Here is a 72,089-nt window from a genome sequence, read left to right on the forward strand (position 1 = left end):
CTACGTCCTTCCAATTACTTAAACACCAGCTCACACATGCACCCATCTTAAGTTTACCTAATTTTGACAAAACTCTTGAAATAGAGTGTGATGCTTCTGGTATACGTATTGGGGCTGTTCTACTCCAAGAAGGACGTCTGATTGCCTACTTTAGCGAAAAGCTAAATGGAGCCTCCTTGAATTACTCAATTTATGACAAGGAGCTAATGGCCTTAGTTCGAGCACTCCAAACTTGGCAACACTACCTTCCATCTCGAGAGTTCGTTTTACATACTGATCATGAATCGCTCAAGCACATCAAGTCACAAACCAAATTGAGAAAATGACATGCAAGATGGTAGCCTTCATTGACACTTTTGCATTCGTGATCAAGTATAAGACAGGTAAGTCTAATGTAGTAGATGATGCACTTTCTAGACGATACACACTTCTTACTACATTAGATGCTAAGTTGCTAGGCTTTGAATTTCTTAAAGATCTTTATGCAACTGACCCAGATTTTGGTGAGATTTTCACTTCCTTGCCACGAGACACTTGTGAGCATTACTTTCTATCACAGGGGTTCTTGTATTACAAAGACAAGTTGTGCATTCCATTAAGTTCCATGCGCCCTATGTTGGTTCGAAAAGCACATGGAGGAGGGCTTATGGGTCACTTTGGAATTTCTAAGACGTCGTTTGTCCTCCAAGAGCACTTCTTTTGGCCCCGAATGAAGAGGGATGTCGAGAGACATATACAAAGGTGTGTAACTTGTCACCATGCGAAGTCAAAGGTAAATCCTCATAGTCTCTACACCCCTTTACCCATTCTATATGTACCTTAGGTTGACTTGTCTATGGACTTTGTGCTTGGATTACCTAGGACTAGACAAGGTCATGACTCTATTTATGTTGTGGTTGACCGTTTCTCTAAAATGACACATTTCATTCCTTGTCATAAAACCGATGATCCCTAATTTGCTCTAACTATAAAAGTAAAAGTAAACTCTTGATTCTATTATTTATTACAACTATTAAGAGAGTAAAATTAGTAGAAAAAGGAATTTATAAATTAACTTATTCAAAATAAGAGAATTATAAGGAAAATATAGGCGAATTTCCAAGTCCTCACACTCTATCCTCCTTAAAAGAATTTTGACCTCGAAATTCATACATTTATTCGTAAATAACTCAGGGTATTTTTCTTGCATGTCGGTCTCTAACTCCCAGGTCTCACCATAGCCAAAATTTTAGCCAGACAATGGAAAACATGAATCGTACCTTTTACCACTTTAGACAGGTTAGACACTTGCTGGTGGTTTATGGTATACACTCTGGCAGGCACTCTGGATCAGCAAGTTAGGAACATCATCCGGATCTTGCTTGACACAAATATCCATGTCATCCAACATATGAGGCAGCAAAGAGTTGAAGTTCACTTCGTATGAATCATACGGCCAATCAATACTTGAAGTAGACAAAAGGAATCATTGGAAACCAGATTTTAGAGGCTGGAATAGGCTTGCAAAATCACAATCTTCTGCAGGAAAAAAACTCTCAAAACTGACAGCAACACTGAAGTATGCATCAGATTTGAATGCACTTCATGAGGTGAAATTGGAAATAGTCGAACAGCTTTAAAACTTTGTGATTGGCGTGCATCTACTCCCTTCGCCACTTTATTATGATGCGCAACAAGTAGACCAGTCTTGAAGTGTATCATGAGTTGATAACAATGAGTGACAACACTCAAAGTACACACTTCATGGAAACTCTTGAAGTTGCCAATGGATTTAGGCATTGAACAATTAAAGATGAAGGTGATGGCTCCTTGCTCAACCAATACAAAAGAAGAGACACTAAACAAAGCATACCTAAGGTCATTAGGAAGCAATAAGTCCCTTCACTCTCATTTTTGTTGGCACTCAAATTCAACTCACATTCCTTCTTTTCTTCCTCTTTCTTGCTCAACTCATTTGATTTTTCATTCACTTTCTCCTTTGTACTTCCCTCAATTTTTACCTCACAATTCTCACACATTTCCTCTTCAACTAACGCTTGACTAGTAGCTAGTGTAGATGGAATTTGAAGCTCCTTTTGTGCATCCTTGATGCATGAAGACTCTTCACCAGTAATGGCCTCAACAAAATCCCCTTTAAGAGATGCTTGAGCATTGCATATAACACTTTCATTTGCTTCTCCCATAGAAGACGTTGATAAGTCTCCCACAAGGACTCCTCCTTATGTGGCTCGACCCAAGGTTGAGACTTGGAAGAATGTGATGAAATCTTCTGCTCCCTCCAAGGAAGTCACCTTTCTTCATTTTGCTTACCATGCCATAATCTACTTTTAGATTTCTTAGACTCCTCAAGTGAAACTCGTTTGGTAGAGAATGAACTTCTTCTTGACACATGTTGCGACCACCTTTGTTCTTCCTCATACTCATTACACGTGCGTCGATATCTTTCATAAGCTCTTAGTGCACGATCACAATCCATTTCCTCCTTGAGGGTATGAAACTCATGATTTTGCATTTTATCACAGTTAAATTGCATTGAACCCCTCCTCTTGGCATCCCTCTTCTCTATTCGAGCAAGCCATCTATGAAGAGGCGTGAAAACTCTATCTAAAATCTGATCAAATTCTTCTCTCATGCCTAATGGAGCTGCATCTCATTCATATAATCAAGAATTCTTGGAGAACGAGCCTCTTAAGAGAAGGGGTTCCAAGCGAACTACTTCCAAGTACTCTAGTTCCACGCACTCAAGCTCTGAGCATTCACAACATGAGTTTCATTCACTTCGAGAGGAAATGGATCATTTCCATGCTTTATGTGTATATGAAAGATATAAGCGTACTTGTGATGAGTATGAGGAGGAGCAAAGGAGTTTGCGTAGAGTATCTAAGCCGAGGTCTTCATCAAGCAAACGAGTTTCATCTAAGGAGTGTTGTGACAATCAAGTCATGGAGTCTAAAAATTCTCGAATTGAGTCAAAGCCTCATGAATCAAAGGATGATTTCTGAAGTCGGACTAAAGAATTGGTTGATTCTATGATGGGAGAAATTAGCCAAGTCCTGAATTCATACTTTGAGCAACATAATCATGTGTCAGCCGATGGTGATAAAGGAGATATTCCTTCTAATCTGCCATTGATTAAAGAAGTATCTATGATTGCTAGCAATGAACTTGAGCTTGAAAACATTGAAGTTCCATCTACACAAGTAGTTGTCATGAGCTAGTTGAGAAGGAAGAAAAAGAAGAAAGTGCACTGACTTTGGGCAAAAATGTGAGGGCTTATTTTCCTAACGAATTTACCTTTGTTTTGTTTAGCTTTTCTTCTTTTATATAGGTTAAGCAAGGAGAGATTGAGTTGACCATGACGTGTTCTATTCCTAAATCTATTGGTGAATATCAGAATTTTCATGAAGTTTGCATCTTAAATGTTGTATCCCTTTGCTATCCATTGATATTCAACTTTATCCATGAGCCTGCTTTGCTTGTTGGGAGGAATAATGAAGTTTCAAAGGGAGTTCTTGCACTTGAATTTTGTCCTATGCCTTCTTACTATTTCGCAACAAGTGTTCCAAGTGATGCTCAATCTAATGAAGTTGGTCATGTTCAAGGTGTTCTTCATTTTGTCAGTTACATTATGGAGGATCCAAGAAGATGTGACTTTGCGGCCAATGAACCATACATTTTTGTGACGGCCCCACCTCCCCCTAAGGCGAAACAAAGGGTTCGCCGGGACTCAAAATTTTAAAACAATAAAATTAAATAAACCTACAAGCATACTATTCACAAGATATCTAACGCCAAAAGAGGTCTATTTACGTCTTCAAAAGTATCGAGTCAAACCACTCTAATACATTAGAATAACAACCAGCAGAAGGTAGACCCTATGGAGGGTTCTTATACAAACCACCAAACAAAAACAAACATCCTAACTGTCCGACTGTTACAATCAAACCTAACTATACTAGTGTATGTGTCAAAAGTCCCCGCGTCGGCCCCTGCTAAGGAAAACAAAAGGAAAGGGGTAAGCTATATGCTTAGTAAGTAAACAGGGGCAAAAGCATAAATCTCACGTAACAACAATTGCACAGTAAGAGTAAAGCAAAAGCAGAAAAGTAACATCACATAATAAGGATACAGGTGGCTCCAAAGCCAAGTCATTTGCCATGCGTGATCTCCTGTCGACACTCCGTCGACCATAAATAAGGTCCGTAGAAACTTCACTTGTACACCCACCGAACACCTTATCACCCTCACTGGCCAGTCACCTCACAAACTTGCCCGGGCGAACGAAATCACAAACTTGAGCTTGAGTCACAAGATCGGGTCACAAACTTGGTCCACATTCTCGGTGAACCGGATTCACAAACTTGGTGACCTCAGACTAAATTGGACTGGCTTCGACCAAGCCCTGACCGGCTCGAATAGTCCATCTCGGTCGGAAGATCAACCCCAAACTCACAAACTTCACAAAATTATTCAAAAGTCACCCCGAGCCACAAGCTCAAGGGGTTTAGTTCCAAAATGATTCATATACATATGCCATATACAAATGTGTGCGTAAATTAGGGTTTAGGTCGAGTGCGATAAAGTACACCCTCGCCTAGGTACCCTTTTCATACATATCAAAATACATAAGCAACTAACACATAAGAGCGGCCTGAATACTTACACAACGAACAAAAGAGCAAAAGTATGAAATTCGTGCCGCGAGGAGTAGCTAGTAGGCCCCACCGGCTCCACCTAGCTCACCAACGTCTGAAATTGAAGATTGTGTCACAATATATCACAAACGGCTACTAACATACTTAGAACAAGCAAAACGGCAAAATCGGCACATGCAAGTGCGGAAACGGCAAAACGGGTGCACGCGCCCGCGCGGAACGGTAAACGGAAATGGTCAAATCTGCCTTCTCAAACCGTTTTGATCAAAAGTTAACCTAGGAATGTCGGATCAAGGTACATGAGGTACCGTTGCGAAGCTAAGAGGAAGGGATACTATTTTTATGAAGACACCTAAGTCCGGATCTGAACAGAAATAGGTCGAAAGTATGGAGAATCGTTCAAGAAATTTGCACTTTAGAGTGACGAATAGGGTATGTTGGCTGGAGCATAACTCCCAGCTCACAAATCAAAATCAGGAAATTCCAAAGGAATTTGAAAGCTTAGACATAAGGCTAAAACTTTGATGTTTTGGTCAAGACCTGAATCCATTCAGAACAGAACGAAAATTGAGTGCCAAAGTACCCGTCAGAACTGTCCAGATCAAAGGCAGTTCTGACGATCAATCTTGTTTTGGTCATAACGGAAGCTACGGAACTCGGAATTTGACGCACTTTATACCGTTTCGAAGCTAAAACCAAGATCTACATTTCTTATGAAGGAGTCAACATCCAGATCGTACAGGATCAAAACCGAAAAATGCACGGTCAGAGGCTGAAATTCAAAACGTACACAATTTCAGGGTACAAAACAGGTGCGAGTGTTTTGGTTATAACTCGAGCTACACAGATCCGTTTGACCGGAACCTTTGCATATATATTCAGGACATAAGAGGCTACAATATTGAAGAAGGCCACTCAGTCCAGTTTCAAGGGTAACTAGGTCAAACATGCAAGAAACTACACCAGAACTGGAAAAACAGATTCACAAAACGCATTCTAGCGGAAACATCATAAATCAGGCTATCCAAGTCCAAATCTAGAAATTCCAAAACCATCCGAAATATAAGAAACAGGGTTACATTTCATCAGAAGACCTCAACAAAAAATTCGGAAGCAATCCTGACCAAAACAACCAATTACAGGCGCAATTCTTACATTCGGGTAAAACCAGAACAGCAATAGTAATTTCGACTTTTCTCATTCCACACTACTCCGATTGACCTGAAATTTTGTAGACACCTTTAAAATGTCATTCCATACAACTTTCATGTTTTGAAATAAGGACAATTCGGCCTCTATCTAGCACCTAAAAATTCGGACAGAATGCTCCCTTAAGAACCCTAGGTTTTTCAATTTTCTTCCAAAACAGAAATTGGTTGCAATTAATCACTTTTCCCACCTCCTAGAGTCAATATAGACCATTTCCAATCATCATAGATAGCCACACAATCATGCTTATATTAAAACAGAAAAATCCCCAAAAATAATAAAACTTCATCATTTCAACCACAAATCAAGAAATAACCCATAAATTTGCATCTCATACAACCACTAAGAATGATTTAAGCATCAATTAAAGGAGGAGGGTGGTTCTTCACAACTTACCTTTAAAACAAGAGAGAGAGAGCTATTGGTCACCTTAGCTTTTCAAACAACTTCACCAATCACTTTAAAATCACCAAGTGGAGGAGTTTTGTGGAGCAAAACCAAAATTAAACGGTAGGAGTGGAAGATTGAGCAAGTTTGGATCAAATTTTGGAAGAGCTTTTCTTTTCTTTTCTCTCTAATGAGGGCCGGCTATGAGCTTGATATTTGTGGGAATTTTTGGGTCAATTTTTTGAGTTATTTTGGTAAAATGGTAAAAGCATGAATAGTAAGTCAAAAGTAGAATTTAATCTCTAAGTGACACATGTCACTTGCATTAATGGTTTGCCTAACTTTTGTCTCTCTCACACCTATCCACTTGGCAACCTCTAAATATCTCATAACACCCGGTAATTTAATTCCAGTATTCAAAACTTAACCTAGTTGGCCGAATTTTTCCGAACTAGTGGGTCCCACATCCAGTATACGCTCTTAATTTCTCAAAACCTATTCGATACTAGAAAAATCATCTAAAAACTATATCTGCTCCTTAACAATATCTAGAATTTTTTTCCTAATCACGAAAATGCAGAAAACAAGCCATGAAAAATGCGAAAACCTAGAAAATGCAAATTACGGGTTCTCACACTCTCTTCCCCTTAAAAGAATTTCGCCCTCGAAATTTTACCTTCCAAATTTAAAGTAACCAATGGCCTGTACCTTCTCCGTCTTCAGAGTCAGAAGAAACAAGGTTCTTCATTCCAGTCCCTTCTCCACTTGACGGTCCAGGGTCGGTCTTGGTTGGTTGTTGGGTTCCTTTCTTTTTACGCACTTTAATCGGACAATGAGCAATTCGATGCTCGGCGCTCCCACAGCGCAGACATCTCCTCCCCTTTCTCCAACAATCGTTCTCGGTGTGATTGGCCTTCCTGCAATAGTCACAAGTCAAGTGGGAAGCCATCTTTTTGCTTTCCGGAGAAGTCTCCCCCTGTCCGGTTTGGCTTCCTTTGATAAATCTTTCATTTACCGCCCCCAATGTCCATGGCGGCCGGAATAACTGGTTCACTTTCCGTACTTTAGAAGGTGCCATTGCTTCGCTAGGTTCCTCACTCACGCTACCCACTGCACCCCTTTTCCGTATTTGGGAAGCTTTCACCTGCGCCTTTGCCTTCTCGATTCGTTGGGCCTTTTCAAGGGCCTCCTCGAAAATCCCTTCGTATTTCTTTTTTAGCTCTAAGTTCTTGTGTAAGAGCTCAATTTTCTCTAAATACTCGTGCTTCCATCGCCCTTCCCAGTATGCAACAAGTTTCTTTTGGACTTCTATTTCGTCTCGAAGAACCGCGATTTCCTTATACATCTCAACCCAACGTGCCATCTCACAGAATTGCTGGACCTCAGATGGTAGCCTGTCGGCAAAACAATGGGTCATAATAAAGTCTTGAATACAAGTGGCACTCTTGGTCCATGTTTGGTTCAGCTGTTGTTTCCTCCCTTTCTTCTCTTGACACTTGGTCTCGTTTTGTTTCACTGCTCTGACCATGTCCGCGATTACGTCCCCTCTTTCTTTCTTTTTTTTTCCCTTTCTCTCTTTTCTTTCCAAAAGGGTACTTTCATGCATGAATGCAATAAATTGACTAAAAGAACAAAATCTATCATACCAATTACACAAGTAACATATCGCACATAACACGCCATATTAAAAGACGGATAAGCAAGTACACAAATACATATCAAGTTGGACAGATAACCATGTACACAAGCACATATACGAGCACATATACTAACGTTAGGTAGTCGTAATATACGGACGAACCAAAAGGAAAAAGTGAAGTCATCCCAGTATCTGCCCATCTGGTCTCTCACGTCACTTACTATCCAAACTAGATGTCCATTAATCTCTTGTGCTCATTCTGGTCAGACAAAGCCTGTTCATGTGCCATGTGCCATGTGTGACCTCCTGTCGACACTCCGTCGACCACAAATAAGGGTCTGTAGAACTCCACTTACTCCCACCGTACACCTTATCACCCACACTGGCCAGTCACCTCACAAAATGGCTCGAGCAAACGAAATTGAGCTTGGTTCACAAGGTCGGTTCACAAACTTGGTTCACATACTCGGTGAACCGGATTCACAAACTTGGTGACCACAGAATAGGTTGGACTGATTTTGACTAAGCCCCGGTCGACTCGAATAGTCTGTCTAGGTCATGAGATCAGGCCCACAACTTCATCATATTCACAAATTTCATAAAAGTCACCTCGAGCTACAAGTTCAAGGGGTTCAGCACCAAAATAATTCATATATACACAGCTCATAAAAAAGCACAAGCACAAATTAGGGTTTAGGTCGAGTGTGATCAAGTACACCCTCGCCGAAGTACCCTCTCATCCACACCAAAGCACATAAGCAAGTTATACACAAAAACGGCCTGAATACTTACATAAAAGCAAGTATAGCAAAAGAGTGGAGATCACGTATCGTGTAATAGCTAGTAGACCCCACTGGCTCCGTCTAACTCACCACCGTCTGAAATAGAAGATTGTACCACATTATTCCACAAACGGCTATTTGAATACATAAATCAAACAAAATGGCAAAATTGGCACATGCATGCACGGAAATAGCTTGCGGAAACGGAAACGGAAACGGGCATAGTTGCTGTCCTAATCTGTTTTGATCAGATTTCAGGCTACAGGTATCGAATCAAAGTTCATGAGGTACCGTTACGAAGCTAAGAAGAAGTGCTACAACTTTCATGAAGACACATCAAACCAGATCTCAATGGAACTAGGACAAATATGCACAAAACAGTTCCAGCCGTTTCAGTTCCAGTTCTCGAGCTGGCCCTGTTTGAACGACCATAACTCATGACTCAGAGTTCAGAATCAAGAAATTCCAGAGGCGTTGGAAAGCTCATTTATAAGGCTATAACTTTTGTGTTTTTACCAAAAGCTGAATCAGTACAGAACATAGGGAAAAATGGGTCCAAATTTCCTGTCAGAACTGGCCAACTTCAAAGGCAGTTCTGAACTCGGATTTGTTTTAGGTATAACTGGAGCTACGGAACTCGGATTTGGACGTATTTTATACCATTTCGAAGCTAAAACAAAGATCTAAAAATCGTATGAGGACCTAAATACCCAGTTCACACGTCATCGAGGTGAACTGAGCATGGTCAGAAGCGAAATCAAGAAACGCAGCAAAATTCTGGGTTTAGAATAGAAGCGAGTGTTTTGGCCATAACTCAGGCTACACAGATCCGTTTGACCTGAAATTTTTCAGGCACAACAATGACTTAAGAAGGTACAACTTTCATGTTTTGGTAAAACCCTGAATCCATATGTAACATAAAGATAAATGGAGCCAAAGTTCAGATGTTGGGCTGGCCTGTTTCCCCGTTTTGCCGGTTTCAAACGTCGCAAACGCATGGTTCATTTCTATGGTTCTCATGCAAGTCTTCCAACCAATTTCATACCAAATAAACACACATATACGACCTTCTATTTGCCCTACAAGAAAACCGAAATTCCTTTCCCAAATTCATCCCAAAACTTAACAATCACTAACCTTAGTCTAGGCACTAATCTTACTCCAACTAGTTCTAATACCTTAACCAACTACACCCTACTCATCTAAACCCTAACTCAACTAAAATAACTTCCCATTAGCCGAGGGTTTCATGGCCAAATCTGATTTTTACTAAGAATCACCATACAAGTGAAATTAATACACCAATGACTCAATTTCCAAGCTCAAAACCAACCAAAGCAACTTAATAACTCATGAAACCAAAACAAACCCTAGGTCTTCATAGCTCAACCGAAATTTAGGCAACCATAAATCAACAAAATAAACCATAAAATTCCTTCACAAGCATCTTATAAGCAACAAGACATTAAAACAACTCCATGAAACATCATTTTAATCCATCAAAGACCAACCTTAACTTTACCAAGTTTTCAAATGAGAGTTTTACCTTCTAGTTCCAAGTTTCCTAGGTTGATCTTCCAAAACTCAAGCTCCAAGTTGTTCCTTCAAGATCCAAACTCAAGATGGATAGATACAAAAATGATGAACTTGGAAGAATTTTATTCTCCTTCTCTTGCTCTAGGTTCGGCCAACTCCCTCTCTCTCTCCCTTTGATTTTGTTTTGTTTATTTCTTAGCTTTATCTCACAAATCCTACAATATAAGCTTAGTCAAAGCATTAGGAGATATTTTTCAACACCACCAATCACATAAAAGCTCCCAATTTGCTCCTTAGCCCTTACACCTTTAATTTCTCTTTCTCACACTATTGCCCAAACATATATAGAAAGCTTTCAATTAACTCCATTGGACCTAAACTTAATCTAGTCCAAACTAATTAATCTTACTTAATTTCTCTACTAATCACCTCACTAACTTAATCATCTACACTTAATCATACTTTCTCCATAATAAAAACAATTAAACAACAATCTTTATAACATTGGCAAAATTAGGGTTTTAAACCCAACTTAAGCTTTCTAATCTATTGGAACACTAGAGGGTTTACTAGTCTGAGGTTTTTCTAACTTTTAAACTTACTTAACCTATATAAAATAAATCGAATCCTATACTTACTTGTACCAAAACACACGCTAGTCTACCAAACATGAATTACAACTCAAATTTGTGATTAATACAAAAACTAGGATTTTATAAATAATCCAATTTAGGGTTTTCTAATAAGTTAGTTCAAAATAGAACAAAATGCTATTAATATCACATTATTTCAAAATTAAGGACTATCCGGGGTCTCACAACCTCCCCCTCTTAGAACAATTTCGTCCTCGAAATTAATACATTTGTTTGCGAACAGAGAGGAATATGTCTCCATCTAAACTTCACATACCACTGGTACGTTTTCTACCTTCAACTGATCCACTGGAGCATTCATTACATCACTAAATGCCCCCGTGCACCCTTGAGAGCTAACTCAATAAAGTCCACCTACAATTTCAATTCTCCTATCATACCTCACCTCCCTCGTACACCACACTAACAATTACACTCTTATTGGTAATAGGGGTTGGTATTTCTAGATCATACGATAAGTTTTTCTAGAAAGCGTACCGTCGAGGACTGCCGCAGGGTCAGTCACTTCTTGATGACCCATTGAATATACTCTGACCGGTGCTTTGGGTCGATTCTCCGCTACATTGGTCGGTTTAGCTGTGGTCCCTTATGTCGATGGCTTATGTCCTTCTTTCTGCATTTTAGGGCATTGAGCAATCAGATGTTCTGTACTACTACATTTAAAGCATTTTCGTACCGAACTATTTTTCCAGCAATTCTCATCAGTGTGATTGCCCCCACAGAAACCACAGGTCAGCTTAGTTCCTACTGTTGACCCTCTATGCTGGACACTCCTCTGGAACCTTTGCCCTACCTGACCTTTTTCCACATTATCTCGTGGACTACCCGTTCCTCGGCCTATCTTAGAGGGTGGCTCGCTTCTCGAGTTTTGTCCGGTCACAATGTTGCTTGAGCTAGGTTGCTTTCTTTTTTAGGCTTTTACTAGTCCCTTAGCAGTCTCAATCCTCTGAGCCTTTTCTAGTGCTTGGCTAAATGTGTTTAACTGAGCGGCTGCTAGTGCCTCTTGAATCTCCATATTTAAGCCTTGAACGAAATGGCGGATTCACTTTTGCTCTGTTAGCACCAACTCCGGAGCAAAGCGGGAGAGTTTTGTAAACTGGGTTTCATACTCTGCCACACTAGATGCCCCTTGACGCAGGCAGATAAAATCATCTTCCCGTTTCTCTTGCACAATGGGTGACAGATATTTTTCATTAAATTCCCGTGTAAAATTAATCCATGTCCAGCGGGTCTGTTCTCGCTCCCACTTGGCTTTAATCACATTCCACCAAGCTCGAGCAGCCCCCTCAAACTGAAAAACAACAAAAGATATCTGTGATTCCTCCGAATACCCAAGTGCGACAAATATATCTATCATACGGTCCATCCAACCCTCTGCTAGGTCAGGATTAGGTCCACCTATAAATTTTGGAGGTGCAAATTTTTGGAACCGTTCTAAGGCACGGTCCACCCCCTCATGATTGCCTGAATTATTTCCAGGGTTTCCTGTAGTATTCCCATGGCCCTGACCCTGTTGGTCAATCATACGTTCTAACAAGTCAGCCATCCGCTGGATGGCGGTAGCTATTTGATCTGGCTCATGTTCATTTTCCCTTTCAGGGTTTCGTCCTCGCCCTCTACCTCTACCCCGACCACCGGAGTCCATTTAGATTCAAAGTCTATAAATCCCAATAAAATGTACACTTATTATTCAAAATGTGAACAAGGTAGAGAATACCAAATGAAAATGCACATATACAAGAGTCACACAAAAGATGAACCCAGAATGATTGTTTTCAACTATATACATATATATACACAAAAGGTTATATACAGAAAGTGTACACAAAAGTCACATATATATTTACAAAGTCATACCAAAAGAGATACAAATCACCCGACCTCCAGTCGGTACAAAACCCAGTATACACATGAGCACTTCGGCTCCAAAAATCTAGTCAGTCAACTAAATAACAAAAGAGAGTAGCCATGCCAGTTCTAACAAAAGTAATCCGCCAGATAGTCAAAAGAAAGTACAAAGGCGACCCTAAACGCCTCCCCTAGGGGCCCAATCCCCAACAGAGCCCAAGGTGTGTGACAGCGCCATCTCTTCCTAAGGCGAACCAAAGGGTTCGGCGGACCGCCTGCTCAACTCTCGCCGGGACTCAGTCAGTCACTACAGTCCTCAAATAAATTACAATATAAATCTCAAATATTACATCAAATTCTCCAATAATTACATGTCATAAGCGAAGAGGAAACAATTCCCCAAACTATACATAAAATGATTCCAAATCCAAACTGTACAAGATATATGCCATCCAGTCACGTGAATAAGTACTACAAGCCATCCTTCGCCACGAGCCCTGTGGAGGGGAATAAAATATTTTTGGGGTGAGCTAGAAGCTCAGTGAGTAACCAATAAAATCAGTAATCAAATATATTTCACAATAATGCATTTCGATGATGTCATAATTCCAAGATCAAATGTACGTATTTTTGCTCTCGTGAGCCAGTGAAATCATTGCACTTAAACACCCAATGCTCAAATAGATCACTTAATGTTAAACAATAAGGGGGAGCAATGTTGGTGCTCCAGATCATGCCATGAACAATAAACAGGGTGGAGACATTGGTGTTCAGCACAAGACTCCCCAAGAACTCATTAAAGCCAAATCATGTCACGAACTCACATGCAAGCACGCATGATATGCAATCGAGTAAATAATGCAAGAAACATTTCAAAAGTACTTGGAAAATAGTTGAGGGTCACTCACCTCCACGGCTCAAAAACCATCCATCATATATCATTACCTTGCTCGAGTCCAAGCCCTAAATCACAAACTCAAAGCAATCATACATTCTCAAAGTTCGGACAGCATTTCCCTATAAATGCTTCGTTTCCAACCTACAATATATCACCAATCACACATACGGTTAATAAGCAATAAAATACATCCAATTAGGCCACAATATCCCTCAATCAAAGCTAATTAGAAGCTTAAGAGCCACCATTAGAAAAACCCCCAATTAAACTCTAGAAACAGGAATTCATTCCCTCAAGCGTAAATTTTCCGCAAGGATCGCAATTAACGTATAAAAGTTCCATTTAACACCTTTCGGCACAATATTCATAACTGAAGCTACCCTTATCAGATTGAAACGAATCTTATGGAGTTTCGAAAACAAGACATAAACCTACATTTCTTATGAAGACCTCAAAAGCCAAATCATACATTTTCATGGTCAAAAATGGTAAACTCCACGAAAATAGAAATCTGGGCGCGAAACAGGGTTAATGGACAGTCAAGGATATTTTCATCTTTTCACAGGCTACATTGCTTCGATTGAGCTGAAAGTTTGTAGACAGCTAGTTAACACCATTTTATACAACTTTCATGTTTTGTGCTAAGGCCAAATCGGCCTCTAACTAGGTGTAACAGTACCGGGAAGAATTGGGGAAAAAAGAAACCCTAATCTGGAATTTTCCGCACAAAGTGGAAATTTTCCGCAATTAGCTACAACTAACATATACAAGCTTCATTTTACACCATTACCAGCCATCATACCATCATCAAACCATGATCCTCATACCAAACAGAAAAATAACAAGAATAAATCAAAATTCATAAAACCTTCACTTCCAACCATAAACAAACCATAATCCCACCATATGTCATCATATTAAACCACTAAAGCCACCAATTGAACATTAGCAAAGCTAAAGGGAAAGATTCTTAACAACTCACCTTGCAACCTCAAGACAACAAGCAACTTAGCACCTTTGTTTCTCAAACCACTTCACCACTTACCTTAATCCTACCAAGAGAAAGGTTTTTATGGAGCAAATCAAAGTTTTAGCGGTTGGTTTGTGAGATCAAGGCAAGAAATTGAAAAAAAAAGGTTGGAGGTTTCTTTCTTTTCTCTCCCTAAGGAGTTCGCCAAGAGAGCTTCAAATGAAGAAATAAAATGGCCAAATTAGCTTTAAGATGGTAAAAATATCTTGGTCAAAAGTCCAAGGGTGAATTGAATGGTGACACTTGTCACCTTTTAGCTTAAATCTTATCTTTTTGTCTCTCTAATACAAATCTCTTTGCACCTTGTAAAATAATATTACTTAATACAAACCTCCAACAAGTTGTCAAAAAGATAATGCATTTACCGCACTAGCGGGTCCCACGTCCATAATACACTTCAAATTTAACGTGGACTCACTCGTATCAAGGAAATGATTTAAAAATTATATTCCTTTATAAAAATGTATAGAAAATTAATATCTTGAAGAAAGGTACAAAATTATACACAAGGAAACAAAATAATGTCTAGAAAATATATAAAAATTTGCGGGTTCTCACACTCATTCTTTCGAGGCATCACAAGGTGTCAACCTCATCCATCGGCTCTGGACCGATAGCTCGTGGCGGTGCCTCTGCGGCCACATCCAATAGGACCTCACAGTCCAACATAATTCCCCGGACCCGCTCTCTCAGCTGTGTGTCATGGAGCTGTCGACGAAAAGCATCCGTCCGCTCCTCCTCATCCCTAAGGCCCTGCTCCAGCTCCCGGATGCGCAAAGCCTGCCCGTGGGCCACCCCTCTGGCCTTCTCGAGCTGTCGAAGTAAGCGATCGTTTGCCTTTCCCAGGCGACGTCGCTCGTCGTCCACTGCCAAGACGACCTCATCAGGGTAACCATATGTATGTCGGCACTCACATGGCCGATTCATTCGACCAAAAGGTGAGTATAGAGTATATGGGCCCCCTGGCCTCCTCTGGTATCTAAGTACGCGCCGGCGTAACACCTGGTTCACTGGACCCCCAGCACTCGGAGGTCTCGGTCCCGGTCCCGATCCCACGCCGCTGGGTCCCGCACTACTAGGATTACCTGGATCCATACCTACAAAACATACCATTCATCTTAAATAGAAATATGTAATGCTTATCACGTATAACCCACTTGCCCAAGTCCTCTAACCTAGGCGCTCTGATACCACCTGTGACGCCCCCACTTCTCCTAAGGGCGAACCCGAGGGTATCGCCGGGACGCCTGCCTGACTCGCGCCAGGACTCAAAACACAAAGCTAATAAAACTATATAAACCAAAAGAGTACTATTCACAATATATTCAATCCCAAAAGAGTATTTACATCCTCAAAAGGAGTTATCCAGACTACTACATTATCTTATGCTACTAACCAAAATATAAAGTAGACCCAAAGAGGGTTCCTTAAACAGATCACCAAAATAAAAAGAAACATCTTAGTTGTCCGGCTATTACAAACCAAGCCTAACTATTCTAGTGATAGTGCCAAAAGTTTCCCCGCGTCGGCCCCTGTTAAGGAAAACAAAGGGAAAGGGGTAAGTTAGATGCTTAGTAAGTAAACAGGGGTAAAAACGCAAATTTCACAGTAATACGTACAATTACGTAACAAAGATATCAAATCGAAAAAATAAAAGTAACAACACAAGTTAAGAATACAGGTTGGCTCCAAAGCCACGTCATGTGCCATGTGTGACCTCCGGTCGACACTCCGTCGACCACAAATAAGGGTCCATAGAACTCCACTTACTCCCACCGTACACCTTATCACCCACACTGGCCAGTCACCTCACAAAATGGCTCGAGCAAACGAAATTGAGCTTGGTTCACAAGCTTGGTTCACAAACTTGGTTCACATACTCGGTGACCCGGATTCACAAACTTGGTGACCTCAAACTAGGTTGGACTGACTTCGACCAAGCCCCGGCCGACTCGAATAGTCCGTCTAGGTCTTGAGATAGGGCACACAACTTCATTATATTCACAAATTTCACAAAAGTCACCCCGAGCTACAAGCTCAAGGGGATCAGCATCAAAATAATTCATATATACACAGCTCATAAAGAAGCACAAGTACAAATTAGGGTTTAGGTCGAGTGTGATCAAGTACACCCTCACCTAAGTACCCTCTCATCCACACCAAAGCACATAAGCAAGTTATACACAAAAACAGCCTGAATACTTACACAAAAGCAAGTATAGCAAAAGAGCGAAGATCACGTCTCGTGTAATAACTAGTAGGCCCCACTGGCTCCGTCTAACTCACCACCGTCTGAAATAGAAGATTGTACCACATTATTCCACAAATGGCTATTAAAATGCATAAATCAAACAAAACGGCAAAATTGGTACATGCATGCACGGAAACGGCTTGCGGAAACGGAAACGGAAACGGGCATAGTTGCTGTCCCAATCTGTTTTGATCAGATTTCAGGCTACAGGTATCGAATCAAAGTGCATGAGGTACCGTTGTGAAGCTAAGAAGAAGGGCTACAACTTTCATGAAGACACCTCAAACCAGATCTCAATGGAACCAGGACAAAAATGCACAAAACAGTTCCAGCCGTTTCAGTTCCGATTCCCCAGCAGGCCCTGTTTGAACGACCATAACTCATGACTCAGAGGTCAGAATCAAGAATTTCCAGAGGGGTTGGAAATATCATTTATAATGCTATAACTTTTGTGTTTGACCAAAAGCTGAATCAGAACAGAGCATAGGGAAAAATGGGTCCAAATTTCCTGTCAGAACTGGCCAACTTCAAAGGCAGTTCTGACACCCAATTTTGTTTTAGGTATAACTGGAGCTACGGAACTTGGATTTGGACAAATTTTATACCATTTCGAAGCTAAAGCAAATATCTACAAATCCTATGAAGACCTCAACACCCAGTTCACACGTTATCGAGGTGAACTGAGAATGGTCAGAAGCAAAATCAAGAAACGCAGCAAAATTCTGGGTTTAGAATAGAAGCGAGTGTTTTGGCCATAACTCAGGCTACACAGATCCGTTTGACCTGCAATTTTGCAGGCACAACAATGACTTAAGAAAATACAACTTTTATGTTTTGGGAAAACCCTGAATCCATACATAACATAAAGATAAATGGAGCCAAAGTTCAGATGCTGGGCTGGCCTGTTTCCCCGTTTTGCCGGTTTCAAACGTCGCAAACGCATGGTTCATTTCTATGGTTCTCATGCAAGTCTTCCAACCAATTTCATATCAAATAAACACACATGTACCACCTTCTATTTTCCCTACAAGAAAACCAAAATTCCTTTCCCAAATTCATCCCAAAACTTAACAATCACTAACCTTAGTCTAGGCACTAATCTTACTAACTCCAACTAGTTCTAACACCTTAACCAACTGCACCCTACTCATCTAAACCCTAACTCAACTAAAATAACTTCCCATTAGCCTAGGGTTTCATGGCCAAATCTGATTTTTACTAAGAATCACCATACAAGTGAAATTAATACACCAATGACTCCATTTCCAAGCACAAAACCAACCAAAGCAACTTAATAACTCATGAAACCAAAACAAACCCTAGGTCTTCATAGCTCAACCGAAATTTAGGCAACCATAAATCAACAAAATAAACCATAAAATTCCTTCACAAGCATCTTATAAGCAACAAGACATTAAAACAACTCCATGAAACATCATTTTAATCCATCAAAGACCAACCTTAACTTTAGCAAGTTTTCAAGTGAGAGTTTTACCTTCTAGTTGCAAGTTTCCTAGGTTGATCTTCCAAAACTCAAGCTCCAAGTTGTTCCTTCAAGATCCAAACTCAAGATAGATAGCTACAAAAATGATGAACTTGGAATAATTTACTTCTCCTTCTCTTGCTCTAGGTTCGGCCAACTCCCTCTCTCTCTCCCTTTGATTTTGTTTTGTTTATTTCTTAGTTTTATCTCACAAATCCCACAATATAAGCTTAGTCGAAGCATTAGGAGATATTTTCCAACACCACCAATCACATAAAAGCTCCCAATTTGCTCCTTAGCCCTTACACCTTTCTTACCCTATTGCCCAAACATATATAGAAAGCTTTCAATTAACTCCATTGGACCTAAACTTAATCTAGTCCAAACTAATTAATCTTACTTAATTTCTCTACTAATCACCTCACTAACTTAATCATCTACACTTAATCATACTTTCTCCATAATAAAAGCAATTAAACAACAACCTTTATAACATTGGCAAAATTTGGGTTTTAAACCCAACTTAAGCTTTCTAATCTATTGGAACACTAGAGGGTTTACTAGTCTGAGGTTTTTCTAACTTGTAAACTTACTTAACCTATATAAAATAAATCGAATCCTATACTTACTTGTACCAAAACACACGCTAGTCTACCAAACATGAATTACAACTCAAATTTGTGATTAATACAAAAACTAGGATTTTATAAATAATCCAACTTAGGGTTTTCTAATAAGTTAGTACAAAATAGAACAAAATGCTATTAATATCACATAATTTCAAAATTAAGGACTATCTGGGGTCTCACAAATAACATTTGTACCATAAATAAAGCGATAAAGTCAAGTAATTCACGATTAACAATTAAACACATTGGAGTAGGATACAGGAGCTCTCAGGAGCTAATTTCCACTTGTTTCGCCACGGCTCGATCTGATACCCCCTCGTGATGACACTCCGTCATTCGGGTAGGTATTATGTCCGTAGAAACTTCACTTATTAGTTCCTCCATCCACCATTCCACCCTCTCGGATCCGTAACCAAACACGCACGAAAAGGGCGATACTCGCCGAGTATGCCGAACAAGATCTCAAAAGATCAAGTTTTGTTTTGTTATTCTCTTGGTTCATCAAGCTTCTCGACCAAGCCCATGCCGGCTCGAGTTGCAAGATTTGCTAAGAGATTTGGGCGTCCCCATAAGTCGAGGAGGTTCACTCCACTCAACAACACGACACGCACGATAACACGACATGCACACGAAAATAAGTATATTTTGCCGATAAGATTCACTCCAATCGACTTTAAAAATCAAGTTTAATGCAAGTAGAGTTCGAGTAAAGGAGAGCGAGTGCGATAAAGTATACACTCATCTCATCATGTAACATTCACGCATATAAGAAAGATAGATCACGTAAATACATCAAGTCATGCACTTGACACTCACCAATTCAAAAGTAATTGAGCGAGAAAAGTCCTTAGTTGTCCCCTCTGGGATTCTCTTCAAGACTCGCTTGAGCACCTGAAGAATCAGTGACCATACATCACTCACGTAAACCCACTACCACGTAACACACAAGAAAGAATATCCACTTGTTTAGATTAAACCAAAGTCTCAAAAGAGAACCTATTTTTCTCGAAAATTGCAGTTCAAAAGTGATGGTTTAATAACACAAGAAAAACTGATTTCATTCATGAAATCGAGTTTAAAGAGATCAATTAATATCAAGAAAGAATAACGAGTTCTCAAAATTTCATTTTCTAAGAAATCGGCAAATTTCGGTTTTGCACGTCAAAATTGGAAAAATCAGGTCTTGCACTCAGTAAGTCCAAAATTGGAAAACATAGTACCGTTGGAAACTACTTCCAGAGTACTAAAGTTCCTAGAAGACACTTTTCCATGATTCAAAACGGAAGACACTCAAATGTTGGCTTCAAATTGCCGATTTGGACTCCCAAGACAGATTCAGGGTTGGTTTTTGGTAAAATTTGAAAATTCGGAAAAATTCACAAAATGTGAACTAGCCTCTGAAATTTGAAACTCAATTAGAGTTCCAATCAAAGTTTAGAACACAACAAATGTAACAAGAATCGGAGTTTTGAACGCCAAGATATAGCAGCTCAAAGTTGGTTCAAAATGACGACCATTGCAAGATTTGAAACACAAATTTTGGGACTTCAGTTGGGCATCGAAATGGACTTGGAATGGTACCAAATTTGGTATGATTACACTACCATATAAAGGCTACTCTTATATCAAACTTCATACAAAAATGCCTACGGGGAGTTAGTTAACAAGACCACTAAAGTTCCAGGAATATCCAAAGCAATTCTGCCTTATGATTCTGTTTTCCTTTTTCGAACCTTTAGCCAATGAAATAATCTCAAACATGGTTCATTTATGAATGAAAAGTCTAAGAAACATCAAACATACATTTGGTAGGTGATTAACACCAAAAGTTTGAAAATAACAAGTTCCAATTCGAGCTAAGCCATCGGCTAGCCCAAAATTAGGGTTTTCTTTCTCTGATGCAGGTCTGTAATTTAGCCATAACTCAGTCAATTCAACTAGAAATTAAGCATGGTTGGTGGCTTTGGAAACTAAATTCATGGGCTATAATTCATCAAAAGAAAATGTTTTGAAATTCAGTTCATAGCTAGCTCAAATTCAAGCAACAAATTCCAGCACATCATTGACTCTCTAGCACAGTAATGAAACAGGACAGGTAACTTTGAAGAGCTAGTACGGTTCACTCAAGTCGAATCAGGGGATGTATTTTATACTGTTAGAAAACTGGAAGTGTCTAGTTTCAAATGCCATAAATGGCACTCGATTTTGACATCGGAGTAAAGAGTTATGATCGTTTAAAGTTCGCTGCCAGAGTACCTCTTTACACGTTTTCCAGGTTTGAACATGTTTCGAAAATGCAACTTTTACCCAACCAAATCAAGTGATTTTTGGTGGAAACTTTCCATAGAACATATACAACATATCTACATCAAAATAAAGGTCATATGATCACAAAAAAATCGAACCAAGGCCTCTGTACAAAAAGGGCAGAATCGGCTCTTTCTCGTGTATCAACCTCCCTTTGGTTTCCTTCCACTTTTTTAACTTATACTCACTTATTTAACACTTAATCAACATGAACAACACCCAAAATCATCATATCAGCCCGACAAGTCCATTGTGGGATTTCATAGAGCCCACTCAAATGATTTCCAACAAAATAAAGATACCCACATGAAGCTACAAGCTTCCAAGTGAAATCTAACTCACTAGAATTAAGTTTCAAAGGTTGGATGATTTACTACCTCAGGTTGATGAAACTCAGAAATTTTCGGTCACTTTGAGCTCCAAGAAACCGTGGATAAGTTGCTCTCTTCCTGTCCAAGTGAAGCTCCAAGTTGTTGTGAGTTTGAGTGATAAATTTGGAGTGAAATGGTGCAAGATTTTGGAGTGAAATGAGATGAAATTTTTCCTTCTTCTTCCTTAGCTAGTCTCGGCCACAATGAGAGAAAAGAGAGAGAGTGTAGCAGCTGGTAAAGCTTCTTGGAGAAGCTTGGTAGGTGTGGCTTTAATGTGCACAAAATTCAACTCTCAATAGTGCGCGTACGCGGGCGTTTCGTGCCCGTTTCCTCTCGGGTTTGTTTCACTTATGCACTAAACCGCTAATGAACTTCATTTATCACTATTATTATTCACTCTTAGTAGTCTAAAAATAAATGTCCAAAGTCCCTCAATTAGTCACGCGCGCGAAAACGCAAACTTTCGACTCATGCACGATAAAGTGAAATTTCTAAGAAATTCTCGTAGCGATGATATAACTAACTAATACTTGAGTGCTTAATCATAAAAATAACCATTTTAGGGTAAGCCAATAAATAAGTGAATAAATTGATAAAATAAATAAATAAATAGATATAAAAATTACGAGTCCTCAAATCTCCAAGGTCACTGTACTCTCAAATCGATTATTGCCTCCAAACGCGTTTTCACTAAATCTCACTAAACGAGCTTCCGAAAATTAAATTTATTAAGGGACATTTTTAAAATATATGTAAGTCATAGTTCCATGTAAATGGTTCCAAAAGGGTTGAAATAAATTAATCGGAGAAAACGAATGAATAAATATTTAAATAACCTAGTAATATACGATAAAATAAGAAAATTTTCGGGTCCTCGCATCCTCCCCTCATTAAAAAGAATTTCGTCCTCGAAATTCACACTTAGGATAATAGTCATACCCCTTAATAGTCACGCTTATCAGATCAATCAATAACTTACACTCTCCAACCCATATCTCACAATTTCTATTCACCCAATTTAGAAGTCAAACTTTGATTCTATCTCATGAGTCTCGAGTTTTGTAAAAGTGTGTGTCGTACTATAGTCACTTAAAACCTTAACTAAACAATTGAAAGCAAGAATCATATCTTCAATGACCTTAGCGGGATTGGAAACCTACTGATAATCTAATGCATAAATCCTAGCTGGTGGTTTAGATCGATTTCCTCCAGCACTAGATTGTTTTGATACCGACTTGTCTGGCCGTTGAGCACTACCTCTTTCCTTTGGTATACTCGGACAGTTCGCAATATGATGTTCAGTGCTGCCACAATACAAACACTTTCCTGTTTTCTTCCAGCACTCATTCTCTGTATGGTTAGCTTTACAACAACAACCACAAATAACTTGAGAAGCCACAGCCTGACCACTTGGAGGTGTCTCCTTCAGTTGACCTCGTCCATTGTGGCCTGCTCTTGATTAAGTCCTTTTTGGTGTACTAGATGTCTCTATTCCTCCCGTTCCTTTTTCCTTTTTAGAAGGTGGGGCACCCTTTTCTGCTTGTCCAAGAGGATAACTAGTAGTGCCCCTCTTCTTGGCATGAAAATCCTTAACTTGCAGCCTTGCACTTTCAACTCTCTGCGCCTTCTCTAGGGTTTCGGTGAAAGTGGAGATTTGGGCTGCTGCTAAACCCTCTTGAATCTCCACGTTAAGTCCCTGTACAAATCGCCTTATCCTTCTCCTCTCAGTGGCTACCAATTCCGGGGCATACCTAGAAAGTTTAGTAAATTTTTCCTCATACTCGGCCACACTAGACGCCCCCTGCTTCACTTTTATGAATTCGTCCTCCCGTTTCTCTTGAACCAAGGGCGGGAGAAACTTCTCATTAACTTCTCCTAAAAGGTTTTCCCAGGTCCAAAGGGTTCGTGCTCTTTCCCATTTTTCCCTTATCATATCCCACCAAGCACGTGCTGCACCCTCAAACTGAAAGACAGCAAAAGTCACTCGTCTCTCCTCCGCAAAATCTAGAGCGGCGAAAATATTAGTCATTCTTTCTAGCCAATTCTCGACTACCTGAGGATCAGGCTCACCAGTGAACTTAGGCGGGTTGAATTTAAGGAACCTCTCCAAGGCTCTATATTCCCTTCTATCCTGGCCCCCAAGTTGGTTAAGCGGCCCTGGTCCCTGTCTCTCAGCTAATCGTTCTAGGATATCAGTCATCCTATTACTGGCAGTAGTCATTTGGTTAACCTCTATATTCTCTTGTTCTTGGGTCGGTCTAGTTGCCGATCCTTGTGCATCCCCTTGAGGTTGGACTTGCCTAGACCCTCGCCCACGACCTTGTCCACTCCTTCGTCCATCCATAATTTTAGTGGTGCCTAGTGCAAGAAATAAAAGTGGTCAGGCGAGGAAATACTCAAAACAAGAGCCAATCAAGAAACATTGAAAATAACAATAATTTACATTCATTAACACTTCAAAGTTCATACAATTAGCAAGTCATGGGGGAATTACAAAAATATAGCACACAGGTGCCACAAAAGTACTTTTAGTCACATACGACTATAGTAAAGTCAAGTGCCTCAAAAGTAGGCCATACAGTCATACAAAAATACAATGGCCTTGGTACTAGCATCACCCCAGCTAATTCTAACTACATCAGTCAAAAGGGTCTAATTTTTCTCGTTCATTTCCGACTCATATCAAACACTTGGATCCTATTGAGTTACATAGGGCCATCCATCAATCTTTCTCTACCTCTCTCTCTTAGGCTCAACTACATTCCACTTCTCTCTAGTCAATGTTGTTCCACACTCGATTAAAATATTTTCCGTTCGATGTCTCATTTCTCTTACTACACGAACTAGACGTCCGTTGACCTCTTGCACTTGCTCTCAGAAAACATTAGTCCGTTTTTGTTCCTCGCAAATGGAGATCTCAAGTCCTTAGCATTGCCCTCAACTCTTAAGTACTCAGGTACAAGAATCCGAAATAAGGTAATTCACAACTTACGCTCTAGAAGAGTACTTAACCCTTTACTCATTCATATAATAAGGACCATAACACCATTTGGCCCAAACTCACCCCGCGCAGATACCACGCGAAGTGGCTCTGATTTTTATTCCTACAAGCGGTCACTTAACTTTCAAACCAGTCCCACAGTCTGGTATCCTAAATTTTTAAGTTTAGGATACACTACAAAGATCTGAAACCTCAGCTCTGAAACCAACTGTGACGCCCCCACTTCTCCCAAGAGCGAACTCGAAGGTATCCACGGGACGCCTGCCCAACTCTCGTCAGGACTCAGACAATTCCAATTCAAACTTGAAGTGTAATACTAACAATGAAAGTCGGAATAAAGGTACGAAATCATTTTCATACATAAATATTCAATCTTACATCACAATTTCAAACTTACAATCACTTTCCCCAAAATATACAACATCCAAAAGTGTCTAGTCGATTACAATCGAAACACTAATACAAAAGTGCCTCAAGTCGGCATTTCCTTAACTTCTTCCATTCCGGTTCCTGTTAAGGAAAACAAACTAATGGGATGAGCCAATACTCAGTGAGACCAAGAAAGTCATGCAAGCACGTAGTTCAAGTATCAGTAACATTTGTACCATAAATAAAGCGATAAAGTCAAGTAATTCACGATTAACAATTAAACACACTTAAGTAGGATACAGGAGCTCTCAGGAACTAATTTCCACTTGCTTCACCACGGCTCGATCTGATACCCTCTCGTGATGACACTCCGTCATTCGGGTAGGTATTATGTCCGTAGAAACTTCACTTATTAGTTCCTCCATCCATCATTCCACACTCTCGGATCCGTAACCAAACACGCACGAAAAGGGCGATACTCGCCGAGTATGCCGAACAAGATCTCAAAAGATCAAGTTTTGTTTTGTTAATCTCTTGATTCATCAAGCTTCTCGACCAAGCCCATGCCGACTCGAGTTGCAAGATTTGCTAAGAGAATTAGGCGTCCCCATAAGTCGAGAAGGTTCACTCCACTCAACAACACGACACGCATGATAACACGACATGCACACGAAAATAAGTATATTTTGACGATAAGATTCACTCCAATTGACTTTAAAAATCAAGTTTAATGCAAGTAGAGTTCGAGTAAAGGAGAGCGAGTGTGATAAAGTATACACTCATCTCATCATGTAACATTCACGCATATAAGCAAGATAGATCACGTAAATACATCAAGTCATGCACTTGACACTCACCAATTCAAAAGTAATTGAGCGAGAAAAGTCCTTAGTTGTCCCCTCCGGGATTCTCTTCAAGACTCGCTTGAGCACCTGAAGAATTAGTGACCATACATCACTCACGTAAACCCACTACCACATAACACACAAGAAAGAATATCCACTTGTTTAGATTAAACCAAAGTCTCAAAAGAGAACCTATTTTTCTCGAAAATCGCAGTTCAAAAGTGATGGTTTAATAACACAAGAAAAACTGATTTCATTCATGAAATTGAGTTTAAAGCGATCAATTAACATCAAGAAAGAATAACGACTTCTTAAAATTTTGTTTTCTAAGAAATCGGCAAATTTCAGTTTTGCGCGTCAAACTTAGAAAAATCAGATCTTTCACTCAGTAAGTTCAAAATTGGAAACGTTGATACCGTTGAAAATTACTTCCAAAGTACTAAAAGTTCCTAGAAGGCACTTTTCCATGATTCAAAACGGAAGACACTCAAATTTTGGCTTCAAGTTGCTGATTTGGACTCCCAAGACAGATTCAGGGTTGGTTTTTGGTAAATTTTGGAAATTCGGCAAAATTCACAAAATGTGAACTAGCCTCTGAAATTTGAAACTCAATTAGAGTTACAATCAAATTTTAAAATACAACAAATGGAAAAAGAATTTGAGTTTTTAGAGCCAAGATATAGTAGCTCAATGTTGGTTCAAAATGACGACCATTGGGCAATTTTCCAGATTTGAAACACAAACTTTGGGACTTCAGTTGGGCATCAAAATGGACTTGGAATGGCACCTGATTTGGTATGATTACACTACCATATAAGGGCTACTCCTCTGTCCAATTTCATGCAAAAATTCGTACGGAAAGTCAGTTAACAAGACCACTAAAGTTCCAGGAATATCCAAGGCAATTCTGCCTTATGATTCCGTTTTCCTTTTTCAAACCTTTAGCCAATGAAATGATCGCAAACATGGTTCATTTATGAAGGAACAGTCTAAGAAACATCCAACATACATTTGATAGATGATTAACACCAAAAGTTTCAAAATAACAAGTCCCAATTCGAGCTAAGCCATCGGCTAGCCCAAAATTAGGGTTTTCTTTCTCAGGTGCAGGTCTGTAATTTGGCCATAACTCAGTCAATTCAACTTGAAATTAAGCATGGTTGGTGGCTTTGGAAACTACATTCATGGGCTATAATTCATCAAAAGAAAATGTTTTGAAATTCAGTTCATAGCTAGCTCAAATTCAAGCAACAATTTCCAGCACATCATTGACTCTCTAGCATAGTAGTGAAACAGGACAGGTAACTTTGAAGAGCTAGTACGGTTCACTCAAGTCGAATCAGGGGATGAATTTTATACTATTAGAAAACTGGAAGTGTCTAGTTTAAAATTCCATAAACGGAACTTGATTTCAACGTCGGAGCAAAGAGTTATGATCGTTTAAAGTTCGCTGTCAGAGTACCTCTGTACAAGTTTTCCAGGTTTGAACATGTTTCAAAAATGCAACTTTTACCCAACCAAATCAAGTGATTTTTGGTGGAAAATTTCCACACAACCTATACATCATATCTACATCAAAATCAAGGTCATTTTATCTCAAGAAAATCGAACCAAGGCCTCTGTACAAACAGGGCAGAATCGGCTCTTTCTCACGTATCAACCTCCCTTTAGTTTCCTTCCACTTTTTCAACTAATACTCACTTATTTAACACTTAATCAACATGAACAATACCCAAAATCATCATATCAGCCTGACAAGTCCATTGTGGGATTTCATAGAGCCCACTCAAATGATTTCCAACAAAATAAAGATACCCACATGAAGCTACAAGCTTCCAAGTGAAATCTAACTCACTAGAATCAAGTTTCAAAGGTTGGATGATTTACTACCTCTTGGTTGATGAAACTCAGAAATTTTCGGTCACTTTGAGCTCCAAGAAACCATGGATAAGTTGCTCTCTTCCCAGTCCAAGTGAAGCTCCAAGTTGTTGTGAGTTTGAGTGATAAATTTGAAGTGAAATAGTGCAAGATTTTGGAGTGAAATGAGATGAAATTTTTCCTTCTTCTTCCTTAGCTAGTCTCTGCCACAATGAGAGAAAAGAGAGAGAGTGTAGCAGCTGGTAAAGCTTCTTGGAGAAGCTTGGTAGGTGTGGCTTTAATGTGCACAAAAGTCAACTCTCAATAGTGCGCGTACGCGGGCGTTTCGTGCCCGTTTCCTCTCGGGTTTGTTTCACTTGTGCACTAAACCTCTAATGCACTTCATTTATCACTATTATTATTCACTCTTAGTAGTCTAAAAGTAAATGTCCAAAGTCCCTCAATTAGTCACGCGCGCGAAAATGCGAACTTTCTACTCGTGCGCGATAAATTGAAATTTCTAAGAAATTCTCATAACGAAGATATAACTAACTAATACTTGAGTGCTTAATCATAAAAATAACCATTTTAGGGTAAGCCAATAAATTAGTGAATAAATTGATAAAATAAATAAATAAATACATATAAAAATTGCGAGTCCTCAAATCTCCAAGGTCACTGTACTCTTAAATCGATTATTGCCTCCAAATGCGTTTTCACTAAATCTCACTAAACGAGCTTCCGAAAATTAAATTTTTTAACGGGACATTTTTAAAATTTACGTAAGTCATAGTTCCATGTAAATGGTTCCAAAAGGGTTGAAATAAATTAATCGGAGAAAACGAATGAATAAATATTTAAATAACCTAGTAATATACGATAAAATAAGAAACTTTCCGGGTCCTCACAAAATCTGGAAATCCACTGGTCAGGTTGGAAAATCAACCGACTTTAAACTGTTATATCTTGTTGCTCAAAACTCTGAATTTAGTTCCACTTGTTGTGTTTAAAACTTGATTTGGAACTCTTATTGTGTCATAAATTTCAGAGGCTGGTTTTACCAAATTTATTGCATTTCCTTTCGACATTGATAGTCTGTTTTAAACCTGATTTCATGGAGGATACAACTTTCCCTTGTGACTTTAAATCCTCACTTTTAAATCTCGATTTTCGATGGACTAAGCTCTTTTAAGACATTGTCTTAAGTTTTAAACAAGAGTACTTCTTCCTTGTATGATAAGTGATTGTAAGTATATGTGAGTGATAGTTGATCAATATTTCTTCAAGTGCTCAAGAAGGGTTTGAAGGAAATCCCAGAGCGGACCATTAAAGACTTTACTTGCTCACTTACTTTTAATTTGGTGAGTGTGAAGTGCATGAATTGTTGCATAATACCTGAATTACTTCCAGTTGAATATATGAATTGGTTTTGTTGAGTCGAGTGTGTACTTTATCGCACTCGTTCTCTTTTACTTGATTTTATACTTGACTTGCTCATACTTGAAATTATACTTGTGTTTAACTTTTGTCGATTGGAGTGAATCTCATCGACTTCTACTTGTAATTGTCGATTGGAGCGTTGTCTAATCGACCAATCTTACTTGTGGGGGACGCCTAACCTCATTGGCTAACTTTGTGAATCGAGCCAACATGGGCTTGGTCAAGAAGCTTAGTAAACCATGAGCAAACATGAAGCTTGATCTATTGGAGAGATCTTGCTTGGCATACTCTCGTAGTATTGCCACGATATACTCGAGTAATATCAAAACCTTGACGAGCGGGCCCAATATAAGGGGTGTAATGGTGAACGGGAATTTGGGAAAAGTGGATTTTCTACGGATTTGATACTTGGTTGACGGAGTGTCAACATGGAATTGGATCAAGACCTTGACCTAGCTACATGGAATTTAGTTCCTGAGAGCTACAGTATCCTTGAATTGCTTCTGTTTACTTCCCTTACATGGAAATGTTAATTACTTGCAATTTCTAGTTAGTAAAATCTTGATTTTCTTCCATACTCTTCTACTTGCTCTATTACGTGCTTGCATGATTTTCTTGGCCTCACTGAGCGTTAGCTCATCCCATCAGTTTGTTTTCCTTAACGGGATCTCGGAATGGAAAGAATTTTGGGAAAAGCCGACTTGATTACCTTCGAGTAGAATTTTGAGTTGTAATTGACTAGTCGACTCATAGTGATTGTATTTTGGGAAGATTGATGTACTTTTGAGAACTTGTGATGTAAGACTTGAAAGTTTATTTAAGGGAGAGATTTTTCCTTAATTTGACTTTTATTATTGGTTGTGTACCTTTATGTTTAAATTTGACTTGTATCGAGTCCTAGCGAGAGTTGGGCAGGCATTCCGCGGATACCCTTGGGTTCGTCCTAGGGAGAAGTAGGGGCATCACACTTTTTCTTTTCTTGTTTTTCTATTTATTTTTCTACCAAAACTCTAGCCGCCTTTTGATTTAAAAAAAAAACAAAAAAAAATTATTCTTGTTTTCTTGATTTTATCCCTTGAGTGTAACCGACCCCCTTGATTGATCGAGATTAGAATTTCTTGGTATGATTAAGTTTTTGGAAATAGATTTTGCACGGTTCAATTCCTATTAAATTTCTTCCAAGTGAAGTCGCAATCTTGTGTTGAGTCATCAAAAAAAAATTAATCACTATTCACCGTCACTAGTCATCATACTATTCACTGTCACTGTTCAAGTTATTGTTCATGCACTATTCATCCCAATCAAGATTTTCACCAAGAATCCCAAGAATCTAAAACAAAGTTCAAGAATTAATAATTTCTAGCAACTTGACATAAGAACAAACACAATGTATGATTGATTTTTTTATTTTTAACAACTCAAGACTCGAGACAGCAAGACAAACTGAATTGGTCTACACTCCATAAAACATTCTGAAATCAGGCCTGATTACGGGCTAACCAGAGAAACTAGCAAACCACAACTCACATGAAAACCCGCACATGACTCCTTGTAGTCCTCAGCGACGAGTAAAACTAGCTGACAAATACAGACGCCAAGCTGGAGCATTTTTGCCCCAGGGAGAAGTGGGGGCATCACAGTTGGTATCAGAGTTTAGGATTCAGATCTTTGTAGTGTAACTTAGGCTAAAAGTTTAAAATGCCGGACTGTGGGTGTGAGAACCCGTAAATTCCTCTTAATAATTTTCCTAGGGTTTATTTCCTTTAATGGCATGTTTTCTGCATTTTCTGGCTTAGGAAAATTTTCTTGGTGAATTTTATGAGTAATTATAGTTTTTAGATGATTTTTCAAGCATTGGAGAGTTTTTGAAAAAATTACGGATATATAATGGACGTGGGACCCACTAGTGCGAAAAGTTCAGAAAAATTCGGCCAAGTAGGTTGAGTTTCGGATACTGAGTGAAATTTATCGGGTGTTAAGAGATAAGTAGAGGATGAGATGTGATTGATGTGAGAGAGACTTAAAGGATAGAAATGCTTTAAATGTAGTGACAAGTGTCACTTGGTGAATGGTGGCACTTGTAGGACAACTATTCATTTTCTTGACTTTTGACCAATTGCTTAAATATCTCAAAAATCACACAAAATTCATTCTTGTCTTCAACTTCTTGGCCGGCTCTCTCTCTAGGAAAAGAAAGAAAACGTCTCCAATTTTCAAGCTTCCATCTAGTGCAAATCATCCAAACCAATTGCTTAAATTTGTTTCTACTCCATAAAATCCCTCCATTTGGTGCTAGTAAGTGATTTTGTGGAAGTGTTCAAGGAAGCTAAGGTGTCCTACAACTCTCCCTCTCTTGTGTTCTAGGTAAGTGGTGATTGAACTTCCTCCTACACTTAATGAAGCTTGAGTTGTGCTTAGTGGAAGCTAAAGTGATGACATTTGTGATTTATTTCTTGCTTTTGGATGAAATGATGAAGTTTTCAATTTAATGGTGTATTTTCTGGTTTAATGTGATCATGATGTTGTGGTTATCTATGATGGTTGGTAATGAAGGGTAATGACTCTAGTAGGTGTACATGATTGGTAATTGCAAGCAATTTTGGGTTTGGAAGGAATTTGAGAAAGTTAGGGTTTTATATCCCCAATTCTGTCCGGTTTTGTATCTCATGGTTAGAGGCCGAATTGGCCTTGGATTAAAACATGAAAGTTTTAGGTATTGATGTGTTTGAGGTGTCTGTAAAATTTCAGGTTCATCGGAGTTGTGTAGAGTGAGAAAAGTCGATTTTACTGTTGCTGTTCTGGGTTCTTCAGGATGGCCGAACTGCGCCTGTAATTGGCTGTTTTGACTGGAATTGCTTTAGATTTGGTTGTTGAGGTCTTCTGATGAAATGTAGCTTGATGTCTTAGCTACCATATGCCTTTGGAATCAATGAATTTGGACTTGTATAGACTGAGTTGGACTAATTACAGCATAGTGTAATTTGTAAACCTGCAATTAAGGTTCTGGTTTGGTATTTTGCATATTTGACCTAGTTGTGCTAGGATTTGGACTGAGTGGCCTTCTACATTGTTGTAGCCCTGTCTTTTAGCTTCGAGATGGTGGGTCTTTCACCCTCATCCGATAAGCGTAGCGCAATTTGTGCCATTACCGCAAAATTAGGACGAAAACTGTTTTGTCAAGGTCAAGTTAGTTACATTGCTGAAATTTCTGGTTACCTATGCTACTTGTCTATGTTTATGAAACCCTATTGGGGTTGTGATTGGCATGGCTTTATGACTCGTTATCGAGTCTCATTGTATTTGTTTACGTGTTTTAGGACGTGACGGGGGTTCACGACGTCCTTTTAACGACGGTGCATGAAACATCACCTACTTGAGTTGTGAGTATACTACTCACTTGAATGTTACACTGTGGCTTTGCTATATGTGATTTTGATGCCTTGAAGGCTTATTTGGCTATTGGAATTGATTGAGGCGAGGGTGTACTTGACCGCCCTCACCCCTTGTGATACGTTAATGACTGTTTACCGCTTCACTGATATACTGCACTTGCTATATGAGATATTGAATTCACTTTATGAAAAACTGATTTGGTGTCGTTTGGACGAGTATCCAACGGCCTTACTGTACTACTGAGCTCAACCCCGTTGGTAGTCAATTGAATCGAGCCGGCGAGGGCTTGGTCGTGAAAATTGACATGCCACGGGGACTGTACTGGGGAATCTTGTAGTAATGAGACTCTTGATTCCGGTAAACTCGAGTATTACCAAAAGCTACTGATTGGAGTGCGGGCCCGGTTGGGGTATGTTTGGTGGAAGGGATGGGAGTGAAGTGGGTTCTACGGTTGGTACTCATAAACGTTGACGGAGAGTCAATGAGATTGGATCAAGAATGTAAGCGTGGAAATGGGCTCTTGAGAGCCGTCCGTATCCTTTTACCGACTTGTTTTATTCTTTAATTGTGTACTTGAAGTGAAAGGTTATGTTATATGCTCTTTGTTGCTTATGTGGTAGTAACTCACTGGGCTTAAGCTCATTCCGTTCTATTTGTTTTCCTTACAGGAAATGACCACTTTTGGAAAAGGTTGTGTTAGTTGGTTGTCAAGTTGAGCTCACGTAAATGTATCTTTTGGATAGCTCTTTGAATGAAACCCTAATGTGTATTGGGTTCATTTACTTTTGATTGGCAAACCGAACAAAGGAATTGAATTTTAATGTATTTATGTTTGGTTGATGTTTGGTTGGATTTCGGATCGATTCGTATTTCAAACGGCAAAGGAAAAAAATTTTGGCGGGGATGAACAGGGCCAAATTCGGCCAGGAATCCGGCCAGAAACTGGCCGGATTGCCTGGGGAAAATTTTGAATCCGGGAGGTTAGCCTCTGGACAGTATCCGGCCAAGAATCTGGCTGGTAATCCGGCCGGATTCTACTGTGCCAGGCCACTATTCATCGTTTTCATTTCATTTTTTTTATTTTGGTACTTGTGGCTTGTTCGAGCGCGCTGTTACTTTACCGAAACATTTTAAATCGCGTGTAACTACTCGTTAGTCCTGGCGAGAGCTGGGCAGGCAGTCCGCTAACCCCTTTGGTTCGCCTTAAGGGAAAGTGGGGCTGTTACAGTGGGACTAGTTCGAAAATTAAGTGATTTCTTGTAGGGATAAAAATCAGAGCCTAGGTTTAGAGATCTATTTGGGAGATGTATTAGAGACTTTACCCTTGAGACTAGGAATGAGATAACTTAGTTATACCTTAAGTTGATGTTTGAACGAGTTAGTGATTTTAAGTTTCTAACCTAGAAATTATGGTTGTTTTGTAGAGATGGAGAATGGTAACAGAGGTTACGCTGCTAATGGTAATGGATATGCTAATGGCCACGTGGAGCCTCTTAAGCCTATCTACTATCGAGCACTAGATGGAGGAGCTGAATGCTATGGTAGATGCCCAGGGTGCTAGGATCGTGGAGCTCGAGGGGATAGCGAAAGATGAGCGGATTAGAACTGATGCCGCTCGTAATGAGGTTCAGAGGACTAGGGCTCGACCGGTTAGGGTAGTCAAGGAGGTCCGAGATCGGGCCGCTGGGATTTTACCCGACACTACCATGTTGATAGAGGAGGCGATAGAAGCCGTCGATAGCCCGACTCGTGAGGGCACTCCTGAGAAAGAGCCTTTTGAGGAAGACCCAGAGGAGAAGGTCCCGCCTGACGGTCCTGCTGAAGATTAGGCTTGGAGTGATGAATCTTTTTATTTTTGTAGCTAGAATTAGCTGGGATGGTGCTAGTTCAAAGGCCATTGTATTTTACTTAACTGTGTGGCCTACTTTTGAAGCACTTGAATCTACTTTTGACGTTCATGACTAAATGTATTTTTGTGGCACCTGTGTGCTATATTTTTGTAAATGCCCTATGACTTGCTGATCATGTATGAATCTTTAAATGTTAATATATTCCAGTTATCGTTATTTCGAGTGTTCTTCATGTTGGTTTTATTTAAGTATTTTCCCGCGTAATTATTTTATTTCTTGCATTTAGACATAACTAGAATTATGGATGGCCGAAGAAGTGGTAGAGGCCGAGGGCGTGGGGTTAGGCAACCCCAACCTCAAGGAGATGAACAAGGATCGGCTACTGGACCGAGGCAAGGACAAGTAAACGAGGGGGATAACCAAGTGGCTACTACCATTAACCGCATGACAGATATCTTAGAGTGGTTAGCCGAGCGACCGAGTCTAGGACTTGTTAACCAACCAGGGGCTCAGGATAGAGGGAAAGATGGAGCTTTGGAGAGATTTTTGAAATTTGCCCCGCCTAAGTTTATTGGGGACCTGATCCTGAGTTAGCGAAAAATTGGTTGAGAGAATGACTAATATATTTGTTGTCCTAGACTATACTGAGGAGATACGAGTGACCTTTGCTGCCTTTCAATTTGAGGGTGTAGCACGTGCTTGGTAGGATGTGATAAGGGAAAAATGGAAAAGAGCGCAGACCCCTTGGACCTGAAAAAACTTCACAAGGGAATTTAATGAGAAATTTCTCCCGCCCTTGATTCAAACGAAAAGGGAGGACGAATTCATAAGGTTGAGATAGGAGGTTTCTAGTGTGGCCGAATATGAAGGGAAATTTACTAAAGTTTCTAAGTACGCTCCAGAATTGGTGACTACTGAACGGAGAAGGATAAGGTGCTTTGTACAAGGACTTAATGTGTAGATTCAAGAAGGGTTAGCAGCAGCCCAAATCTCTACATTCATTGAAACCCTAGATAAAGCGCAGAGAGTCGAAAGTGCACGGCTGCAAGTTAAAGATTTTCATGCCAAGAAAATGAGCGCTCCTAGTCATCCTCCTGAACAAGCGGATAAGGGTGTCCCACCTTCTAAAAAGGAAAAAGAAATGGGAGGAGTGGAGATACCTAGTACACCGAAAGGGACTCAAAATAAAGGAAGCCACAATGGACGAGGTCAATCGAGAGGGACACCTCCAAGTGGTCAGGCTGTGGCTCCTCAAGTTGTTTGTGGTTATTATAGTAAACCCAACCATACAGAGAATGAGTGCTAGAGGAAATCGGGAAAGTGTTTGTACTGTGGCAGTGCCGAGCATCAGCTCTCGAGATGTCCAAATGTGCCGAAAGGAGGAGGTAGTACTCAAAGGCTAGAGAAGTCAGTATCTAAGCAGTCTAGTGCCAGAGGAAGTCGATCTAAAGCACCGGCTAGGGTTTATACGTTAGATTATCGGCAGGTTTCCGATTCCACTAAGGTTGTTGAAGGTATGGTTCTTGTTTTCCATTATTTAGCTAAGGTTCTAAGTGACCATGGTACGACACATTCTTTCGCAAACCCTAGATTCATGAGTGGGGTAGACGTGAGGCCAATTAAGTTACCCTATGACTGGGAAGTAAAAACGCCTATTGGGGATCAAAGTTTGATTGCTAATTGGATGAATAGAAATTCTGAGATATGGGTTGGAGAGTGTAAGTTATTGATCGATTTGATAAGCATAACTATTAAGGGGTATGATGTTATGTTAGGTGTGAATTTCGAGAACGAAATTCTTTTTAAGAAGGGAAGGATGTGAGGACCCGAATTTTTCTTACTTTTAATTCTATATTACTGGCTTATTTAATTATTTATTCAACCGTTTTCTCTGAATAATTTATTTCAACCATTTTAAATCTATTTACATGGAACAAGGTCTCACTTATATTTTTAAAACGTCCAGTTAGCAAATTTAATTTTTCTGCGGCTCGTTTAGCGAGAAATAGCGAATACACATTTTTCGAAACAATTTTTTATCCGAGAGTGCAATAATCTTGGAGAATTAAGAATGATCAATAGTAGACTAAGAAAAGTTAATTGAGGGATTAGAGGTGAGTGAGTTCAAATTTTTGTTTTATCGCGCGTGTGTCGATAGTTTCCCGAAAGTCACGCCGGTACGACTAACTGGAGATTTGAGAATTCAATACTAGACTCGTAAGTATGAATAATCACAGTGTTAAAGGAATTACATTGGAGGATTAGTGCATGAGTGTATCAAACCCGAGAGAAAATGGTAGTACAAAGCCCTATTTCGCACTATTAAGAGTTGACTTTTGTGCACCATCTTAAAGTAGCTTTTTCCATTCTTTCTCTCCAAGTTTTCATCACACAGAACCCTCATCTCTCTCACTCCATTCGGCTGACCAACCAAGGGCAAAGGGAAGAAGAGAACTCCATTTCTTTTGGCTTCCATTTTGTCTACAAATCATCATCCAACTTTCTAGTTTCTTGGAGATTCATTCTATCTTGGAGAAAGAAGCAATCTTGTGGAATTTCTTGGAGCAAATTTCGGTGAAAAATCTGGCTTTCTTCAAGGGTTAAAGGGTAATCACTCCACCTCTTTTACCTTTCAAATTATAAGAAGTTTAACGGTTAATCTTCATGGGTTTGAAACCCCCAATCGCGTTTATAGGCTAGTGGACTTGAGGAACTTTATTTTCGCTTTAAATCATAGGCTAATTGTCTTGATGAGGCCTCTAGATAGCTGACTTGAGGCTTGATTGTTTGATTATGGTTGTTTATGTGATGAATGAGATGATTATGGTTAGAAAATGGAGAGAAAGTTGGAAAATTGGGAAAGGCAAGCTGGCCGAAATTCTGGTCATGTTGTTCTATTTTTATTTCAAAATTTTGATGCTTATTTGGCTGTGAAATTGATGGATATATGTTGTATTGTGTGTACAAAGTGTCTTTCAAAAATCGTATTGAATGGTTGTGCAAAACTGGAGTTTTGGTAAAGATTCAAATCTGGAAAACGTATAGCAGGGTACTCGGACAGTGGTTCTTTGTCCGAATGTAACTCTTTGTACAAAATTTAAAATTGAGTGCCGTTAGTGGCATTCAAAACTAGACAATCATAGCTTTCCAACAGTATAAAAATCCCCTGCTAGTTCGTTTTGAGTAAACCGTAACGAACCGGCAAAGTGGACTGTCCAGCTTTGCCCGTCTGTCCGAGAGAAACTGCGATGCTGCATCTTGTATCTCGATTTTATCCCACATGTGCAATGATTTTTAAAATGATGTCTCTTGTGAATTGTAGAATTTTGAACCTAGTTTCCAATGCCATAAACCATTCCCAATTTGAACTTGTGTAGAGTTAGATATGGTTTGATTTCGAAACTGCGACAAAGCTGGAAACTGGAAAATTTTCTCTTCCTTGCTGACCGAATGGTCAAATCTGTTTTGGGTTATTATATTTCAAAACTTTTAGTGTCATTTGACCATAAATTGCTTATTTAATGGTTCTAGAATCTTGGTTTAAAAAATGGAGCGAATTGGGGCTGATTTCATTGGACAAAACTTTTGGAAAAGAAAGAGAAATAGGATGGCAGAATTGCTTTGAAACATTTCACAAAATTTGGTCGTTTCGTTGACTGCTTTTCCATGCGAGTTTCTATCTAAATTTTGATAGAGAGGTAGTCCATATATGGAGGTTTAAATGTAACAAATTTGGTGTAATTTCAATACCATTTCGATGCCCAAATAATGCCCCAAACATTGTTTCTCAAATCTGGAAATCCACTGCTCAGGTTGCAAAATCAACCGACTTTAAACTGCTATATCTTGTTGCTCAAAACTCTAAATTTAGTTCCGCTTGTTATGTTTAAAACATGATTTGGAACTCTTGTTGTGTTATAAATTTCAGAGACTGGTTTACTTTCTGTGAATTTTACCGAATTTCCAAGCATCGCCGAAAACCAAGACTGGTTCGGTCTTGCCTTCTTGAATCAGCAACTTTGAACTGAAAAATGAATGCTTTCTGTTTAGAACCTTGGAAAAGTGTCTACTGGAAACTTTTAGTAGTTTGAATCTAGTTTCCAACGGTATAAAGTTTTCCATTTTTGGACATACCAAACTCAAGATCTGATTTTACCAAGTTTATTGCGTAAAGCAAAAAATTTCCGATTTCGTAGGAAATGGGTTTTTAAAAACTTTGCATTTCCTTTCGACATTGATAGTCCGTTTTAAACCCGATTTCATGGAGGATACAAGTTTCCCTTATGACTTTAAATCCTCACTTTTAAATCTCAATTTTCGATGGATTAAGCTCTTTTAAGACATTGTCTTAAGTTTTAAAAAAGAGTACTTCTTCCTTGTATGATAAATGATTGTAAGTATATGTGAGTGATAGTTGATCACTATTTCTTCAGGTGCTCAAGAGGGGTTTGAAGGAAATCCCAGATCGGACCATTAAAGACTTTATTTGCTCACTTACTTTTGATTTGGTGAGTGTCAAGTGGATAACTTGTTGCATAATACCTGAATTACTTCTAATTGAATATATGAATTGGTTTTGTTGAGTCGAGTGTGTACTTTATCGCACTCGTTCTCTTTTACTTGATTTTATACTTGACTTGCTCATACTTGAAATTATACTTGGGTTTGACTTTTATCGATTGGAGTGAATCTCATCAACTTACACTTGTAATTGTCAATTGGAGCGTTGTCTCGTCGATCATTCTTTCTTGTGGGGGACGCCGAATCTCATTGGCTAACTTTACGAATCGAGCCAGCATGGACTTGGTCGAGAAGCTTAGTAAACCATGAGCAAACATGAAACTTGATCTATTGGAGAGATCTTGCTTGGCATACTCGCGTAGTATTGCCACGATATACTCGAGTAATATCAAAACCTTGACGAGCGGCTCGGTATATGGGGTGTAATGGTGAACGGAAATCTGGGGAAAGTGGAGTTTCTACGGATTTGATACTTACCTGGTTGACGGAGTGTCAACATGGAATTGGATCAAGACCTTGACCTAGCTATGTGGAATTTAGCTCCTGAGAGTTATAGTATCCTTGACTTGTTTCTGTTTACTTTTCTTACTTGGAAATGTTAATTACTTGCAATTTCTAGTTAGTAAAATCTTGATTTTCTTCCATGCTCTTCTACTTGCTCTATTACGTGCTTGCATGATTTGATTTGCCTCATTGAGTGTTAGCTCATCCCATTAGTTTGTTTTCCTTAACAGGAGCTCGGAATGGAAAGAATTTTGAGAAAAGCCGACTTCATTACCTTCGAGTAGAATTTTGGGTTGTAATTGACTAGTCGACTCATAGTGGTTGTATTTTGGGAAGATTGATGTAATTTTGAGAACTTGTGATGTAAGACTTGAAAGTTTATTTAAGGGAGAGATTTTTCCTTCATTTGACTTTTATTGTTGGTTGTGTACCTTTAAGTTTAAATTTGACATGTATCGAGTCTTGGCGAGAGTTGGGCAGGCGTTCTGCGGATACCCTTGGGTTCGCCCCAGGGAGAAGTGGGGGTGTCACACTTTTTCTTTTCTTGTTTTCCTATTTATTTTTCTACCAAAACTCTAGCCGCCTTTTGATTTAAAAAAAAATTTAAAAAAATTATTCTTGTTTTCTTGATTTTATCACTTGAGTCTAACCTACCCCCTTGATTGATCGAGATTAGAATTTCTTTGTATGATTAAGTTCTTGGAAATAGGTTTTTCAAGGTTTAACTCCTATTACATTTCTTCCAATGTGTTGAGTCGTCAAAAAAAAATTCATTACTGTTCATCGTCACTAGTCATCATACTGTTCACTATCACTGTTCAAGTTATTGTTCATCCACTATTCATCCCAATCAAGATTTTCACCAAGAATCCCAAGAATCTCAAACAAAGTTCAAGAATTAATAAATTCTAGCAACTTGACATAAGAACAAACACAATGTATAATTGATTTTTTATTTTTTAACAACTCAAGACTCGAGACAACAAGACACAAACTGAATTGGTATACACTCCATAAAACACTCTGAAATCAGGCCTGATTACGGGCTAACCAGAGAAACTAGCAAACCACAACTCGCATGAAAACCCGCACATGACTTCTTGTAGTCCTCGGTGACGAGTAAAACTAGCTGACAAATACAGACGCCAAGCCGGAGCATTTTTGCACTGAAAACCCGAACCTTCCTGCGAACCTGGTCCAAACTTCCTTTGCTACTGGCCCATTAAAAAACACATGCAAAGCAGACTCTTCAGCAAGCCGACAATAGTCACATCTTGAGGGAATGTTCAAACCTCGAGAACGTAAATTTAAATCCAATGGAAGATAATTATGCACCATCCGCCAAGCAAAAAAGGACATTTTGCTGGTAAAGTCGATCTCCAAAGCAGGGAGTCCACAGAGACAAATTTCTCTTTTGGCGCAATAATACCCAGGTGAATTTAATTGAAAATGCACCAGTCTGCGAAGGAAGCCATACCATCTCGTCTTTCTAATCTATTTGAAAACAAACATCCTTGATATTATGCACCACCTGTGCCAAAACCCATTGCTTAAGTCGTTGCTCATTCGAAAAAAAAGTGTGGCACCTCTTGCCGACCCAACACATTATACAATGGCTCATCGTATACCCACCTATCTTTCCAAAAGTCCATTAAGCCCTCTCCCAGCAACCATCAAATATTCTGCTCAACCAACGGCCGAACCTCCTCCAAGCATCTCCACAGATGCTGTGGGTCGGGAGAAGGACACGGCTGCTGGATGAAGACCCTTAATGTACTTTTCATGCATAAACTCTGCCCGTGGAGAAACATTAAGTTGAAGCTTCCACCCAAGCTTGTATGCAAAAGCCTTAGCCATGTCCTCAAATAACCAAAAATCGAAACCCCCTCCTCCACCGAAAAACACACCTTGTCCCAAGAAGACCAATTAATACGCCTATTCCTTAAACCTTGATCCCATAAAAATGCATTACAGATTCTTCCCAACCGAACCAAAACAGCCTTTGGAGGATTTAACACTTGCAGTAAATACATCGATAAGGATGATGAGACATGATGAATTAGGACTAGTTTACCCCTAGTGGACAGCAGCTTTGTACTCCAATGCATCAACCTCGACCTCATCTTACCAACAATACCGTCAAACAATACACACTTCGGCCATCCCTTATAGATTGGAGCCCCCAGATATGTAAAGAGAAATTCTTGTTTTTGAAAAACCAAAACCGTAGACACCAACTGCACCTGCTCGGTATTCACCGACGAGGAAGTAAGAAATGAGCTCTTATTTACATTTGCTTGTTGACCAGAAACTTCCTGGTACTCCATTAAGAAATCCTTAATAGCATTTAAACAATCTTGTGAGCACCTGGCAAAAATCAATATATTGTCTGCAAAGGCAAGATATGGTACTGCAGAGGCCCCGTCCTGGGCCTATATACGTGGCAGCCCAAGGAGGCCTGAGTTGGGCTTAGACCCCGGGCCCATGGGAACCGTCCCGCGGCCCTCCGCTGCTAGGGCTCCGAGGTTCCAGGGAACGATCCCGTAGAGGGCGGGGAGGATCCCCCTCAGAGCGGGATTGAGACTATTCTGGGCAGGTCCCGAAACGTACGGAGGTCGGACTCCCAAGCAGGTATAAATGGTAACACACATCAACTGCACAAGGTACGCTCACTATATGCCAATTACTCCCGATCGTGTTTGTAACGCCCCGAGGCAGAAGGAAAGGGAAAAAGTTGCTGGTGAATAGTGTTTTGTGGAGAATCCGGCTAGAAGCCGTGCAAATTCCTTATATTTTTCTTAAAATTCCCTTTTCTTTGATAAATACCACTTTATAATGGCCCTACTACTCAATCACCCCACAATAAGTGCCAATGAACCTAGAAAATAGGGTTTCACACTTCGGTTTCAAGATTTGAGCAAATTAGGGTTTTCGCGATTTTTCCGCCGGATGAATTTTCGGGACGGAGCAAGGATCAAATGTGGTGATTAAAAGTGACTTTTAAGTGAAAAATAATATGTGAGTAGTAGCAATGATATAAGGTTAGTGAATGGGAAGCAAAAACCCTAGTACGTGAGTTTTTAAGAAAAACGGCGCGAACCGGCGGGTCGCGCGCACTACCGATTGAACGCACCACTTGATCACCATTTTTCTTACCAAACTAGCTTATTGACTTGTGAGCAAAATATCTTCTTAAATTGCAGCAGCTTTGACCGAAATTTGTGGCTCAAATGCAAGGAAGGAAAGAGAAAATTTTTGTGGTTAAGGTTAGGCCAAGTGTTGGCCAAACTTGTGGTTAGAATTAATTCTTACCTTTCTACCTTCTTATAAGACAAACTTAGCTTAATCTCATTCATTATTTTCTGCATCTTGGCCGAGTAAGAAGAGAGAAAAAAGGGAGAGCAAGAGTTCACCATTTTCTTCTTGATTTGCTTCAACCCAAGTAACAAATCCAAATCCAAACCGATTAAAGGGTAGCTTGTGAGTTAGGAAGCTTGAGGAACCAAGAAATATCAAAGGGGGTGAAGGATCACTCTACCAAGCCTTGTTTTTGAGGTACCAACATTTGATCATGATCTTTGTTGCTTTGAATCTTGCTTTAAGATGTGTTTTTAGCTTAAGTTTTGGTTTGATTTCATGATTATGCAAGTGGGTGTGATGAATTTGGAAGTTTTCCCCTTTTATATGATGAACTAGGGCTAGAGGAATTTATACCCAATTTGTTGTATGATGCTTGTATGTTGCAATTAAGGTTGTATAAGGTGTTTTGGTAGTGATTAGAACAAGAAAATTGAGAAAGTTCCATTGATTACAAAAAATTCCAGAATCTGGAAAATTTTCCCCAACATTCTGTCCGAATTTGTAACCCTATGTTAGAGGCCGAATTGCCTTAGGTCAAAGAATGAAAGTTGTAGAGAATGGTATTTTATAGGTGCCTACAAAATTTCAGCTCAATCGGAGCAACGTAGGTCGTGAAAAGTCCAAAATACCCTTACTGGTTTAAGTTTTTCCCAAGCAGTCCGTGTGATCAGTTTGTCCAGTTTATCACGTTTTTTGACTAGGATTCGTACTGATTTAGCTTTTTCCAAAACATGAAAGTTGTAGTATTCTGACTTAGATTTCAAATGCCTCTAAGAACACCAGAATTGGACTTTTGTAGCCTGAGATATGTCCATTACAGTGTAATGCGGTTAAACAGCCGACAAAGTGGATTTTGGTTCTGTAATTTGAGAATTTGACTAAGTTACATTAGAAAATGGACTAAGTGACCTTCATGAACATTGTATCCCTGAGTCTTAGCTTCGAAACGGCATAGGTTGCGCCTCAATCCGATAAGCGTAGCCTCGGATATGTTATTTCCGCATCCATACGTCAAATCTGTCTTTTGCTAAATTGAATTTCTGCACTTGCTATTATTGTGAATCTTGATCTTATGATATTGTGAGCCTATGGAACGGCTCTTGACATGAATTTCTGATATATGTGATGTTGGGTTTTGGTTGAGGAAAAATAATGAAGCCTAAATGGCTGGAAAATTAGGTAAACACAAAGGGCATGCTGCCCGAATTTTTACTCGAGAACTAGAAAACTATATTTGCAACTTGAGTGAAGGTTAAGTGATTACCACTTGAACTAGCGAGAACTTTTGCTACTTTTTTATCGATGGTTATACGTTAAAAACCTAAACGAACTTGTACTCTTGAGGAAAAGATATAATGGCCAGTGTAAACTTGTATTTCCTTGTACTTTCAACTCAAGTATTGTTTCCAAGTATATATGCTACAAAAACCTTATGATTTGAAAAGCGAGCAAGTGTTTCACGAATGTCTTTCAAATGAATTTCAATTGGTTGATTCTGATGAACGGAACGTTTAAGTTTAAAATCTTACTCGTGTTTCAAAGTTCTCAAATCGGATTTTTATCGCAGATCTGGACTCCAAATCTGGAGTATAATTGAACGTGACTACTTCAGGCACTATAGTTTGAGTGAGTGATCCTTCAACTATTTCCAAAGTTACTTTTGGACTAATTCTTGCATTTATTACTCCATTGCATATCATTTGGGTTTGGGTGTATGCCATGACATAATTTGGCTCCAATGAGTTCCTGGAAAGTCTTGTGCTTAGAACCAATGTCTCTACTATTGTTTACACATTCTTTGGAGTACGATGGCTCCTTACTTCTGTTTCATGGTTACCTGATCTAAACGAGCATTGGATATTTAAGTACAAGAACTTCACTGGCTCACATGAGCAATAAATGAATATTTGATTACTGCATCATGGCATCATATCAATGCTTTATTGTGAAATATACTTGGCTGTTGATTTTACTGGTCACTCGCTGAGCTTCTAGCTCACCCCCTATTATCTTCTTCTCCCCACAGGGATCGAAGTAAAGGAAGAACTTGTTTTTGGATCTTTGTGTGGCTGGATGGCGTACATCTTGTATAGTTTAGTTTTAGTTTAGGTTTGTGTACTTTTGGGCTTGAATAAATATTTGGAATTGAATCGGATGTAAATCTACATTTTACGCTTAGAACTAGTTTCCGCTTCGCTTATGATATGTAATTTTGGAGAATTGGATGTATTATTTGAGTTGTACCTTGTAATTTACTTGAGAAATGTAGTAAGTGAGTGAGTCCCGGCGAGAGCTGGGCAGTCGGTCCGCTAAACCCTTTGGTTCGCCTTAGGGGGAGGTGGGGTCGTTACAGTGTTACTTCCCGTGAATCCCACTCACCGAAAAACTAACTTGATCGTCGGAGTGCCCTCGGGACCCCCCTGTCAGATCACTCTCTTGTTCGTTTTGCAGGCTTGGGACACGCTCTCCTCATCGACACGCCGAGCTCATCAGGTCAGCTCGGTTCGGGGAAGCTTAGCGCTTCTTCAGTTGGCGCCGTCTGTGGGAAACGACAGGTAATCGAAGTTGCGTTGATGGCGAGAACTCTTCCAAGTGAGCCGTAGAGAACACCGATCCTGGGGCCGGCGAGGGGTCCCGGCGAATGGAGACCGAGGCGGCTCGGGGCGCCGGGGGCTCAGCCCTTTCTGGGGAACGGAGACAGCAGATTTTCCAGTTCGTGACGGAGAACCTTCCCATGCTAGAGGATATAATTCGACAGGCAAAGGAGGGGGGTGAAGCCGGGGGCGCACAAACCACCAAGGCGAAGGGGAAGGAGCGGGAATCACTTCCCGTTCCCTCGGAGGATGAGTCACGGGGCCAGCTCCCCAGGAGGAAACGGCCACGGACTCCCCCTCGGCCGCGGGCCTCGGTGGTCGGGGATAGCGATGGGTACTCTCGCGACCTGTCCGCTGGGGGCCGGCCAAGAAATCCCTCCTTGTGGAAGCTTGCGTGGAAGGAGCCTGAGCGCTCCCCCACCCGATCTATCAAGAGCCGGCCGCGGGACCCTTCCCAGCGGAAGCCTGTCCTGGACGAGCTTGAGCAGATCCTGCGGCCGCAGTCGTACGAGCACAACTACACTTCCTCGCCTTTTACCCGGGAGATAGAGAACTACCCACTACCCCGGAGATTCAAGATCCCGAACAACGAGCTGCACGACGCCTCGACCGACCCGGAAGACCACCTCTCGGTCTTCCTGACGCACATGCGTCTGCAAACCGCTGCGGATACAGTCCGCTGCAAAACCTTCCCCATGTTTCTGAAGGGGAGGGCCCGGCTCTGGTTTCAGGGTCTGGCACCGGGGTCCATCCGGAGTTTCCCCGAGCTGGCCAGACAGTTCGCCATCCAGTTCGTCTCCTCGAAGACTTACTCGAAAAACGCGGCCCACTTGATGGTAATCAAGCAGAAGCCGGACGAGTCCCTGAGGAATTTCATGACCCGCTTCAACATGGAGAGCTTGCAGATCAGGGACAAGCACGAAAAGGTAGTCATGGCCACCTTTATGAACGGGCTCAGGGCGGAGGAGCTCTATTACAAGCTCGTCGAGAAGCCTCCTGGAGGCTTAGAGGAGCTCTTGACCAGGGCACACGCCGCCGCTAATGCGGAGGAGGCGGCTCACCTGAAGAGGGAGTCAGATCGGGAGATCGGAGATCGGAGAGGATGGGGGAACCCCCCCGAGAACAAGGACGGCCCGGCCAAGAAGAATGTTTTCGATCGTCTCACAAAGGAGAAAATCCCCGCTCAACAGCCGCTCTCGGAAAAAGGCTACACCCCCCAAACTCGACCCATAACCCAGATTCTGGCCATTATAGAGGCGGAGGGCCTAGGGGAACGGCCACCTAAGATGGGGACACCCCGGAACAAAAGAAATCAGGACCGATACTGTACCTTCCACCGTGATGTTGGGCATGACATGGAGGGGTGCTGGGCCCTGCGAAAGGAGATCGACGACCTGATCCAGCGCGGCTTCCTGGGGCGATTCGTGCGGCAAGGTCGACCAGGCCAGGAACCAGGATGCACCTACCGCGGAGACAGGGGCGAGGGCCCGCGTCGCGACCGCCCTGAGCGGCGTGACGTTCCTCGGGGCAACTCCCCCGACCAGGACACTCAGAACTTAACGGGGGTGATAAACACCATTGCTGGGAGCCCCACGGGGGGTGACAGCCATGCAGCTCGGAAGAACATGCGCCCCCCCCGAGGGGGATGACTCCCTGAAACGCTTGTCCATGGATGAGGAGATCACCTTCGGACCAAGGGATGCAGTTCCCCTGTGATGTGCAACGGATCTAGACGAACACCAAGTTGGGATGATTTGCGGAACTTTGACCCTTCTAGAATCACAAGCCACGAACTAAGGAGATTCCTTAACCCAAGACTAGCAAATTTAGTGAACCAAAAGTATGGATAGTAGAACGCCACAATCAAGGAGACTACTTGATTGATAAGTTCAATGAACAGCTTGAGATTGATTCTCAAGTATTCAAAGGAAATTCTCTTGAGGCAAGAGAGAGTGAAATAACTCACATATATTTTATAAAATCTGAATTGTCCTTTAATGAATGAAAACCTAGGCTATATATAGCCTTACAGGACTCAAACCCTAGAATGTCCAATGGACGACCTTGCCCTTCATTAAGGGTGAAAATATCTAACAACTAATTAACTAAAATTAAGACTCTAAATTCGGCCAAAGTGAAGGGAAAATTGACCGAAATTATTAATGCTAACAAACAACTAATAATGGTAATTAAAACCCTAATTAGCAAGCTAGTACTCCATGAACTAGTCTTCATTTGGTTCTTCCATTTGAAGGAAAGTGTAGAGAGTAGTTTCTCCATTATGTAATCCTTCAATGGTCCTCAAGTCATCACCAACTCGTTCTTGAATCGTGCAAACAAGAGCTTGAAGTGAATCTTGAATTCTCCTAGCACGCGCTCTTGTAATTGGACCACTGGGTATTTGCATGACCTGAGCACTAGAAGTTTGAGCAGCCTTGAGCCCCTCCTCATTAGTCCCCTCCTCTTGAAGGCGATTTGTCCTCAAATCAAACTCATCGTCTGCATGAAAAGGACTCAAGTCAGATACATTAAAAGTAGCATGTACCCCATACTCACCTGGAAGTTCAAGTTTGTAGGCATTGTCATTTATACGCTCCAGGACTTGGAATGGACCATCTCCCCGTGGAAGTACCTTACTACGCCTTTTGACCGGAAACCTCTCTTTGCGCATGTGTATCCATACCCAATCGCTAGGCTCAAAGATCATCTTGCGGCGCCCCTTGTTGGCACTTTGGATGTATTGAAGTGTACGCTTCTCGATGTTGGCTCGCACCTTAGTGTGTAACTCACGTACATATGCAGCTTTGTTCTTACCATCCAAGTTAACTCTCTCATGAACAGGTAAAGGAGTTAAATCCAAAGGTGTGAGAGGGTTAAAGCTATACACAATTTCAAACGGCGAATAATGTGTAGCAGAATGAACAGTGCGATTGTATGCAAATTCCATATGTGGTAAGCAATCTTCCCAAGATTTTATGTTCTTCTTAATAATTGCGCGCAATAGAGTAGATAAAGTCCTATTAACAACCTCGGTTTGACCATCAGTTTGTGGGTGGCTAGAAGTAGAAAATAACAATTTAGTACCTAGTTTACACCACAAAGTTTTCCAAAAATAGCTAAGGAATTTGGCATCCCTATCAGAAACAATAGTGCGTGGCATGCCATGTAATCTAACTATCTCACGAAAGAATAAATCTGCAACATGCTTAGCATCATCTGTTTTAAGACAAGGAATAAAATGGGCCATTTTGGAGAAACGGTCAACTACCACATAGATTGAATCATGTCCTTTTTTAGTCCTAGGTAGTCCAAGCACAAAATCCATTGACAGATCAACCCATGGTTCATGTGGAATTGGCAAAGGCGTATAGAGACCATAAGGGTGTACCTTTGATTTTGCTTGGTGACAAGTCACGCACCTCTCAATGTGGCGTACCACGTCACTCCTCATGCGTGGCCAGAAGAAATGTTCTTGGAGAATCATTAAGGTCTTGGCAATGCCGAAGTGCCCCATTAGCCCTCCTCCATGAGATTCTCTTACTAAGAGTGTGCGCATGGAGCTCTTGGGAATGCAAAGCTTGTCCTTGTAGTATAAGAACCCCTGAGAGATGAAATAATGCTCACGAGAGTGTCGTGGCAAGGAGGAAAAAATCTCACCAAAATCTGAGTCAGTTGCATAAAGTTCTTTAAGGAATTCAAAACCAAGCAACTTAGCATCTAATGTAGTGATAAGTGTGTGTCTTCGCGAGAGTGCATCAGCCACTACATTCGTCTTACCTGTCTTGTATTTGATCACAAAGGTAAAACTGTCAATGAAGGTAATCCATCGTGCATGTCGCTTACTCAACTTGTCTTGGGACTTGATATGCTTGAGCGACTCATGATCTGTGTGCAAGACAAACTCACGAGGGCGAAGGTAATGTTGCCATGTTTGTAGAGCTCGCACTAAGGCCATTAGTTCCTTAGCATAGGTTGAGTAGTTTAGAGCAGCTCCATTCAACTTCTCGCTAAAGTAGGCAACTAGGCGGCCCTCTTGAAGTAAGACAGCACCAATACTTATACCAGAAGCATCACACTCTACTTCAAAAGCTTTGTCAAAATTAGGCAAACTAAGAACAGGTGCATGTGTGAGCTTGTGTTTAAGTAATTGGAAAGACTTAGCTTGTTCCTCTCCCCAATGAAATTGCACATCTTTCTTGACAATTGACGTAAGTGGGGCAGCAATCGTGCTAAAATCCTTGACAAAACGCCTATAGAAGCTTGCCAAGCCATGGAAACTTCTCACCTCACTTACAGTGGTAGGGGTTGGCCATTCACTAATAGCCTTCACCTTATCTTGATCAACATGAATTCCCTGCTCACTTACAACATAGCCTAGGAAAACCAATTGATTTGTGCCAAAGGTACACTTCTTAAGGTTAGCGTAGAGGCTCGCCTTGTGAAGTGCATCTAGGACCATTTGTAAATGTACAACATGCTCATCTAGACTCTTACTATAGATCAAAATGTCATCAAAGTAAACGACCACAAATTTACCAATGAAAGAACGTAAAACATGATTCATGAGTCTCATAAAAGTACTTGGTGCATTGGTTAGCCCAAAAGGCATGACCAACCACTCAAAAAGTCCATGTTTTGTCTTAAATGCAGTTTTCCATTCATCTCCTTCTTTCATGCGAATTTGATGGTAACCACTTTTCAAATCAATCTTAGTAAAAATGATTGCACCATGTAATTCATCAAGCATGTCATCCAAACGAGGTATGGGATGGCGGTACTTTACCGTGATGGCATTAATTGCCCTACAGTCAGTGTACATTCTCCATCCTCCATCTTTCTTTGGAACAAGTAGAACTGGTATAGCACAAGGGCTTAGACTCTCTGTAATCCAACCCTTACTAAGCAACTCCTCCACTTGTCGTTGTTGTTCCTTGGTTTCCTCAGGATTGGTCCTATATGGTGCCTTGTTTGGAAGGGAAGATCCAGGAATGAAATCAATTTGATGTTCAATTCCCCTTAATGGAGGCAATCCATTAGGTATATCCTCAGGAAAGACGTCTTGATACTCCTGTAAGAGGTTAGTAATAACACTAGGCAAAGAAGCATCAAGAGCATTAGTGAGTAAGGATTCCTTGCCAAATAAAATAAATAAAACCTGATTAGAATGCAAGGCCTGTCTCACATCTTTCACCTTGGCAAGCATGCTGGGTTTTCTCTCCTATGTGGGCTCTAAGGCCGAATGAGAGTGATCCAACTTGCTTGAAGAAGGGTCAGCCGTCACTAATTTCTTAGTTTTGGCATTGTCCTTCTTGGTGGTAGTATGCAAGTCATACTCTTTTTGTAGACTAACTTGATCCTCATGCACTTGTTGAGGTGTAAGAGGTGCAAGTGTAATCTTTTTACAATTATGTATGAAAGAGTATTTGTTCAAGAAACCATCAAAAGTGACTCTTTTGTCAAATTGCCAAGGACGCCCTAAGAGTATATGTGCAGCTTGCATTGGTACTACATCACACATAACATCATCTTCATACCTACCAATGCGAAAAGTAACCAAAACTTGTTTATGAACACGTACCTCTCCACTGTTGTTTAACCACTGAAGCTTGTAGGGACGGGGGTGCTCACTAGTTGGCAAGTTTAGTTTCTCCACCATCAATGCACTAGCAACATTAGTGCAACTTCCGGGGTCAATCACCAAGCTGCATACCTTGTTGGTCACATGGCACCTAGTGTAAAAGATGTTGTCACGTTGAAGCTCATCTTTACTAGCTTGAGTAGCTAGTGCCCTTCTTGCTACCAATCCAACTTTGTCTTGAGTTGGAACTTCCTCTATCTCATCTTCCTCTTCAACCAAGGAAGGCATGTCTTTGTACTCCTCCTCTTCATCATCAGTGACAATGTCTCCATTTGGTAGCACAAGCATGGTCCTTGGATTTGGACATTGGCTTGCGATGTGCCCAACTCCTTGACACCTCCAACATTTGGTGTCACGATTCCTAGGTTTTGAAGTTTCAATTGTTGGCTTGGAAACAACCTTGGAGTCGGTTTTGGTAAAAGGTGGCCGTGATCTTGACCCTTGGTCGTGCTTGGGTTTTGGAGTGTTCCAAGCATTCGGACCTCTCTCTTCCCTTCTAGGCTGGAATGGTCGAGTAAACGTTTGTGGATGAGGGTTATAATTTCTGGTTGTACCCCTCCTCTTGAGCCTTTGCTCAATCTTGATAGCCTTCTCCACCATATCTTCTATCTCCACATAGTATTGAAGCTCCAGTTGATCAGCTATTTCAACCCTCAGACCACTGAGAAATCTTGCCATTGTAGCCTCTCGATCTTCTTGAATATCGGCTCTCAACATGGAGATTTCCATGTCCTTGTAGTAGTCCTCAACTGAGCGTTGACCTTGTGTCAAGGTTTAAAGTTTTTGGTACAAGTCTCTATGGTAGTGACTTGGTACAAATCGCTTCTTCATCAGTCTCTTGAGCTCAGTCCAGGTGGTTATAGGTGGTTCTCCACACCTTCTCCTGCTTGTAGCCACTTGTTCCCACCAAACTATGGCATAGTCGGTGAATTCTACTACGGCAAGTCTCAATTTTTGTGCATCGGTGTAGTCATTGCAATCAAATACCAGCTCTACTCGACTCTCCCATTCAAGGTACGTATCCGGATCAGATTTGCCTTGGAATGGAGGAATCTTCATCTTAATCCCTTTGATTTCATCACCAATGGCTCTTGTGTTTCTCCTCGGTCTTCTTTGCTTGAATGCCTCATGTTCCGAATCGGCATTGGAATCACTAGATTCCTCCAGGGTGGATTTTCCCTTAGATTTCCTAGAAGAAACCCTAGATGAACTTAGTTGATCAATCTGCTCATGGATTGTTTCCAGTCTTTGGTCAAATCTCCTCTGCATTTCCTTCCACATATCATCCATTTTTCGTGATAACTGAGCAATGGTAAGTTCATTTTCCTGAGACATGGTGAAACCTGCAAAACTTGACAAATTGTTTAGTAGAAAATGCCTCACTTGCTCCCTGAAGTATTTTCACTCCTCTCGTGTTTTCACTCAAGTGTTTGTGTCACTCTAATGCTCTCACCAATTCACTTCTCAAGCCACTTGATTGTTTCCTTTGAAGAAATCAGAAATTTTCTCAAAGAAGTTCAATCAAACCTTAATCAAATAGTATCTGATGCACCAAAGGAACAAGAAGCAAGAGTAGAAACGGAAAGCTCAAGTACAAGTAACATGAATGGAATGTCCAAGTACAATGATGGAGTGTCCCAAGTGTTTACTTAATTTCCTAATTGATTTTGGGAACCAAGTTAGGTGTTGGATTTATTTGGAAAATTCCTTAAAGTCGGCTAACCAAACCAGAATTGTTACCAAAAATTTCCAGATTTTGTACCCCTTAACCTTCCTCAAAATCGGCTATACCAAATCAGGGTTATTTCCAAAAATTTCCAGATTTCCTTTTCCTTATGCCTTTCCTAAAGTCGACTGGTCAACCAAGTGCAAAACAGATTTTGGTAGCTTCCTATTCTACCCGCAACTATCCTCCAAAATTCCAGAATTTCCTCTTCTTAAATCCCTCTCAAAGTCGGCTAGAACTTCCTAAAAAATTGTCCAGATTTGGTAGCTTCTAAATTTTCCAGAATTTCCTCTTCTTAAAGTCGTTCCTTACCCTCCAAATGTTTCGTCCCTTACTCTCCCTCAACAACAAACAATTCGGCCTCCCTCCTCTTTGCTCCACACAAGGACAGATTTGACTCTTGGTCCTAGGCAATGGCTTCACAAGATAATGCAAGTGACGTCACTCAAGAATTCCCCAAGCAGCCTGCTCAAGAAATTCCCAAGAGGTTTACTCCTAAGCCAAGGAAGCCCCGTATGGATGCAAGGACGTACAAGAAACTTTTTATACGAAGAGAGGTGCAAATCTTCAAGAATCAAGATGGTCAAGATCCTCAAAATTCTCAACGGGTGATACAAGTGATCAAGGATCAAGGTGCTCAAGATTTTCAAGAGGAGGTTGGTCAAAACTTTTGAGTAGTCTTTTTCTTGATGTAATTTTCTGGTTTGTTGAAACAATTGCAACAAGACAGAATTTGGCAAATAAAAGTGCGGCTTCCTTCTTTGTTGTTTGCTACCCGAATGCCTTTTCTCTTTTCCTTTTTTCTGTTTTTTTTTTGACTCTAAGAACACACAATTACTCGGCTGTTCTTGGGTAAAATTCCAGAATCTAATGTCAAACCAATGCTCTCCTTCAATCCTCCAATAATGATCAAGACATGTATCAAAGTTTCAAGACTTCAAGATTAGTTTCAAGAAACTCAAGAAACCCTAGATTATGGTAGTCCCTCTTCAAGATTCCAACCCCAAACAAGTTTAACCACAAAAATCAGTTTAGGAAACTAATGAAAACAACTTGGTGGAATAAACTAAAGTTTGGACAGATTGGCAAGAAACTCGCGCCCAAGGAAACCCTAGTTGCAAGTGAAAACCATAGCCGTCGCAATATTTTTTTTTTTTTTTTTTGTAAAAATAATCGGACTTGACACAAAGAGAGACTCAACCAGTTTTTGCAAGATAAAATTTACTAGAAAGCTTACGAACAAACTCAACGGGATATACTTGATGTCGTCGACTAGCTCTGGATACCAACTGATGTGCGACGGATCTAGACGAACACCAAGTTGGGATGATTTGCGGAACTTTGACCCTTCTAGAATCACAAGCCACGAACTGAGGAGATTCCTTAACCCAAGACTAGCAAATTTAGTGAACCAAAAGTATGGATAGTAGAACGCCACAATCAAGGAGACTACTTGATTGATAAGTTCAATGAACAGCTTGAGATTGATTCTCAAGTATTCAAAGGAAATTCTCTTGAGGCAAGAGAGAGTGAAATAACTCACATATATTTTATAAAATCTGAATTGTCCTTTAATGAATGAAAACCTAGGCTATATATAGCCTTACAGGACTCAAACCCTAGAATGTCCAATGGACGACCTTGTGACGACCCCACCTCCCCCTAAGGCGAACCAGAGGGTTCGGCGGGCTGCCTGCCCGGCTCTCGCCGGGACTCAGTCGTTCACTAAAGTCCTCAAACGAATTACAAGAATAAACCTCAAATATACATCCAAGTCTCCAATAATTACATGTCACAATTGCAGCGGAAACAATTCCCAACTATACATAAAATGATACCAAATCCAAATTGTACAAAATATAGGCCATCCAGTCACGTGCACAAGCACAACAAGTCCTTCCTTCGCTTTGAGCCCTGTGGAGGGGAATAAAATATTTTTGGGGTGAGCTAGAAGCTCAACGAGTAACCGGTAAAATAAGTAATCAAATCGGTTTCACAATAGTTCATTTCAATGATGTCATAGATCAATGATGTCATAAATCAAATGATAAGTCCAGAAATAATTACAACATTTACAAAACATTAAATATGGAGTATCAATAATTCAAGAAACATGTATAATGGAAAGCGATAGTAACATTCGTGAAAAGGATACATTCGTTCTCCTGTCCTTCATTTGAAATTGCATTATTTTCCACCAACCTCCACCAACCTACAAAGGTAATACTCGAGTATACCAAATTCACCCAGGGTCACCATATCGCCCGACCGAGTCCGCTTCTGGCTCGAGTCGATCGGTAACGAAGGGCAGGGCCCAATTCAGCCAAACGGCTTACATTCATGCGCAACCAGCATTTAATCATTAATCATTGAAAATTTCATATTTATTTAGGTGGAGTGCGATAAAGTACACACTCGCCTAGAAAACTGGTTTTAACAATCATTGAAAGCACTTAACACATTATCAATCAATAATAACAAGCCAATAAGTCAAGGAAATATAGCAAACAAGGAACACTCACATGTAAGCACGCATGATATGCAAGAAAATAGTTCAAAAGTAACTTTGGAAACAAATAATGCAAGAAAACGGTACAAAAGTAACTTTGGAAACAGTTCAAAAGTAAATAATGCAGGAAACGGTTCATAAATAACTTTAGAAATAGTTTGAGGTCACTCACCTCCATGGCTCAGAAATCATCCATCAAATATCATTGCCTTGCTCAAATCCAAGTCTTAAATCACAAACTCAATGCAAACAAGTTCCTTCAAAGTTCGGACAGCACTTCCCCTGAATTTGCTAACTTTTCCAGCCATCATGGCTTCATTATTTCCTCAGCCAGTCCCAAAGGTACACACACAACAACAAGTTCATCCAATAGCCATTCAGCAAGCTCCAAGTAGTACTAGTACAAGTCAAGCTAGGGAAAAGTCCGGAAATGAAAGTTAAGCTCAAAACCAGAAAAACAGTTTTGGACGTCATTTTGCGGTAATGGTACCAAAGGCGCTACGATTGTCGGATGAAGGTGAAAGACCCACCGTTTCGAAGCTAAGAGATAGGGCTACAACAATGTAGAAGGCCACTCAGTCCAAATCCTAGCACAACTAGGTCAAATATGCAAAATAACAAACCAGAACCGTACTTGCAGGTTTACAAATTACACTATGCTGTAATCAGTACAACTCAGTCTAAACAGGTCCAAATGCAGAAATTCCAAAGGCATATGGTAGCTAGGACATCAAGATACATTTCATCAGAAGACATCAACACCCAAATCCAAAAAAATTCCAGTCAAAACAACCCATTTCAGACACAGTTCTAACATCCTGATGAACCCAGAACAGCAATAGTAATTTTGGTTTATCTCATTCTAAACTACTCCAATTGACCTGAACTTTTACAGGAACCCTTAAAACATCAATACCTACAACTTTCATGTTTTAAGCCAAGGCCAATTCGGCCTCTAACCATATGATACAAAACCGGACAGAAAGGGGGTTATGAAACCCTAACTTTCTCAAATTCCTTCCAAACCCAAAATTGGTTACAATTACCAATCATGTACACCTACTATAGTCATTAGCCATCAATTCCAACCATCATAGATAACCACAACATCATGATCACAATTAAACCAGAAAATTCATCAATAAATTGAAAACTTCACCAATTCCTCTCAAACCAAGAAATAAACCACAAATTCATCACTTTAGCTACCATTAAGCACAACTTAAGCTTCATTAAGTGTAGGAGGAAGTTCAATCACCACTCACCAAGTAAACAAGAGAGGGAGAGTTGTTGGACACCTTAGCTTCCTTAAACACTTCACCAAATCACTTTCTAGTACCAAATGGAGAGATTTTATGGAGTAGAAACAAGATCAAATGGTTTGATGATTACACTCAAGCAAGATGGAAGCAAGAATCTTGGAGAGTTTTTCTTTCTTCTTAGCTAGAGAGGGCCGGCCACAATGGTGAAGAAAAGAATGATTTTTGTGGTAATTTTGAGATATTTAATCAATTGGTAAGAAAGGTCAAAAAGGTGAATAGTTGTCTTAGGCTTCAACCAATGGAAGTGTGACACTTGTCACTCCATTAAATGCATTTCTATCCTTTTGTTTCCTCTCACATCAATCACATCTCATCCTCTACTTATCTCTTAACACCCGATAAATTTCACCCAGTATCCGGAACTTAACCTAATTGGTCGAATTTTTCCGAACTTTTCGCCCTAGTGGGTCCCACATCCGGTATACACTCTTAATTTCTCAAAACCTATTTGATACTAGAAAAATCATCCAAAAACTATATCTGCGCCTTAAAAATATCTAGAAAATTTCCCTACTAAAGAAAACGCAGAAAACAAGCCATTAAATAAATAAAACCCTAGAAAATGGAAAAAGTACGGGTTCTCACACTTATACTTTTCGGGGCGTCACAGACCTTGCCCTTCATTAAGGGTGAAAATATCTAACAACTAATTAACTAAAATTAAGACTCTAAATTCGGCCAAAGTGAAGGGAAAATTGACCGAAATTATTATTGCTAACAAACAACTAATAATGGTAATTAAAACCCTAATTAGCAAGCTAGTACTCCATGAACTAGTCTTCATTTGGTTCTTCCATTTGAAGGAAAGTGTAGAGAGTAGTTTCTCCATTATGTAATCCTTCAATGGTCCTCAAGTCATCACCAACTCGTTCTTGAATCGTGCAAACAAGAGCTTGAAGTGAATCTTGAATTCTCCTAGAACGTGCTCTTGTAATTGGACCACTGGGTATTTGCATGACCTGAGCACTAGAAGTTTGAGCAGCCTTGAGCCCCTCCTCATTACCCTGGCGTCTGGAAACCACAAGGCCATCGTGATAGACGTCGTGACCAATAACTACCGGGTGAAAAAAGTGTACGTCGACCAGGGGAGTGCGGTGGACATCCTGTTCTACCGGGTGTTCAAGGAGCTCGGCCTGGAGGACGGACAGCTAACCCCGGTTCGGACATCCCTAGTGGGTTTCACCGGACCGCCCATCAATCCGGAGGGGATGATCACTCTGATGGTCACGGTAGGGCAAGCGCCCAAATGCCAGACCATCCTCGTCAACTTCGTGGTGGTCAAACAACAATCCCCATATAACGTGTTCTTAAGACGGCCCACTTTGAATGTCCTCCGAGCTATCCCCTCGTCTCTCCACCTCAGCGTCAAATTTCCAACCCCGGGAGGAATAGCTGAGGTGCATGGAGATCCAGAGGTGGCCAGAGCTTGCTACCTGGCCTGCTCTGGGGACATGAGAAGGTGGTCGCCCAGACGACCAGCCTGGAGCTCTACATTCCGGGGGAGGAGGCCCGACAGTTGGGCACCCAGGACGAGATCGAGGAGTTCCCCCTGAGGGAGGACTGGCCAGACCAGGTCCTCCGTATCGGTGCATCGTTACCTTCCGAGGAGAAGGAGGGTTTGAAGGCCCTGTTGATAGAATACTCCCAGGTCTTCGCGTGGACGGTGGAAGACATGCCCGGGATTCCGACTGATCTGGCCGTCCATCACCTCAACGTAGATCCCCGCTTCAAGCCGGTAAAGCAGAAGAAGAGGAGTTTCGCCCCCGAAGGGAATGATGTGATCAAGAAGGAGTTCGGCAAGCTGCTGGAATCCAAAATCATCCTAGAGGTATACTACCCGACCTGGTTAGCCAATCCCGTCCTGGTGAAGAAGGAGGACCAGTCCTGGAGGATGTGCGTGGACTTCACAGATCTTAATAAGGCCTGCCCAAAGGACTGCTTCCCCTTGCCAAGGATCGACAGGTTAGTAGACTCTATTGTGGATTTTTACGTTTTGTGTTTCCTGGATGCCTTCAAGGGATACCACCAGATAGAAATGGCCGAGGAAGATCGGGAAAAGACTTCCTTCATCACCGAGGAAGGGACGTACTGCTACCGGACAATGCCGTTTGGATTGAAAAATGCTGGAGCTACCTACCAGCGCCTGGTCAACAAACTATTCCAGAGTCAGATCGGCAGGAGTATGGAGGTCTATGTGGACGATATGATCGCCAAGAGCCGAACTGGCCGGCAGCTCGTTCCCGACCTGAGGGAAATCCTGACCATTCTATGGGAAAGCCGGATGCGGCTGAACCCTAAGAAGTGTACCTTCGGGGTTAGGTCGGAAAAGTTTCTGGGCTTCATGGTTTCCAGAGAAGGGATCCGGGCCAACCCAGATAAGCTCCAGGCCATCATGGACATGGCCCCTCCGAGAAACGTCAAGGGAGTTCAACGGCTCACGGGAAGGATGGCTACCCTGAATAGATTCCTTTCGCGCTCCGCGGTGAGGGGGCTACTCTTCTTCCGAATCCTGAAGGCACCTAAGGACTTTCAATGGACGGATGAATGCCAGAATGCCTTTACCGACCTGAAGGCGTACCTGGCTGAGCTACCCGCTCTGACCGCCGCAGAACGGGGAGAAACCCTGTTCCTATACTTGTCCGCTTGCAACGAGGCCGTTAGCGCGGTTTTGGTGCGGGAGGACAGGGGGGCTCAAAGGTCAATATACTACGTTAGCCGTGCTTTACAAGGGCCGGAGGCGCGGTACACGCCGGCGGAGAAATTGGTCCTCGCCTTGGTGCACACCGCCCGGAAGCTCCGACCTTACTTTCAAGCCCACAGCATTGTTGTCATGACGGATCAACCCTTACGCCAGATACTCACGAAACCTGAGGTCTCGGGCAGAATGACCAAATGGGCCGTCGAACTGGCCGAGCACGACATTGGCTATCAACCTCGCACCGCTATCAAAGCACAGGCCCTGGCAGATTTCTCGCCGAGGGAACCAGTCTGTCCGTGACCGAGCCGAGCTCTATGCCCGAGGAGGCACAGTCGGAAGAGCCATAGGTACTATTTGTAGACGGGGCCTCAAATAAGGAAGGGAGCGGAGCAGGCCTACTGCTCGCCTCACCCACCGGGGAGAAGCTGACCTACGCACTCAGATTTGACTTCCCGACATCCAACAATGAGGCTGAATACGAGGCCCTATTGGCAAGATTGCGGATAGCCCACCAGATGGGTATAACCGCGATCAGGGTCCGGAGTGACTCTCAGCTCGTAGTCTACCAGGTCCGCGGGGAATACGAGGCCAAGGAGGATGTCATGAAAGAATATTTGGCCAAGGTGCGGGAGGCGGTAAAATTGTTCGACATTTTCGAGATTGATCGGGTGCCGAGGTCACAGAACAAGCGGGCGGACGCCCTGTCAAAACTGGCGTCCTTCTCGTTTGTCCACCTGAGCAAGGAAGTCTTGGTGGAGGTAGTTAGGCAAAAATGTATCGGCCAGATCCAGGTCTTGGCTATAGACAGCCCGGCCACTTGGATGACTCCCCTCGTGGACTTTTTCAGCTCGGGTGCCCTCCCCCGAACAAAACCGAGGCCCGCCGACTCCAGTTCAGGGCTGCTAAGTACGCCTACGCTGGGGGGACCCTCTACAGGAGGTCGTATCTGTCTCCCTGACTAAAGTGCGTAACTCCTGAGGAGGGCGACTATGTCCTCCGTGAAGTACACGAAGGCCTGTGCGCGGCCCATGTGGAATCCCGAGTGTTGGCCAAAAAATGCCTGCTCTTAGGCTACTATTGGCCCTCGGTGTTTTGAGATGCCGCAGTTCTTGTTCAGAAATGCCGAGCTTGCCAGGTGCACGCCTAGCTGCGCCACCGGCCCACTCGTGAGATGGTCCCCATCCACAGTCCTTGGCCCTTTGCCCAGTGGGGAATAGACCTCCTCGGTCCGTTCCCCCGAGCTCCTGGAAGGTACGAACACCTCGTGGTGGCCATCGACTATTTCACAAAGTGGATGGAGGCCAAACCCCTGGCCACTATCTTCGGAAGGGTAATTCAGAAGTTCTTCTGGAAGAACATAGTCTGCCGCGTCGGGATCCCGCATGTCTTGATATCCGACAACGGGCGACAGTTTGCTGAAAATCCCTTCAGGAGCTGGTGCGCCGAGCTAGGGATTAGCCAACACTTCACCTAGATCGGTCATCCCCAGGCCAACGGCCAAGTAGGGAATGCTAATAGAACCATTCTGCAAGGATTGAAGACTAGGCTGGAACTGGCCCAGTCTAACTGGCTAGATGAACTCCCTAGCGTCTTCTGGGCATACCGCACTAGGCCAAGGACAGCCACTCAGGAGACCCCGTTCTCCCTGACTTACGGGGCGGAGGCGGTGGTGCCCGCGGAGGTCGGCCTCCCCTCGCCTCGGACACAGAACTTCGTTGCGTCAGCCAACGAAGAAGAACTGAGGTGCAACTTGGACATGCTGGAGGCCAAGCGTGAGGAAGCGGCGATACGGATGGCTAAGTATAAAAGCCAACTCGCCCGCTATCATAACGCGAAGGTGAAGAATATGCAGTACCAGCCAGGAGACCTCGTCCTAAGAAAGAACTCAGTCAGCCGAGCTCATAGCTCCAACAAGCTTGATCCGAACTGGGAGGGGCCATACAAGGTCCTAGAGACAATCCGGGCTCGGTACTGTAAGCTTGCGAAATTGGACGGAGTAGAGGTACCCCGCACTTGGCACTTCTCGAATTTGCGATTATTCGTAGGGTAGGTTGGTCCAGGGTATCTCACTGTATTCTCTAATACCAGTTCATCAATAAATAAATATTCGGTTTTTTAAGTTTTAAATCCATTCTCATTATCAATGCCGTTTTCGCTTCTACACTAGCACACTCAGATAATGCTAAGTGTCCTAGTGGGGGGCCCTGAAGGGTGATGGATGGTAACGGATAGAATGCCTTTCAAGTCCGAGAGATCGACGCTCGACCCAGGAGGTCGGCATGATGATCCCTAAAATATCGACGAGTCTGAGAGATCGATGCTCGACCCAGGAGGTCGGCATGATTATCTCTAAAATATCGACGCTCGACGGCGTGATTATTATCTTTAAAATTCTGACGCTCGACCCAGGAGGTCGGCATGAATGGTAACGGATGGAATGCCTTTCAATCCTGAGAAATCGGCGCTCGACCGAGGAGGTCGGCACGATTATCTTTAAATTTTTGCCGCTCGACCTAGGAGGTCGGCGGCTAAAGGACGAATTCAGACAATGAATCAGTGGAATGCCTTTAAAGTCTGAAAGTTCGATGCTCGACCCAGGAGGTCGGCGGGACTATTTTTAGAATTTTGCCGCTCGACCCGAGAGGTCGGCGCAGCTTAAAAAAGCCTTAGAGCCCGGTGCTCGACCCAAGAGGTCGGCACGCCGCCCAGGTTGTTGGAATTGGGTTATTGATTTAGTTTGATCATCCGATGGGACCCCAATTTGTCGTCTCGGTTGCTGGCTTGTAGTTTGGCGGATGCTAGAACCAAGAGGCCGGCACGCTGCTCCGGTAAATCAGGTTTGACGTTCGACCCAGGAGGTCGGCGAAACTTAAAGCCTAGAGGTTTGGTGTTCGGCCCAAGAGGTCGGCGCGTCACTCCGGTTATTAGAACTCGATTGCTAAATCAGCCTGATAGTTTGATGGTTTGGTGTCCCTGACAACTTAGTCGTTAGCTTAAAGGGCGATAGATGCTATTTTTACGTCCTAAGTATACTTGGTATACTTGTATCGATTTTATCTAAAATTTATCGATTGCATCTTAATACTAAGGTTCCTATTAACTCTTAAAATTATTAACGATTAAATTAGCTATCGGAATTCAAAGAATTTATTTCAAAGCAATAGAATTAATCCAGCTCGAGAAATAGTATTTTAGTATAACAAAACCGAATAATTTAATATTTGGCACAATTATCTTATTTATTACATAAAAATTATCCTTACACTCTTATTTAAAAACAAGTAGTTATAATGCTAGAATTTATTAAAGAATTAAAAATGCAAATGAAATATGCATGGATATTTATATATATTTCGAGGTTCTCACAAACTAGACCTAAAGTGAATTGGATTCACTTGAACTAAAAATACTTAAGCAAACTCGGCTAGGTTAGGTCTTTTGGGCCGAAATAATGACTAAAATGGGCTGCCTAATATTCGGCCAACTAGAAGGCTGTTTGGCCGAATTTATTGAACAATAAATAACTAAAAATGACAAATAAGCCTCGGCTTTGATTAAGGCAACTTGCAAGACTATTCTTCATTTGACTCTTCAACTTGGAGTAAGGTGTATAGTGTTGAATCTTCATTCTCCGAGCCTTCAATGATCTTCAAATCATCTCCAACTCTCTCTTGGATAGTACATACAAGAGCTTGTAGGGACTAGCGCATCTCCTTGGTACGAACTCTTGTGATCGGTCCACTTGGTACTTGAGTGACTTGCTCTTGATCGCCATTGGTCCTTGGTGGTACTTGAGTGACTTGCTCTTGATCGCCATTGGTCCTTGGTGCTCCGTCATCAAAGCAAGTGATCAAGCTCCCAATAGCGGATTGTGCTTCGATTAAGTAGCTCAAGATGAGCTTAGTTTCGGCCATGTGTGTGACGCCCCGAAAAGAATGAGAGTGAGAACCCGGAAATTTTCTAATTTTCTAGTATTTATTTTATTTAATCGCCCGCCTTTTCTACATTTTCTTTATTAGAAAAATTCCCCAGATAAAGTTTATGAGCAAAGATAGTTTTAAAATGATTTTTCTGGTATCGGTTAGTTTTTGAGAAATTAAGAGCGTATTTTGGACGTGGGACCCGCTAGTGCGGTAAATGCATTATATTTTTGACAACTTGTTGGAATTTTGTGTTAAATGATATTATTTTACAAGGTGTTAAGATATTTGTATTGGAGAGACAAAAAGATAAGTTTTAAACCTAAAGGTGACAAGTGTCACCATAAGATTTAGTCTTGAGTTTGACTACTATTCATAACTTTACCATTTAAGTAAAATTGGCCAAAAATCTCTTCATTTCTTACCTCTCTTGGCCGAATTTCTTGCTCAAAGAAAGAAAGAAAAGCTCTCAATTTTCTAGTCTCCAATCTTGCCCAATCTTTCAATTAAACCGATTAATCTTCCAATTACTCCATAAAACCTCTTAGTTTGGTGGAGTTGAGCTTGGTTGTGAAGTTGTTTGGAAAGCTAAGGTGACTAATTGCTCTATCTCTTGTATTGCTAAGGTGAGTTGTGAAGAACCACTTTCCTTCCTCTAATGATGTTCAATTCATGATTGGTGGTGGTATAAGATGCACTTTTATGGATTATATCTTGATTTTTGGTTGAATTGGTGAAGTTTTATAATTATTGGGGATTTTTCTGTTTTCATATGGATATGATTGTGTGGTTATATATGATGATTGGAAATGATATTTAAGGACTCTATGAGGTGGAAAAAGTGGTAAATTGCAAACAATTTCTGTTTTGGAAGAAATTTTGGAAAGTTAGGGTTTATGATTGTGCATTCTGCCCGAATTTATATCTCCTAGTTAGTGGCCGAATTGGCCTTGGCTTAAAACATTAAAGTTGTAGGGAATGACATTTTAGAGGTGCCTACAAAATTTGAGGTCAATCGGAGTAGTGTAGAATGAGAAAAGTCGAAATTACTATTGCTGTTCTGGTTTTACCCGAATGTAAGAATTGCGCCTGTAATTGGTTGTTTTGGCAGGAATTGCTTCCGAATTTGTTGTTGAGGTCTTCTGATTAAATTTATCCCTGTTTCTTAGCTTTCAGCTGGTTTTGGAATTTCTGGATTTGGACTTGGATAGCCTGATTTATGATGTTTCCGCTAGAATGCGTTCTGTAAATCTGTTTTTGTGATTCTGGTATAGTATCTTGCATTTTTGACCTGGTTACACTCGAAACTGGGTTGAGTGACCTTCTAAAATATTGTATCCCTATCTCTTAGCTTCAAAACGGTGTATCTTATACCTTCATCCGACCATCGTAGTACCTTTGGTACCATTACCGCAAAATGACGTCAAAACTGTTTTTCTGGTTTTGAGCTTAACTTTCATTTCCGGACTTTTCCCTTGCTTGACTTGTACTAGTACTACTTGGAGCTTGCTGAATGGCTATTGGATGAACTTGTTGTTGTGTGTGTGTACCTTTGGGTTGGAATGAGGAAATAATGAAGCCATGATGGCTGGAAAAGTTAGCAAATTCAGGGGAAGTGCTGTCCGAACTTTGAAGGGATTTGTTTGCATTGAGTTTGTGATCTAAGACTTGGATTTGCGCAAGGCAATGTTATATGATGGATGATTTCTGAGCCATGGAGGTGAGTGACCCTAAACTATTTCCAAAGTACTTGTGAAATGTTTCTTGCATTATGTGACGCCCCGAAAAAAAATGAGTTTGAGAACCCGAAAATTTTCTAATTTTCTAGGGTTTTATTTATTTAATGGCTTGTTTTCTGCGTTTTCTTTAGTAGGGAAATTTTCTGGATATTTTTAATGAGCAGATATAGTTTTTCAATGATTTTTCTAGTATCAAATAGGTTTTGAGAAATTAAGGATATATATATCGGACGTGGGACCCACTAGTGCGAAAGTTCGGAAAAAATTCGGCCAATAAGGTTAAGTTTCGGTTACGGGTTGAAATTTATCGGGTGTTAAGAGATAAGTAGAGGAGGTGAAGTGATTGATGTGAGAGGAAAAGAAAGGGATAGGAATGCATTGAATGGAGTGACAAGTGTCACTCTTCCATTGGTTGAAACCTAAGACAACTATTCACCTTTTGACCTTTCTTTACCATTTGCTTAAATATCACAAAATTATCACAAAAATCACCATTTCTTTCTCTATGTTGGCCGGCCACCTTGAGCTCAAGAAGGAAGAAACCTCTTCAAACTTTTAGCTAGCATCTAGTGCAAATCATCCAAACCAATTGCTGAAATTTGTTTCTACTCCATAAAATCCTTCCATTTGGTGCTAGTAAGTGATTTTGTGGAAGTGTTCAAGGAAGTTAAGGTGTCCATTAACTCCTCTTCTCTTGTTTACTAGGTAAGTGGTGATTGACCTTCCTCCTACACTTAATGAAGCTTAAGATGTGCTTAGTGGTAGCTAAAGTGCTGAAATTTGTGGCTTATTTCTTGGTTTGAGATGAATTGGTGAAGTTTTCAATTTATTGATGAATTTTCTGGTTTAATGTGATCATGATGTTATGGATATCTTTGATGATGGGAATTGATGGTTAATGACTCTAGTAGGTGTAAATGATTGGAAATTCCAGCCAATTTTGGATTTGGAAGGAAATGTGAAAAGTTAGGGTTTCATAACCCCCTTTCTGTCCGGTTTTGTATCATATGGTTATAGGCCGAATTGGCCTTTTCTTAAAACATTAAAGTTGTAGGTATTGATGTGTTTGAGGTGCCTGTAAAATTTCAGGTCATTTGGAGTAGTGTAGAGTGAGAAATGTCGAATTTACTATTGCTGTTCTGGGTTTCAGGATGGCCGAACTGCGCCTGTAATCGGCTGTTTTGACTGGAATTGCTTTGGATTTGGTTGTTGAGGTCTTCTGATGAAATGTATCTTGATGTCCTAGCTATTATATGCCTTTGGAATGTCTGCATTCTGACCTGTATAGACTGAGTTGGACTAATTACAGCATAGTGTAATTTGTAAACCTGCAAGTAAGGTTCTGGTTTGTTATTTGGCATATTTGACTTAGTTGTGCTGGGATTTGGACTGAGTGACCTTCTACATTGTTTTATCCCTGGTTCTTATCTTCGAAACGGTGGGTCTTGGACCTCCATCCGATACTCGTAGTACCTTTGGTGCCATTACCGCAAAAGGACGTCAAAAATATTTTTCTGGTTTTGAGCTTAACTTTCATTTCCGGACTTTTCCCTAGCTTGACTTGTACTAGTACTACTTGGAGCTTGCTGAATGGCTATTGGATGAACTTGTTGTTGTGTGTGTACCTTTGGGACGGGCTGAGGATATAATGAAGCCATGATGGTTGGAAAAGTAAGCAAATTCAGGGGAAGTGCTGTCCAAACTTTGAAGGAACTTGTTTGCATTGAGTTTGTGATTTAAGACTTGGATTTGAGCAAGGCAATGATATTTAATGGATGATTTCTGAGCCATGGAGGTGAGTGACCCTAAACTATTTCCAAAATACTTGTGAAACGTTTCTTGCATTATTTACTTTTGAACTGTTTCCAAAGTTACTTCTGAACTGTTTCCAAAGTTACTTATGAACTGTTTTCTTGCATATCATGCGTGCTTATATGAGAGCGTTCCTTGTTTGATATATTTCCTTGACTAATTGGCTTGTTATTATGGATTGATAATGTATTAAGTGCTTTCAATGATTGTTAAAACGAGTTTTCTGGGCGAGTGTGTACTTTATCGCATTCATCCTAAATAAATGTGAAATTTTCATGATTAATGATTAAATGCTACTTGCGCATGAATGTAAGCCTTTTTGGGCTGAACTGGCCATTGCCCCTTGTTACCGGTCGTCTCGAGCCAGAAGCGGACTCGGTCGGGCGATTAGGGACCTGGGTGAACGTTTGGTATACTCGAGTATTACCTTTGTAGGTTGGTGGAGGTTGGTGGAAAATGATACAATTTCAAATGAAAAAAAAAAGGAAATGACAGGAGAACGAACGTATCTTTTCATGAATGTTACTATCGCTTTCCATTGTACATGTTTCTTGAATTATTGATACTCCATATTTAATGTTTTGTAAATGTTGTAATTGTTTCTGGACTTATCATTTGATTTATGACATCATTGAAAAGAAATATTGTTAAACCGATTTGATTACTGATTTTTTGGTTACTCGCTGAGCTTCTAGCTCACCCCAAAAATATTTTATTCCCCTCCACAGGGCTCAAAGCGAAGGAAGGTCTTGTTGTGCTTATTCACGTGTTTGGATGGCCTATATGTTGTACAGTTTGGATTTGGAATCATTTTATGTATAGTTGGGAATTGTTTCCGCTGCAATTGTGACATGTAATTATTGGAGACTTGGATGTATATTTGTGGACCATGTGATGTATATTTGAGTTTTATCCTTGTAATCTGTTTGAGGACTTTAGTGAACGACTGAGTCCCGGCGAGAGCCGGGCAGGCGGTCCGCCGAACCCTCTGGTTCGCCTCAGGGGGAGGTGGGGCCGTGACACATTATGTACTCGATTGCATATCATGCGTGCTTGCATGTGAGTTCATGACATGATTTGGCTTCAATGAGTTATGGGAAAGTCTTGTGCTGGACACCAACGTCTCCACTCTGTTTATGGTTCATGTTCATGTTTATCTGGAGCTCAAGAAGGGGCTCCCTCTTAATGTTAATGTTAATGTTAAATGATCTATTTGAGCGTTGGGTGTTCAAGTGCTATGATTTCCCTGGCTCACGAGAGCACTAAACGAACATTTGATCTCTGAATCATGACATCATCGAAATGATCGAAATGCAACATTGTGAAATATATTTGTTTAAGGATTTTACTGGTTACTCGCTGAGCTTCTAGCTCACCCCAAAAATATTTTATTTCCCTCCACAGGGCTCAAAGCGAAGGAAGGTCTTGTTGTGCTTATTCACATGTCTGGATGGCCTATGTTTTGTACAGTTTGGATTTGGAAATCATTTTATGTATAGTTGAGAATTATTTCCGCTTCGCTTTTGACATGTAATTATTGGAAAATTTGATGTATATTTGAGATTTATCTCGTACTTTATTTGAGGACTGTAGTGAACGACTGAGTCCCGGCGAGAGCTGGGTACCTCGCCTTAGGGGAGGTGGGGCTGTCACAATGTGGGCCTTGGGTCCTTAATGTGTTAGTTAGCCCGCTAGTGTAAGTCTCGGCCAAGGAAAAGAATAAAGGCTGGCCGAGACTCCCTATTGTGTTCCAAGCTTTATTAGGTTTAGTCAAGGCTATAAATAGCCTGAAGTTGATGTTACATTCAGTTTTTCAAGATTATTAAATAAAATTCCAGAAATTTGCTTTCTTTGAAGCACTTTTCATTTAGCTTGTGGAAGCTAAGTTGAACACCCTAGAGTTGATCCTAGGTTGTTTCTTGACTTATCAATCAAGCACACACAATTGATTGTGGCGTCTTCTACCGTTGAATCCGTCCTTGAGTGGTCCAAGTTTGGGTTCGACTCCATCAATTTCGCAACGTGTCCTCTAAGGTCTAGGGCTTGCTTCCGCGTGTCATCTCCTTGGTTCCCGTGGATCAAGGAATCACTTCATCTGGTCATCAGAGTTAGTTAGAGGTATTACGTATATCCCTTTTTATTTTTTTTAAGTCTGTTTTTATCTTCCATATTCGTAGCTACGTGTTAGGGTTTTCATCTTGGGTCGTTGGAAAATCTTGTGTCTTGTACAATTCTGTTTCGTGTTGTTAGTTGCTGCCTGTACTTTCCTATCCAGTTTTATCATCATGCATTGTGTCTTGGTGTTGGTTATCCGTGTCTTGTCCAGAAAGAAAAAACAAAAAAATTGTCGCGGCAAACTAGCGTTTTCTTGCTCTCCTTGTCGCGCCTTAAGTTGCTTTATGCGTGATTCGCAATCTGTCCCGAAATTCTGTTCGTCACTGGCTATTTGTTTTTGGTCAGATTATAGTATAATTCTTGTTGGAATTGTGTTGTTTGGGTCGTGAAAACAACCCAACAAAGGTCAAAAAAAAGGGAAGGGTGGTCGCGTACCTTGTTCTTGAATCGTATTGCTGGAATTTGTTTTTTTGGTGGCTGTCGAACCTGTTTTGCCCTTGTTTCTTGCGTTCTTGTGTTATTTCTTGTAAAGTGTGAATACCAAAACATATTTGGGGTAGTTCTTGAGCTTCTTGATCGAAAATCTTGAAGTTCTTGGATCAACCAAAACTGATTTGGTAATACTTGATTACACATCAAGGGTTTCTTGAAAACTTGGGAAAGAAAACTTCTATTTTCTTGGCAATCTTGAGGCTTGACCCGAAACTCCAAAATTGTTGGACTGAAATCTGAGTTCTTGAAAAGTAGATTAGAGAGCCGCAACAAAAAAAAAAAAGAAAGAAACGAAAGAGAAAAAAAAGAAAGGAAGTATCGGCTCTAGTGTTTCACTTGGAAAAACAAGTCCTCTTCTTGATCCACTTCTAATCCCAAGGCTATTGGGATTGAATTCAGCCAAAAAAATCAAGAAACCAAGTCCAAACCTTCCTAAATCACCTTGATCTTTCCATATCAGCCCCGAACAACTTTCCTCAAACCTTGTTTCCTAAAAAGTCAGTTGCACCCACAAATTGCAAACCGAACTAGCTAATCTGCTAGGGCTGGAAACCGCACCCTTTGAGCACCCCAAAATCTCCAAAAACACTAAAAATTCCTGACCAAGAGACCGAGAAGCAGCAGCTCCACAAATTCCAGAAAATTTGGTTGTTGGGTAGAGTTTTTCTAGGATTTCGAAAATTTCAGCTTTGGAGTTATCTGTTGTGTTTCCTTTGAGTCGTTAATCAGCCATAATCTGAGTCTTAGGTCATATCTTAGGTCATCATTCATCGCCATTATTGCTGCAATTTTGTGTCACTTCTTGACTAGTCAAGGAACGACTTTTACGGTGATTCCTAGTTTGTTCAACCCAAGCAATTAGCGAGCCTAAGGAATTGCTGGTGAGATTATTAGAGAGTGATACACTTGAGTGAAACATGAGCGTGAGTGACCTATACATTGTATAAAAAAAAGAGAAAGTCATTTTTGTTTATTTTCTTTTGCAGGTTTACCTAAGCATGTCTAGTGGAGTTGGTGACTAAACAATAGACTTTAAACTACACATGGAGGCCATGATGGGGGAATTCAAACGAATGCTTAAGAGTTCCATTGAACCTTTGCATGAACGGATTGACCAGCTGGAAAACTCTAGGATACCACCTAGTTAGAGCAAAGGGAGAGAATCGGCATACTCCAATGATGATGAGGAACCGTTTGAAGGGAGGAACCAAGCTGACGAAAGGTTTCCACGTCGAGGAGATGATGCCATTAAAGGTGTCAAACTCAAAATTCCATCCTTCCAAGGCAAGTCAGACCCCAAAGCTTACTTGGAATAGGAAAGGAAGATTGAGCTAGTCTATGAATGCCACACTTACACAGAAGAGCAAAAAGTAAAACTTGCAGCCATGGAATTCACAGACTACACCTCTATTTGGTGGGACCAATTACGACTAAGCCGAAGGAGAAATCGAGAGAGACCCGTGGAGACTTGGGAAGAAATGAGGAGCCTAATGAGAAAGAGGTTCGTACCGAGCTTGTGAGGACCCGAAAAAAATTTTCGTATTTTTATCGAATATTATTGGTTTATTTAAATATTTATTCACCCGTTTTCTCCGAATAATTTATTCCAACCATTTTAAGTCCATTCGTATGGAACAATGTCTCTCTTATATTTTTAAAACGTCCCGTTAGCAAATTTAATTTTTCGAAAGTTCGTTTAAGTGAGGAATAACTAGTATACGTGTTTCGAGGTGATATTTTAGCCGAGAGTACAAGTACCTTGGATAATTAAAAATGATCAATAGTAGAATGAGAAAAATTAATTGAGGAAGTAGAGGTGAATGAGTTCTAATTAAGTTACCCCATGTTCGCGTCGAAGGTTTTCAAAAATCACATCGCGCGGCAAATTGGAGACTTGAGGAATCAATGTGTGAGTACTCATGATTTATTTCTAAGATAACTATTTTTATGATTAATTACCCTAATATTAGTTACTTCTATTATCGTTACAAGAATTTCTTTTAAGTTTCACTTTATCGCGCGCGAATCAGAAATTCGCGTAAATCGAACCGAAGCGGCTAAGTGGAGATTTAAGAAACTTAATCTAGACTACTAAGAGTGAATAATAATAATTCTTAAGGAAGTGCATTAGAGGTTTAGTGCACAAGTGAAACAAAGCCGAGAGGAAACGAGCACGAAACGCGCGCGTACGGGCACTATTGGAGAGTTGACTTTTGTGCACAAAAGCCACCAACCACCAAGCTTCCCCAAGAAGCTTCCCATATCAGATTTTCACTCCCTCTCACTCTCTCAAAGCAGCCAGCCACCCCAAGGAGAAGAAGAACCAAAAACCTTCATCATCTCACTTCAATTTCTTGCACCATTTCACTTCAAATTTACCGTACAAACTCAAAACAACTTGGAGACTATCTTGGACTAGGAAGAGGGCTTCATTCTCACGGTTTTCTTGGAGCTTCAAAGTGACCAAAATTTCTGAGTTTCAACACCCAAGAGGTAGTGAATGATCTAACCTTCTAAACTTGATTTTTGTAAGTTAGATTGGACTTAGAAGCTTGTAGTTTCATGTGGGTAACTTTGGTTGGTTGAAAATCATATGAGTGGGCTCTATGAAATCCCACAATGGACTTGTTGGACTGATATGATGATTTTGGATGTTATTTATGTTGATTAAGTGTTAAACTAGTGGTTATATGTTAAAAAAGTGGA

The sequence above is a fragment of the Coffea eugenioides genome, chromosome 5 (assembly GCF_003713205.1).
Source record: "Coffea eugenioides isolate CCC68of chromosome 5, Ceug_1.0, whole genome shotgun sequence".
Taxonomy (NCBI): Eukaryota; Viridiplantae; Streptophyta; class Magnoliopsida; order Gentianales; family Rubiaceae; genus Coffea; species Coffea eugenioides.